Source organism: Ornithorhynchus anatinus, unplaced genomic scaffold, assembly GCF_004115215.2.
Source record: "Ornithorhynchus anatinus isolate Pmale09 unplaced genomic scaffold, mOrnAna1.pri.v4 scaffold_77_arrow_ctg1, whole genome shotgun sequence".
Classification (NCBI taxonomy): Eukaryota; Metazoa; Chordata; class Mammalia; order Monotremata; family Ornithorhynchidae; genus Ornithorhynchus; species Ornithorhynchus anatinus.
This window is the reverse complement of record NW_024396934.1, coordinates 38,916-108,829: the sequence shown is the minus strand read 5'-3', so window position 1 is coordinate 108,829 and position 69,914 is coordinate 38,916.

Below are 69,914 nucleotides of genomic sequence, written 5' to 3'. Positions count from 1 at the left end.
CGGCAAACCTGGAACGAGAAGGGTTTTGGGACAGACCTGGAAGACAAATGCAGCGGAGGCCAAACTTTGAAGGCGTAGGTGGGGAGAGGCCAACCTGGAACAAGAAAGGCTAGGGAAAAGGCTTCTGTGTCTGGAAGGCTAAGCGGCAAGGCGTGGGGGGCCGGGGTGAGCGGTCCAACCTGAAAGGAAAAGGTGATGTGGGGGGCAAACCAGGAATGAGAAGGGTTCAGGATCAGGATTGGAAGGCAAAGGAAGGGGAGTCCAACCTGGAAGGCAAAGACGAGGGTCAAACCTGGAATGAGAAGGGTTCGTGGCCAGACCTGGAAGGCAAAGACCGGGAGCCCCAACCCAGAAGACAAAAGCAGGGGGGAGGAGGGCAAGCCTGGAACAAGAAGGGTTCAAGGCTAAATCTGGAAGGCAAAAGCGGGGGAGCCAATCCTAAAAGAGAAGTATTCAGATCAGGTCTGGAAGGCAAAGATGGGGGTGCCCAAGGCGCGGGGGGGGGGGGAACCTAGAATGAGAAGGGTTTGGGGCCAGGCCCGGAACGAAAAAGGGGGGAAATCCAACCTTGAAGGCATGGCTGGGGGGTGCCAAACCTGGAACGAGAAGGGTTCGAGGCCTGACCGGGAAGGCAAATGCGGAGGTGGCCCAACCTGGCAGGCAAATGCAGGGCGGCCAAACCTGGAAGGCAAAGGCGGTGGGGCGGGGGCGGGGGTCTAACCTGGAAAGAGAAGGTTTCAGAACCAGGCCTGGAAGGCAAAGTCGGGGGGAGGGGTCCAACCTGAAATAAAAAGGTGGGGGGCCAAACTTGGAACAAGAAGGATTCAGGGCCTGGCATGGAAGGCAAAGGCTGTCTGGGGCAAACCTGGAATGAGAATGCTTCAGGGCTAGGCCGGGAAGGCAAAGGCTGGGGGGCCAAACCTGGAATGTGAATGCTTCAGGGCCAGACTTGCAAGGCAAAAGTGTGGGGTCCAACTTGAAAGGCAAATGCGGGAGGGCCCCCAACCTGGAACAAGAAGGGTTCAGGGCCAAATCTGGAAGGCAAAGTTCGGGGGAGCCCAAATGGGGAGGCAAAGGTGGCACGGGCGGGGTCCAAACTCGAAGGAGAAGGATTCAGGCCAGGCCTGTAAAGAAAACGCGGCACGGGGTGGGCGATCCAAAAGGGAAAGGAAAGGCGGGGGTGGCCAAACCTGGAACAAGGAGGATTCGTGGCCAGGCCTGGAAGGCAAAGGCTGGGAACCCCAACCTGGAACGAGAAAAGTTCGGGGCCAGGCCTGGGAGACAAATGCGGGGGCGGTCCGGGACTGGAAGGCAAAGCCAGGGGGAACAAACCTGGAAAGAGAAAGGTTTGTGGCCAGGCCTGGAAGGCAAAAGTGAAGAGGGCCCAACCTGGAATGAGAACACTTCATGGCCAGGCCGGGAAGGCAAAGGCCAGGGGACCAAACCTGGAACATGAATCCTTCGGGGCCAGACCAGGAAGGCAAAGGGTGGGGAGTTGGCAAACCTGTAACGCTAAGGCTTAGGGACCATACTGGGAAGCCAAAGGCGTGGGGGCCAAACCTGTAAAGGGAAAAGTTCGGGGCCAGGCCTGAAAGGCAAAGGCAGTGGGGCCAAATCTGGAACGAGAAGGGATAGGTGGGGATCCAAAGCTGGAAAGCAAAGGCGGGGAGTCCTAACCTGGAAGGCAAAGGTGGGGGTGCCCAACTTGGAACGAGAAGGGTTCCGGGCCAGGCCGGGGACCAAACCTGGAAGGCAAATGCAGGGAGATCCAACCAGGAATGAGAAGGGTTTGGGAACAGGCCTAGAAGGCAAAGGAGAGGGGGGTCCAACATGAAAGGAAAAGGCTGGGCGGCCAAACCTGGAATGAGAAAGGTTCGGGGCTACATCCGGAGACAAAGGTGGGGGCTCCAAACCTGGAACAAGAAGAGATCGAGGCCAGGCCTGAAAGGCAAAGCTGGGGGTCCAAACTTGATACGAGAAGTGTTCGGGACTAAGCCTGTAAGGCAAAGGCCAGGTGGCAGGGCAAATCTGGAATGAGAAGGGTTTGGGGAAAGGCCTGGAAGGCAAAGGCAAGGCAGGGGGTGCAATCCTGAAGGCAAAGGTGGGGGGCCAAACCTGGAAGGCAAAGGTAGGGAGCCAAACCTGGAACAAGTAGGGTTGGGGCCAGGCCTGGAAGTCAAAGGCCGGGGTGCCCAACCTGGAACAAGAAATGCTCCGGACAGGCCTGGAAGACAAAGGCTGGGGGTGGGGAGGCCCAACCTGAAAGGGAAAGGCTGGGGGCCAAACCTGGAACAAGCAGGGTTCAGGGCCAAACCTGGAATGAGAAGGGTTCAGGGCCAGGCCAGGAAGGCAAACGCTGGGGGGCCCAACCCAGAAGGCAAAGGCAGGGGGCCAAACCTGGAACGAGAAGGATTCAGGGCCAAACCTGGAAGGCAAAGGCTGGGGTGAAAAACCTGGAACAAGAAAGGCTCGGGTCAGGCCTGGAAGGCAAAGGCAGGGGGGGCAAACCTGGAACAGAGGGGTTCAGGGCCAAAACTGGAACAAGAAGCTTTCGGGGCTAGGCAGGGAAGGCAAAGTCATTGGGGGCAAACTTGGAATGAAAAGGATTAGGGACCAGGCCAAGAAGGCAAAGGTGGGAGGGGCCCAACATGGAATGAGAAGGGATCAGGACCATGACTGGAAGGAAAAGGTGGGGGATTCCAGCCTGGAAGGCAAAGGAGGGGGAGCCAAATCTGGAACGAGAAGGATTTGGGGCTAGGCCTGCCAGGTAAAGGCTGGGGAGCCAAACCTGGACTGACAAGCCTTCAGGGCCAGGCCGGGAAGACAAATGCCGGGGGGCCCAACCTGAAATGAGAAGGTTTCGTGGCCAGGTCTGGAAGGAAAAGGCCGGGGGGTGGGGGTCCAACCTGGAAGGCAAAGGCCAGGGAGGGCCCAAAACTGGAAGGCAAAGGCTGGGGGTGCCCAAGATGGAACTAGATGGGTTAGGGGCCAGACCGGGAAGGCAAAGGTGGGGTTACCCAACCGCGATCAAGAAGTGTTTGTGGCCAGGCCTGGAAGGCATAGGCTGGGAACCAGGTCAGGAAGGCAAATCTGCAACTAGAAGGGTTTGGGACTAGGCCTGGAAGGCAAAGGTAGAGAGGCCCAACCCAGAAGGCAAAGGCAGGGGTGCTAAACCTGGAAAAAGAATGGATCTGGGCTAGGCCTGGAAGGCAAAGTTTGGGGGAGGGCCCTACCTGGAACAAGAAGGCTTTGGGGCCAAGCCTGGAGGGAAAAGGCCGGGGGAGGGGGTGTGTGTGTGCTCCAACCTGGAAGGCAAAATCTAGGGGGTCAAACCTGGAATGAGAAGGGTTCAGGGCCAAACAAGGAAGGCAAAGGTGGGGGGAGTCAAACATGGAATGAGAAGGTTCAGGGCCAAACAAGGAGGGGCCTGGAAGGCAAAGGCCGGGGAGTTAGTTGGGGGGAGGGGGCAACCTGGAAGGCAAAGGTGGGTAGGCCCTACCTGGAACCAGAAGTGTTTGGGCCCAGGCCGGGAAAGCAAAGGCGGCAGGGCCGAACCTGGAACAAGAAGACTTTAGGGCCAGGCCAGGAAGGCAAAGGCCGAGGGGTCCAACCTGGAAGGCAAAAGAGGGGGAGTCAATCCTGGAACGCGAAGGCCTCGGGGCCAGGCCAGGAAGGCATAGGTTAGGCAAGAGGTAAAATTTAGGATAGGGGTAAGGTTAGGCTAGGGAAAAGGATGGGCCAGAGGACAAGGTTAGGCCATGGAAAAGTTTAAGTCAGGGAAAAGGTTATGCTAGGGGCAAAAGTTAGGCTGGGGGAAAGGTTAGGAAAGTTAAGCCTTCAGGAAAAGGTTAGGCTAGGTGTAAAGATTAGGTTAGGGTAAAAGCAGGTTAGGCTAAGTGTAGAGATTAGTTTAGGGGAAAAGCTGAGGCTAGGGGAAAGGGTTAGGCTAGGGAAAAAAATAGGCTAGGGGAAAAGATTAAGCTAGGGGAGAGGTTTAGGCTAGGGGAAAAGTTTAGGCAAGGGGAAAGGTCAGGCTATGGGAAAAGGTTAGGCAAGGTGTAAAATTTGGGTTAGGAGAAAGGTTAGGCTAGGGAAAAGGATAGGCCAGGGGAAAAGGTTAGGCCATAGGAAAAGTTGAAGCCAGGGAATAGGTTATGCTAGGGGAAAAGGTTAGGCCAGGGGGATAGGTTAGGCTAGGGGAAAAGATTAGGTCAGGGGCAAGTTAAGCCTTCGGGAAAAAGTTGGATTAGGTGTAAAGGTTAGGTTAAGGGAAAAGCAGGTTAGCCTAGTTGTAAAGGTTTGGTTAGGGGAAAAGCTTAGGCTAGGGGAAAGGGTTAGGCTAGGGGTAAAGACTAGGCATGGGGAAAGGATTAGTCTAGGGGAAAAGATTAAGCTAGGGGAGAGGTTTAGGCTAGGGGAAAAAGTTAGTCCAGGGAAAAGCTTAAGTCATCGAAATCTTAGGCAAGGAGAAAAGGTTAGGGCAGGGAAAAGGAAAGGCCAGGGGGAAAGTTTAGGCTAGGAGAAAAGAATAGGCTGGGGAAAGGATAGGCTAGAGGAAATGGTTAGGCAAGAGGAAAGGTTAGGCTATGGGAAAAGGTTAGGCTACCAGAAAAAGTTAGGCTAGGGCAAAAGCTTAGACAAGGGGAAAGCTTAGGCTATGGGAAAAGGTTAGACAAGGTGTCAAGTTTAGGTTAGGAGGAAGGTTAGGCTAGGGAAAATGTTAGGCCATGGGAAAAGTTGAAGTTGGGGAATAGGTTATGCTAGGGGAAAAGGTTAGGCCAGGGGGATAGGTTACGCCAGGGGAAAGTTAAACCTTTGGGAAAAAGTTAGACTGGTTGTAAAGGTTAGGTTAGGGGAAAAGCTTAGGCTAAGGGAAAAGGTTATGCTAGGGTAAAAGGTTAGGCTAGGAGGAAAGATTAGGCTAAGGGAGAGGTTTAGGCTAAGGGAAAAGGTAAGGCTTGGGAAGAGATTAGGCCACGGGAAAAGGTTAGGCTATGGGGAAAAGGATAGGCCAGGGGAAAATGTTAGGCCAAGGGAAAAGGTAAAGCTGGGTTAAAGAGTTAGGTCAGGGAAAAGGACAGGCCAAGGTAAAAGGCTAAGCTAGGCAAAAACATTAGGCTAGGGGAAAGGTTAGACTAGGGGAAAAGGTTAAGCCAGAGGAACAGTTAAGGATAGGGGAAAAGGTTAGGCTGGGAGAAGGTTAGGACAGGCGAAAAGGTTGGGTTAGGGGAAAACATTACACTAGGAGAAAAGGTTAGGCCAGGGGAAAAAGTTAGGCTAGGGGAAAGGTTTAGTCTGGGGGAAACGTTTAGGTCAGGGTGAAGCTTAGGCTAGCAGAAAATGTTAGGCTGGGTGAAGACCCCGGTTAGGGGAAAGAGTAGACTAGGGGATAGGTTAGGCTAGGGGAAAAGGTTAGGCCTTGGGAAAAGGTTAGCCTAGGGGAAAATGTTAGAATAGGGGAAATGTTAAGGCTAGGCGAAAGGGTTAGGCTAGGGAAAAAGATTAAAGCCGCGAAAAGATCAGGTAAGGGGAAAATGTTACACTAAGGGAAAAGGTTAGAGCAGAGAAAACATTAGGCTATGGGAAATGGTTAAGTTAGGGGAAAAGATTAGGCTAGGGGAAAAAGTTAGGCAAGGGGAATAGGTTAGGCCAAGGGAAAGGTTTAGGCTAGAGGAAAAGATTAGGCCAGGGGAAAGATTAGGCTAGAGGAAAAGTTAGGCCAAGGAAAACACTAGCCAAGGAGAAAAAGTTAGGCTAGGGGAAAAGGCTAGGTTATGGGAAATGCTTTGGTTTGGGGAAAAGGTTAGGTTAAGGGAAAATTTTAGCATTGGAGAAAATGGCTAGGGGAAAATGTTAGGCTAAGGGAAAAGTTTAGGACAGAAGAAAAGGTTAGGCCAGGGAGAAAGTTAGGCAAGGGAAAAGTTTAGGTCAACAGAAAAAGTTAGTCTAGGTGAAGAGGTAAGACTAGGGGAAATTGTTAGACTAGGGGAAAAGGTTTAGTTAAGGGAAAAAGTTAGGCCTGGGGAAAAGAGTAGGCCAGGGAAAAAGGTTACACTAGGAAAAAAGTTTAGGCTAGAGGAAAAGGTTAGGCTAGGGGTAAAGGCTGGTTGAGGGGAAAAGGTTAGGCAAGGGAAAAAGTTGGGCGAGGGGAAAGGTTAGGCAAGGGGAAAAGGTTAAGCAAGGGGAAAAGGTTAGGCAAGGGAAAATGTTGGGTGAAGGGAAAGGTTAGGCTATGGGAAAAGGTTAGGCTAGGTGTAAAGGCTAGTTTAAGGGAAATGGTTTAGGCTATGGAAAGTGGTTAGACTAGGGGAAAGGGTTAGGCCAGGGGAAAAAGTTAGCCAAGAGAAAATTTAGTTTAGGCTGCAACACTTTTGGTTCCAATTTGGGCCCCAGAACCTTTGCCTTGCTTGTTTATCCCCCTAATCTTTGCCTTGAAAGTTTGGCCCCGAACCCTTTTTTTTCAGGTTTGGGCTACTCAGCCCTTGCCTTGCAGGTTTGGACCCCAATGCTTTAGTTTCCAGTTTAGTCCCCACAGCCTTTGCCTTGCAGGTTGGGCTCTGAACCCTTTTCTTTCCAGTTTGGGCACCCAATCTTTGCCTTGCAGGTTTGGCCCTGAACCCTTTTCCTTCATTCAGGATTGGGCCCCAAAGCCTTTACCTTGCTAGTTTGGTTCCCAACCCTTTTTGTTCCAGTTTGGTCCCCCCAGAGATTGCCTTGCAGGTTTGTTCCCAAACACTTTTAGTTCAGGTGTGGGCCCCACAGCCTTCGCTTTGCAGCTATGGCCCCAATCCCTTGTCATTTCAGTTTGGGCCCTGTAGCTTTTGCCTTGTAGGTTTGGCTCCGACCCCTTTTGGTTCCAGTTTCAGCCCCGCAAACTTTGCCACGCAGCTTTATCCCCCCAACCTTTTCCTTGCAGGTTTGGCCTCGAACCCTTTTCGTTCAGGTTTGGGCCCTGCAGCCTTTGCCTTGCAGGTTTGGCTCCCACCTCTTTTTGTTCTAGTTTGGCCCCTCCAGAGTTTGCCTTGAAGCTTTGTCCCTGAACCCTTTTCGTTTAGGTTTGGGCCTCGCAGCCTTTTCATTGCAGATTTGGACCTGAACCCTTTTGTTTAAGTTCAGGCCCGGCAGCCTTTGCCTTGCAGGTTTGTCCAAGAACCCTTTTACTTCCAGTTTGGGCACCCTAGAGTTTGCCTTGTAGGTTTGGCCCCGAACCCATTTTGTTCAGGTTTGGACCCCACAGCCTCTGCCTTGCAGGTTTCCACCCCCAGTCTTTGTCTTGCAGCTTTGGTCCCAAACCCTTTTGGTTCCACTTTGGGCCCCACAGCCTTTGCCTTGCAGGTTTGGCCCCGAATGCTTTTCATTCCAGTTTGGGCCCCGCAGCCTTTTCCTTGCAGGTTTGTCCCCCACAAATCTTTGGCTTGCATGTGTGGCCCTGAAACCTTTTCTTTCCAGTTTGGGGCCCCCAGCTTTTGCCTTGCATGTTTGGGGGTTGATGTCACCCTCTTTTTCTCCATCTCTCTCCCCCTACCCAGACTCAGGGTCTCTAGAGGAATGTGGCTCTCATAAGCTGGAGGGTCTCAGATTTCTCCCTGCCCCTATGTACTTTCGTGGGCAGGGCTAGGGCAGAAGGCAGGACCCTCTAGGCCCAAGAGAGAGGGATGGGGTAGAATGGGTTGGAGGTGGGCAGGGGCTCAGATTGGAGGTTGTCCCAGGTTCCACTACCCAGTTAGTCTAGTGGATCAATCCGTCATATCGAAGTGACCTAAGTGACTTGCTGTGTGACTTAGTGGTATGCCTCAATCTTTATGGCTTCCCCTCCCCCTTTTCTAATAATAATAAGCACAATAATTGGAGTATTAAGTGCCTAAGTGCTAGGATGTCCATCCTTTATTTATATTCATGTCCGTCTCCCCTTGGTGCCAACTCCTTGTGGGCAAGGAATATGTCTACTAACTCGGTTTTTAATAGTAATAGTAATAATAATAATAATTGTGGTATGTGTTAAGCGTTTAGCATGTCAGGCACTGCAGCAAGAGGTTGGATAAAGACACAGCCATTGGGATTGGACACAGTCCCTGCCCCATAGCGGGCACCCAGTCTCCATCTCCATTTTACAGATAAGACAACTGAAGCCCAAAGAAGTTGTCATGTGCCCAAGATCACACAGTAGACAAATGGTAGAGTTGGGATTAATTGTGGTATTTAAGTACCCACGATGTGCCAGGCACTATACCAAATGGTGGGGTGGGGGGGGGGTGGAACACAAGCAATTCAGGTTGGACACAGTCCCTGTCCCAGATGGGGCTCTCTGTCTTAATTGCCATTTTACAGATAAGAAAAGACACAGTAAAGTGACTTGCCCAAGGCCATACAGCAACCAAGGATTAGAGTTGTGATTAGAACCCCAGACCTGATTCCCAGGCCCATGACAGGGAATATTCACCAGGCACACACACACAGGGAACGGAGACACCATATGCGGGCATATGCATAGGCAAGCACCCCAAAACAGACAACTCAAAATACACAAGTACACACTCATGCAGAGATAGCGCTCAAGAGCACATGTGTGCGGCTGCTTGCTCACACAGAAATGCACTTGTGCCCCTGAAATCCTGCTTACCTTTAATTTTCTTTTACTGTCTGCCTTCCCCACTAACATGTAAGACACTCCAAGGCAGGGATCTTGTCTACCAGATCCATTAAACTCTCCCAAGCGCTTGGTAAATTGGTCTGCATAAATTTCATTCGTTAATTTTTATTGAGCGCTAACTGTAAACAGAGCACTTTACTAAGTGCTTGGGAGGTACTATATAGCAATAGAGACAATTCCTGCCCACCACAGGCTCACAGTGAGTGTGTGTGTGTGTGTGTGTGTGTGTGTGTGTGTGTGTTAGGGGGGCGAGGGGAAAACATCAATACCAGCAATTAGACATCAGTATATATAAATACAAATATAGATTTATTCATAAGGGCTGAGGGGCAGGGACGGGGGGGAAGAACAAAGTTGCTCCAGTCATGGTGACACAGAAGGGAATGGGAGCTGAGGAAAAGTGGGGCTTAGTCTGGGAAGGCCTTTTGGAGGAGGTGCCCCTTCAGTAGGGCTTTGAAGGGAGAAAGAGAGATTGGCGGATTTGAGGAGGGAGGCCCAAATCAATCAAATGAATCAATCGGTCATATTGAAGCGTTCCGGGCAGGAGGTAGGACGTGGGCCAGGGGATCGGCGGCGAGACAGGGTAGATGGAGGCACAGAGAGAAAGTTAGCACCAGAGAAGCAGAGTGTGTGGGCTGGGATGTAGAAGGAAAGAAGAGAAGTGGCCTCTTTGACCAGATCCAGTCTGTGGAGCCAAACCACACTCCTCTAGTTAACAAGGCAGGGGAAGGAGAGAGAGGACAAAAATTTGTTGAGAAACCAGCTAGCCGGCTCCCAACCCCACCTGCATAATAATAGTTTTGGTGGCATTTGTTAAATGCCCACTATGTGCCCAGCACTGTACCAAGCCCTGGGTAGAATCAAGATAATCAGGTCAGGCTCAGTCCCTGTCCCACATGGAACTTACAGTATAAAAAGAAGTGGGAAGAGGTATTGAATTACCATTTCATTATTATTATTTTCATTATTAATAATATGGGCATTAGTTAAGCACTTACTATGTGCCAGGCTCTGTACCAGGAGATGGGATGGAAGTAAGCAAATCGAGTTGAACACAGGCCCTGTCCCATGTGGAGCTAATACCATGACTTCCGATTACTTTTATTTGTTCCAATTTTGAATGGCAAAATATCCCTATTATAGTCACTTTTTTGGATGCTGGGATTTCTGGATGCTGCAGAGAGTCTATCCAAATCTTTGTGGAAGCATTATAATTGTTATAAAATCACGATAAGCTCACAATCAATCAAAGGTATCGAGCACTTACTGTGTGCAGGGCACTGTACAAAATACTTGGGGGAGTCCAGTACATCTTAGTTGGAAACAGGTTCCCCACTTACAACGAGCTTACAGTCTAGATGGGGAGACAGACATTAATATAAATTATAGAGAGGGGATAATATTAGAATGGAATCATCATTGATGATTTGAAAATACTGTTGGGAATGAACAAGCCTTTCCCACTCTCAAGCGGCAGATGTTTGGAGAGATGGATTTGGGAGTCATTCATACTGACATGGTAGCTGAAGCCATGTCATTATTGTTATTATAACGATATTTAAGTGCTAAGCAGTGTGGCCTAACACAGAGAGTCTGGGCCCGGGGGTCAGAAGGACCTGGCCTCTGATTCCAGTTCTGCCATTTGTCTGCTGTGTGACCTTGAGCAAGTCCCTTCACTTCCCTCTACCTCGGTCACCTCATTTGTAAAATGGGGATAAGGACTGTCAGCTCCACGTGGGACATGGACTGTATACAACCTGATTAGCTTGTATCTACTTCTGCGCTTCAAACAGTGCATGGTACATGGTAAGCACTTAACAAATACCACGGCCACTCCAGAATTAAATGCTGGGGTAGATACTGGTTAATCCAATCTTATATTCCCTGCCCTCACCAGCTTAAAAAAGGGATTAAGATTGTGAGCCCCATGTGGGACATGGACTTTGTCCAACCTGATCAGCTCATATCTGCCCCAGCACTTAAAGCAAAGCCAGGCACATAATAAAGGGCTTAACAAATCCCACTGGAACAAAAGGAGCATTCAGAAAGGTGGAATGAGAGTTTTACTTCTCACTGAAGAGAACTTGAAATCATGTCTCATCCGCTTTTCTGCTACAAACATCTGGGTAAGCTCATTGTGGACAGGGAACATGTCTCCCGACTTTATTGTATCGTTCTATCCCTTGCACTCAGTCCAGTGCTCAGCACACAGTAACCCCTCAATAAGTACTACTGATTGACTCTAGACCATCCCTCTAAGCTGTAAGCTCATTGTGGGCAGGGAACATATCTACCGACTCTGTTATATTGTCCTCTCCCAAGCTCTTAGTCCACTGCTGTACACCAAGTACGTGCCCAATAAATTCCATTGATTTGATTGATCCAGTTCCTAAAGCCTGGGGGAATTGTGTGTCTGTTGGACTCCCCGAGTGGAGCTCATCACTGATTAATTCACGGGAAGAGTCTTTGGCATCATCACCTGGTCGCCTGTTCCATGAACCTGATGCCAAAGGACTTTTCCTGATGTTCATGGCTTGTTCGCTACAGAGTCAGGGCCTGTTTGACTTTAGAAAACTGACAATTACCAACTCAGCTCGTGTCAGCAGAAGCATCCAAAGCAGCAGAATCGAAATACCTGATGACCTGCTAAGTGCAGTGCAGGGGGAAATTAACTGGCTTAATTAATTAGCTGGATGGAGGGTTCCAGTGTTGCCTCTCTCGCATGAGACTGAGGATCCTCTTCCCCATCTTCAGAGGAGGCATTTATGGTGAGTTACAAGATCCCTGATTCTGGGCCCAGTCGGCTCTAAGCCCAGGAGAAGGAAAGCCCCACAGATCTTCTCCTCCAGAACGCTGCAGGTTGGGGCTGGATGACCAAGGGGAGAATCCTACAGGCTACTGCTCCGTCTGCAGTTGCAGCTCATCACAACTCTCCACCCTTGAGGTTTATTCCCCTGCACTTAGGTAGTCACATCAATTCCCAAACGCACCCCACCATTGAAAGATGGAGCTCTGTAATTCACGCCCACACAGAGGAATGTGTGTGTGCATGTGTGCTTGCATGCATGAAAGATGGGGTTAGCTTGGGGGAGAGTAATGAGGAGGGGGCTGCCAGAGTCAGCAGGAAAGCTGGTTCTGGACTCATGAACTGGGGCTCGGTGCAGGGAGCTGGCTTTGGCTTGACCAAATGAGCAGACCTGGAGCCCTGCACACCCCGGTCGATAACTGGGGACCCCCGCTGCGTGTGATAGTGGTAGCTCCTGTCAAACTGGGGACCCCCTCCTTGTCCACCACAATGCATTTCCCAACTCTAATCCTCGTGGAGGGACAGAGCCAGGATCTGTGCCACCACCTCTAAGGAAAGGTCATGTTTGTGGTTGATGAATTTGTTTGTGTTTGAATTTCCATGCTTCCAAGTTCATCTCCGGAGGAGGAGAAGAGAGAGAGGAGGGGGCTCCCACCCCCAGCACAGAGGCTGGTACTGGAAATGGGAACTGGGACTCTTTGCAGGGAACTGGTTCTTTCTGACCCGATTGTGGAACGGAGAAGATCCGGGGCCCTTAATTCTCCTGATGGATCAAACCTCCCTTTGCCCTCAGACCTGTCTGCAGACTCATCTTGCATATCTTCAGGCCCAGAGCAGGGGTGTTTGTGGCATTGACAGTGGTGGCTTCTGGGGGGTGGGGGAGGGAGAAGTCTAGTGTCAGGAGTAGGACAGGGTGGCATTAGCATGTCACCCCATTCCTCTTTGAAGATTAGAGCCTTGTGGACTTCAGTTCTACAGCAGGAGCGCAGGGGTCGAACTCTGTCCAATCTTTCATTGTTCTGGGCATCCAGTTCCTGGAGAATGACTAACGGGAATATTGGGAATATGAAGATGGGGTTAGGTAAGGGTTTTGAGCTGCAGGATGTAGTAGTCTGCTTAATAATAATGATGGTAATAATAATAATGATAATAATTACAGTATTTGTTAAGTGCTTACTATGTGTCAAGCACTGAGATAGATACAAGCTTGGCACATAGTAAGTGCTTAACATATAGCATAATAACTCAGTATCGTACTCCTCCAGCACATCCAACTGTTCTCAGCACACAGTCCACGCTCAGTAATCACCAGTATATTTTCACCTCCTTCTCTCCTTAGTGACTAGAGCACAGGCCTTAGAGTTTAAAGGTAAAGGGTTCTAATCCTGGCTCGGCCACTTGTCTGCTGTGTGGCCCTGAGCAAGTCGCTTCACTCCTCTGTGCCTCAGTTACCTAATTTGTCTAATGGGTCTTGAGACCGTGAGCTTCATGTGGGGGCAAGGACTGTGTCCAACCCAATTTATTTTGTTTCTACCCCAATGCTTAGTACGGTGCCTGACATATTTTAAGTGCTAAAGAAATACCACAATTATTATTTATCATTATTATTATTATTACCATTAACTACCCCCTGTGTGCTCACACCCACTGCACTTCTGTACACTGAGTGCATAGTTTACAGATATGCACATAAATGCTGCAGGGCAAATAGCGGATGTCTAAAGGTTACAGATACAAGGGTGTTGACGCAGAAGAGCAAAGAAGCTGGGGGGGAAAGAGGGTTTAATCAGAGAAGGCCTGTTGGCGGAGTTGAGACCTTAATAATGCTCTGAAGATAGGGAGAAAGGTGGTCTGGCTTATGTGGAGAGGGAGGGAGTTCCAGGCTAGAGGGAGACCGTGGAAAAGGAGTCAGAGGCGACATAGACAAGATGGAGGCCCAAAGAGGGAACCGGCGCTGTTGAAGCAAAGTACCAGCAGGTGGCAATAGAGTGGCGAGGCCGCCCAGCATCCCCATCTAGGAGAGAAGCAGCGTCGCCCTGTGGCTACAGCTCGGGCTTGCGCGTCAGAAGGACCTGGCTCCTAAACCAGTCCCTGCCACTTGTCTTCTGGGTGACCTCAGGCAAGTCAACTCACTTCTTCGCCGCCTCAGTTACCTCATCTCTAAAATGGAGATTAAGACTTGAGTCCCATGTGGGAGGTGGACTACGTTCAAACTGATGGGCCTCTTCCTATCCCAGTGCTTAGTAAAGTGCCTGGCACATAGTGAGAGCTTCACAAACACCATAAAAAAGATCAGTGCCACCCGGGGGGTGAGAGAGAGGCGAAGCCTCACAGAACAATAGCAAGTTTCACCCTGGGGCTATTGAGAAGGGCAGCCTTTCAGGCCAATGCTTGTTGCCACCAGGTGGCAATAGACACAGCTGCCCAGAATTCTTATTAGTGCCTCCAGGCAGGCTGCTGCTCTCAGACCTGAGGGTGGTTCTGGTTCCAGGGACCAGGGACATCTCTCCAGAACAGTTGCTCAGTGTTTCTCCTCAGTCTCAAGGACCATCTCTCTTATGCTGTGGGCAGACTCAACTCCCAGATTTTCCCTCTTACTGAATGGACTGCATTGCATTCCCAAAGGGAAGTGTGAGGTGTGGTGTGTGTGTGTGTGTGTGTGTGTGTGTGTGTGTGTGAATAATGGGGGGAAGAAGAGTGATGAGGTGGATGCCACTCATGGGAGAATAGGGGCCTGGGCTCTGTGCAGGAAGCTAGTTCTGTCTGATTTGCCAGAGACTGAGAAGACCCAGGACTCTTAATTCTATAGATGGGGCAAGCCTCTCTGGGACTACAGTCCTGACTACAGGGTCACTGCACAACCTCACTCTACGGAGAGGGGACCCTTTGGGGCTCATTGTGGAAGTTCGTGGATTCTAATATCTGGAGGAGATCAGGGTGTCTCCCCTATTTCTCTCTGAGAAGCAGAGTTGTGCAGATTCCTGCCTGAAATCGAGTTCATGGCAGTGTGGGCTGGGAGGATAGAAGGTACGTATTGTACCAGAAACTGAATCAATTGGATTGATGGAGTGCTCCTGTATGCAGAGCACTGTACTAAGCCCTTGGGATAGTACCCGCAGAACAGACACATTCCTAGCCCATAAGAAGCTAACAGTCTAGAGGGGGAGGCAGACATTAATTTAAATAAGTGAATAAATAAATAAATAAATAAATAAGGGCAGATTGTTGCAGTCATTTTAGTGAGGTGGTCTGCCTTTAACCTTCACCTCTCCAGATGATAGGTTTAATGTTTGGTGGAGGAGAGGGAAAAAAGATGGTGTCTGTCAAAGAAACCTATGTTGTCTGCAATCTTCTACCTCTCCTTCTCCAGCTATGAGACAGAAGAAGCTGCAGAAGATTGAAGGGTTTGGCGACACAAGCAGAGGGCAGGGCAAAGGGCAGGGTGAGGGAACCTGGCCCCTCACTAATCCACGTGTGTCTCTTAAGGCCAGGTTCCACCACTCAACTCCGGATGTGTCTCAATCAGGACTGGTGCAGAAGTTGCAGTGACATTTTGCTTCCATTAGACCCTATCTATACTGCTTCCTACCCAGAGGAGAGCTCTGCAGTGAGTCCTGTGTTTTGGAGGGAGCAGGAGGTGGGTGTGGGGGAGAAGGGGAGCACGAGTCTGTCCTGTTGGCTCAGACATAGAAACAGTGTTGGCCCCCTAACCCCCTCAAAAAAACTAGATTTTCTGCAGTCTTCTATATCTCCTTCTCCAGCTCTGAGAAAGACTAGAGACATACACGTTAAGAGCAATGAAACATTAAAGCACAACACACATACACAAAATGAAACCCAAATCAGCTCTTTTCCTCTTCTCTCACTCCATTCTGTGTCAAATAGCAGAAATGAGGACTTAGTTGGGGAAGACTTCTTGGAGGAGATGTGATTTTAGGAGGGTTCTGAAGGTGGGGAGAGTAATGGTTTTTCTGCTTTACAGGGCCAGACTGCTCTGACTACTCCTGGGGTCCAGTGTCAGCAGGTTGGATGTAGGTGATGTGAGGAGGGAACTCAGACAGGAAAGAAAGGTGGAGTAGGGGTCAGGCCAGAGATGAGACCCTTGGAGAGCTGTTTGTAATTTGTGTTTCCCTGGACAAATCCTTTCATGCTAGAGATTCAATCCAGTCCTATCCCTTTTCCCCATCCCATCCTACCCTATCTTTCCCAAAACCTCCCCTTTTCCAATGAAGCTGCTAGGGCTTCCTCCCTGGACACCTGATCTCTAACCCAGCTGTTTCCAATGAGGTGAATTACTGACGTCAGGCTGGGCCCCACCCCCTCCCCTGCCCTGCCCTATATAAGCCTCCAGAGCAGGAGACTGTTTGGAGTTGACTGTGTTGGTTTTAATGTGAGGTTGTGTGGTGTTTAGGAGCATAAGAGGAACGTTTTAGGGTTGAAGGAGGTGTGGGGTTTGGGGTAACTTTGAATCTGCTTTCTGGCTTGCTTACTAGGGGCACTTTTGGGCCAGGTAATTTCCTTCAAGGTGTCCTTGGCAGGCTATGTGGGGGTATAATCTTCCCCCTTTCCCAACTTCATTCGGCCTAACATTCCATTTCAGAAGGCATCTTGGCCACTCAAACTGTATCTTTGTTCTCCAACCTTTCTCTGTGGCTGAGGAATATTCCAAGAGACACTTCCTTCCTGCAATTAATCAGTGGTGGTTACTGAGTGCTTACTATGTGTAGAGCACTGTACTACATGGTTAGAAGAGTACAGTACAACAGAATGAACAGACATGTTCACTGCAGCCCTGACTCACCACCTTAACAGATCTGTCCTCACTTTTCTGCTCTCCTTCCCTTACACCTTCAAGATATGCTTGTCTCCCACATCCTACCAGAGTTCCCTTTCAATCTTATAGGTCCAGCATCAGTTGAATGGGGAGGACCCAATTAATATAATGCAGGTAAGGTAAGGATCTAAATAGAAGGATATATACTTAATTGTATTGGGGTGTATACTTCGGTGCTCGGTGGGTGTGCCTAAATGCATGGGTGAGTCGAAAGGGTAAATAAAGTGTGTGTGTGTGTGTGTGTGTGTGTGTATGTGCTGGGGCCGGTCGTGGGGAGGATGTGTGTTTTAGTCAGGGAAGGTTTACTGAAGAAGAAACTATTTCAGTAGGGGTCTTAAAGTTCGGGAGACCACTGGTATGTCCACCACTGGTATATCCACTATGTAGGTGGGAGGCTATGTGGGGATGAGTTGGGATGGATGTGGTCTACATGAGACATGATGAGCAGACTGGATCTTGCAGGAGCTTCCTAAACTCAATTCAGAGCCATCTGGAGGTGGATGTCTAAGGGGCCCTGGTGATGGGAAGAGAGGGACCAGCCACTTTACCTACCAGAACTTCTTACACTACCTGGCTGTGAACACTGTTCTTCCTTTAGGGAGGGTGCAGAGGAGCTGAGTTTCCACCTCTAAGGGAAAGTGATGGGGGCATGTGTGGATGACTAAAGATGATTAGAGAAGCAACATGGCTCAGTAGAAAGAGCACGTGCTTGGGAGTCAGGGGTTGTGGGTTTGAATCCCAGCTCTGACACTTGTCAGCAGTGTGACTTTTCTGTGCCTCAGTTACCTCATCTGTAAAATGGGGATTAACTGTGAGCCTCACGTGGGACAATCTAATTACCCTGTATCTACCACAGCACTTAGAACAGTGCTCTGCACATAGTAAGCGCTTAACAAATACCAACATTATTAGAGAAGCAGCGTGGCTCAGTGGAAAGACCCCAGGCTTGGGAGTCAGAGGCCATGGGTTCTAATCCTGTCTCCGCTGCTTGTCAGCTGTGTGACTTTGGGCAAGTCACTTCACTTCTCTGGGCCTCAGTTACCTCATCTATAAAAGGGGATGAAGACTGGGAGCCCCACGTGGGACAACCTGATCACCTTGTAGTCTCCTAGTGCTTAGAATAGTGCTCTGCACATAGTAAGCACTTAAATTCCAACATCATTGTTATTATTATTATTGTTATTATTATTAAAGTTTATGGCAGGAGAGTGTCCCAAGGTGACCCTGGGGTACCGACCATCTCAAGGTCAAATGCCATCTCGTGACCTCCTGAGCCAGCAGGCAGGAACGCGGAAGTAAGGGGGGACAACATCCCCACAACCCAAACTGGGAATACAGAAGGTGCCCCTCGCCCCCGTGCCAATCAAATTAGGAAAGGAGGAGGGGGGAGGGCAGAGATTGGATAAATTGAGTCCGGAAGCAGGAATGGCCTAAGGGCACAGGTGATAAATACTTGCTGCCTCTAATCTTCTGTGCAGAGGAACTGGACTTGCAGCAGCCGGCTGCAGGTCCCCTCTGTCCAGAGCATGAGAAGGCTGTTCTGCCTGCACCAAGTGAGTAGCCGTGGGATGGGTGAGTGTTCCCTCCTGCTGAGCGCATGTGGGGTTGGAAGCCAGATGCTTCACCATGGGTATGTAACGTTTAAATGGATTTGATGTCTAAGTGGGTGCCTCCCCAGGGGGACGTGAATATGGTGGGAGCTAGCCGCCTCATCAAGTGCAAGTAACCATAGGTGGGTAATGTATAACTGGGTTTAACTCATAAGTGTATGTAACTCATAAGTGTATGTAACTAATTCGTGTTTAACACATAAGTGTATTTAACGCAAAGGTGGATTCCTCCTGGGTGGGTCGAGCACATGGTGGGACCCAGCCGCCTCACCATGTTGTGAGTAAATCATAAGTGGGCTCGGGCGTCCGGCCACACCCAAGTAACATACCAGTGTATTCCTCTTGTTAGGGAAACTCTAAAACCATGTTTCTCCCAAAAGGGAAGGCCGATTTGCCGCGTCTAAATAATTCATTAATTCAATTCGGCCCGCGGAATAAACTCTATACAAAACTCAGGTTTTCCATCCCCAGCCTCTCTCTCTCTCTCTCACACTGCGCCGATTCTGAAAGAACTTGTCCCCGGTGACAGGTGACAGAGAGGAAGGAGGTGGTGAGCAGAGGGGCCTGAAGGCTTACCATTCCCCCTGGCCTAAACTTTTCTTCTGGCCTAACCTTTTCCTTGAACCTAACCATTTCCCAAGGCGTAAAACCTTTCCCCTGGCCTAATCTTTTCCCCAACCTAACCCGCTCCCCTAGCCCAAGCTTTCCCCCTAACCTAACATTTATACCTAGCCTATCCTGCTTTTCCCCTAAACTAACCTTTACACCTAGCCTAACCTTTTCCCAAAGGCTTACCTTTTCCCTGGCCTAACCTTTCCCCGTGGCCTAACCTTTCCCCCTAGCCTAACCTTTTCCCCTAGCATAACCTATTTTGTTTAACCCTTTTCCTTGGCCTAACTTCTTCCCCTAGCCTAACCTTTTCCCCTAGCCTAACCTTTATCCTGACCTAACCTTTTCCCCTAGTCTAACCTTTTCCCCTAGCCTAATCTTTTCCCATAGCTAACCTTTATCCTAGCCTAACCTTTTCCCCTAGCCTAACCCTTCCCTTGCCTAATCTCTCCCCTGGTCTAATCTTTTCCCCTGGCTTAACCTTTTCCCCCAGCCTGACCTTTTGCCCTAGCATGACTTTTTACCCGGCTTAAACTTTTCCCCAGGCCTATCCTTTTCCCTGAGCCTTAACTTTTCCCCTATTCTAACATTTTCTCCTAGCCCAACCCCCTCCCCGAGCCTAACCTTTCCTCTAATGTAACCATTTCCCATAGCCTAACCTTCTACCCTAGCCTAAGTCGTTACCCTGGTCAATCCTGTTCCCCTAACCTAAACTTTAGACCTTGCCTAATCTTTTCCGGTAGCCTAACTTTTCCCCTTGCCTAACCCTTTCCCCTCACCTAACCTTTTCCCTCGCCTAACCTTTTCCCCTAGCCTAAACTTTTCACCTGGCCTAATCTTTTCCTCTGGCCTAAGCTTAACCTTGGCCTAACCTTTTTCCGTATCCTAACATTTTCCCCTAGCCTAACATTTTCCCTAAGGCTAACCGTTTCCCCAGCCTAACTTTATCCCGTTGCCTAACATTTTACTCTGGCCTAACCCTTTCCCTTATCCTAACCTTTCCCCCTGGTCTAAACCTTTCTCTTTGCCTAATGTCTTTCCCTGACCTAACCTTTTCCCCTAGTCTAACCTTTTCCCCTGGCCAAACCTATTCCCAAAGCCTAACCTTTCCCCTGGCCTAACCTTTTCCCTTGGCCTATCCTTTCCCCTTGCCTAACCTTTTTCCTTAGCCTAAGCTTTACCTCTATCCTAAAATTTTCACCTTGCCTAATCTTTTCCCCTAGCCTAACCTTTTCCAGTGGCCTGTCCTTTTCCTCTGGCCTAACAATTTCCCTTAGCCTAATCTTTTCCCCTAACTTAAACTTTATACCTTGCCTAAACTTATTCCGTAGCCTAACCTTTCCCCTAGCCTAACCTTCTCCCTGGCCTAACTTTCTTCCTAGCCTATCCTTTTCCCCTTACCTGACCTTTTCCTCTGGACTAACCTTTTCCCCTGGCCTAACCTTTTCCTCTGGACTAACCTTTTCCCCTGGCCTAAGCTTTTCCCTGGCCTAACCTTTTCACCTAGTCTAACCTATTCCCCTAGGCTTACCACTTCCCTTAGTCCAATGTTTTCCCCTAGCCTAACATTTTCCCCTAGCCTATCCCTTTCCCCTGCCCTAACCTTTTCCCCTAGCCTAACCTTTTCCCCAGTCTAACTTTTCCCCTGGACTAACCTTTACTCTGAGCCTAACCTTTTGCCCTAGTCTAACCTTTTCCCTTGGCCTAACCTTTTCCCTGAGCCTATCCTTTTCCCTGAACCTAACCTTTCCCCTGGCCTAACCTTTCCCCTAGCCTAACTTTTTCCCCTAACCTAACCTTTATGCCTAGCCTTACCTGCCTTTCCCCGAACCTAACCTTTACACCTAGCCTAACCTTTTCCCAAAGGCTTACCATGCCCCCTGGCCTAAATTTTCCCCCTGGCGTAACCTTTCCCCCAGCCTATTTTCCCTGTGGCCTAAGCTTTCCCCCTTAAACTAGGCTATTAACCTATTCCCCGACTAAAAACTTTCCCCTGGCCTAACCTTTTCCCCAGCCTAAGCTTTTCCCCTAACCTAGCCTTGTCCCTTAGTCTAATCTTTTCCCCTAGTCTAACCTTTTCGCCTACCCTAATCCTTTCCCCTAGCACAATCAATTTCCCTAACCTAACATATACACCTAGACTATCCTGCTTTTCCCCTAAACTAACCTTTACACCTAGCCTAACCTTTTCCCAAAGGCTTACCTAAACCCCTGGCCTAACTTTTTCCATCATAACTTATGCCCCGACTTAAACTTTTCTCATGGCCTAACCTTTCCCCCTCTCCTAAACTTTTGCCCTAGCCTAACCTTTTCCTGTAGCCTAATCTTTTCCCTCACCTAACCTTTCCCCCTGCTTAACCTTTTGCCCTAGCCTAACATTTTCCCTGATGTAACATTTTCTCCTCCCCTAAACTTTTCCCCTGCTCTAGACTTTTCCCCTGCCCTAACCTTTTCCACTGGCCTAAGCTATTCCCCGGCCTAAGCTTTTCCCCTAGCCTAAAGATTTCCCCTAGCCTAACCTTCTCCCTGGCCTAACCTTTTCCTCTAGCCTAAACATTTCCCCTTGTCTAACCATTTCCCATAGTATAACCTGAACCCAGCCTAACCTCTATCCTAGGCTAACCTTTTCCCCTAGTGTAACCTTTTCCCTTGGCCTATCCTTTCCACTAACCTAACCTTTTCCTCTGGCCTAACCTTCTCCCTGGCATAACCTTATCCTCTAGCCTAAACCTTTCCCCTAGCCTAAACATTTCCCCTAGCCTAAACTTTTCGCCTAGCCTAAACTTTTCCCTTAGCCTAATGCTTTCCCCAGCATAACCTTTCCCCAACCTTACCTATTCCCTTGGCCAAACCTTTACCCCTATCCTAACCTTCTCTTTTTTGCCTAAACCTTTCCCCTGGCCTAACCTTTTCCCCTAGACCAAATTTTCCCCAGCCAAACCTTTTCCCCTAGCTTAACCTTTACCCAGCCTAATGTTTTTGCTTAGCCAGCCTTTTCCCTTGACTTAACATTTTCCCCTAGACTAGCCTTTTCCCCTGTCCTAACCCTGTTCCCTAGCCTTACCTTTGCCCTAGCGTAACGTTTTTGCCTAGCCTAACCTTTTCCCTTGGCCTGACCTTTTCCCCTGGCCTAAACGTTTCCCCTGGTCTAACCTTTTCCCCTGTCCTCGCCTTTTCCCCTAGCTACCCTTTTCCCCTAGTGTAAACCTTTCCCCTACCCTGAACCTTTCCCCTAGCCTAAGCCTATCCCCTAAGCAAAACATTTTCCCTTCGCCTAATGTTTTCCCTAGCCTATTCTTTCCCCTAACCTAACCTGTTCCCTTAGCCTAAACTTTTCCCCTAGCCTAACCTTTTCCCTGAACCTAACCTTTACACCTAGCCTAATCTGCTTTTCCCCTAACCTAAACTTTAAACCTAGCCTACCCTTTTCCTGAAGTCTTACCTTTCCCCCTGGCCTAAACCTTTCACCTGGCCTAAACTTTTCACCTGGCCTAACCTTTTCCCTTGGCCTACCCTTTCCCAAAGCCTAAGCTGACCCCTTTCCTTTACCCCTAGGCTAACATTTTTGCCTAGTTTAAACTTTTCACTTGGCCTATCATTTTCCCTGAGTTAACCTTTTCCTCTGGCCTGTTTCCCCTGGCCTAACCTTTTCCCCCTGCCTAACCTTTTCCCCTAGCCTTAACTTTTCCACTAGCCTAACCTATTCCCCTGGCCTAACCTTTTCCATTAGCCTAGGGTTTTCCCCTAGCCTAAACTCTTCCTTGCCTAATCTTTTCCCATAGCCTAACCTGACCCCTATCCTAACCTTTATCCTAGCCTAACCCTTTTCCCTACCCTAGCCTTTCCCCCGGCCTATCCTTTCCCCAACCTAACCTTCTCCCTGGCCTAACCATCTTTGTGGACTAACCTTTTCCCCTAGCCTAACGGTTTCCCGTCGCCTTAACCTTTCACCTAGCCTAATGTTTTCCCCTAAGCTAACCTTTCCCCTAGCCTACTTTTTCCCCTAGACTAAGCTATTCACCTAAGCCTAACTTTTTCCTGTAATCTAAACTTCACTCTGGCCTAAACTTTCCCCCTAACCTTAACTTTTCCCCTAGCCTAACCTTTTACTTTGGCCTAACCTTTTCCCCTGGCCTAACGTTTTCCCCTAGCCTAACGTTCTCCCCTCGCCTAACCTTTCCCCTAGCCTATTCTTACCCCTAGTCTTACCTTTTAACCCTAGGCTTACTTTTTCCCTCTCCTAACCTTTTCCCCTACCCCGACATTCTCTCCTAACCTAAAATTTTCCTCTAACCTCACTTTTCCCCTAGCCTAATCTTTCCCCTAGCCTAATCTTTTTCCCTCGCCTGACCTTTTTCCCTAGCTTATCTATTTCCCTCAATCTATCCTTTTCCCACAGTCTAACCTATTCCCCTAGCCTAACCTTTCCTGTTGCCTAATCTTTTTCCTATCCTAACCTTACCCCTAGCCTAACCTTTGCCCTCGCCTAACCTTTCCATTCACCTAACCATTCCCTTCGCCTAACATTTTGCCCTAGCCTAACATTTTCCCTCATGTAACATTTTCCCCTACCCTAAACTTTTCCCCAGGCCTAAACCTTTCCCCAGCCCAAAACCTTTCCCCTGCCCTAATCTTTTGTGCTAGCCTAAGCTTTTCCCCAGCCTAAGCTTTTCCCCTAGTCTAAAGTTTTACCCTAGCCTAAAGTTTTACCCTAGTCTAATCTCTCCCTGGCCTAACCTGTTCACCTAGCCTAACCTTTACACCCAGCCTAACCATTTACCATAGCCTAACCTTTTCCCTAACTTAACCTTTTCCCCTAGCCTAAACATTTCCCCCAACCTAAAGTTTTCCCCTAACCTAACCTCTCCTTGGCCTAACCTTTTACCCTAGCCTAACATTTCCCACTAGTCTAACCATTTACCATAGCCTAACGTTCTCCCTGACTTAACCTTTTCCCCTAGCCTAAACATTTGACCTCGCATAACCTTTCCCTTGCAAAATCTTTCCCCTGGCCTAAGCTTTTCCCCTTGCTTATCCATTTCCCATAGTTTTATCTTTTCCCTGGCCTAACCTTTTCCCCTAGCCTAAACATTTCCCAGAGACTAACCTTTTCCCCAAGACCAATTTTCTCCCTGGCCTAACCTTTCCCCTCGTGTAACCTTTTCCCCTAGCCTAACAATTTACCATGGCCTAACCTTTTCCCTGACCTAACCTTTTTCCCCAGACCAGCCATTTTCCATAGTCTACCCTTTCACTGGCCTAACCTTTTACCCTAGTCTAACCCCTTCTCCTAGCCTAAGCTTTTCCCCTACCCTATCCTTTTCCCCTAGCCTAACCTTTTCCATGACCTAAGCTTTTCCCTGGCCTAGCCTTTTCTCCAGTCTAACCTTTTCCCCTAGCCTAACACTATCCCCTAGCCTAAGCTTTTCCCTGAAATTAACCTTTACATTTAGCCTAACCTTTTCCCCTAGCATAATTTATTCCCCTACTTAAACTTTAGCCATGGCCTAACCTTTCCCTCAGCCTATCCCTTTCTATAGTGTAACATATCCCCTAACCTAAACTTTACATCTTGCCTAATCTATGCCATCCTGGCCTGGCCCCGAGGCCTTTGCGTTTCAGGTTGGGCTCACCTGCCTTTGCCTTGCAGGTTGAACCCTCCCTGCCTTTGCCTTCCAGGCCCAGGCCCCGAGCCCTTCTCATTTTGGGTTTGCTCTCCCCGCCTTTGACTATCCGGCTTGGCCCCAAAGCTTTCAAGTTCCAGGTTTGCCCGCCCCCGCCCCCAACCTTTGCCTTCCCGGTCTGGCCCCTAAGCCTACGTGTTCCAACTTTGGCCCCCCAGCCTTTGCCTTACTGACCTATCCCTGAAGTCTTTTTATCCCAGGTTGCCTTCCCATTCCAGGGTTGGCCCCGAACCTTTCTCATTCCAGGTTGGGCCCCCCTGCCTTTGCCTTCCAGGCCTGGCCACGAATACTTCTCGTTCCAAGTTTGGCCCCCGCCTTTGCCTTCGAGGTTGGACACCCCTGCCGTTTCCTTCCAGGCCTGGCCCCAAACCCTTCTCATTCCAGGTTGGGCCCCCCTGCTTTTTCCTTCCAGGCCTGGCACTGAACACTTCTCGTTTGGTTGGGCCCCCTGCCTTTCCTTTCCCGATCTAGCCCTGAAGCCTTCTCATTCCAGATTTGGCACCCGCCTTTGCCTTTGAGGTTGGACACCCTTGTCATTTCCTTCCAGGCCTGGCCCTGAATGCTTCTCGTTCCAGGTTTAGCCCCCGCCTTTGCCTTCGAGGTTGGACACCCTTGTCATTTGCTTCCAGGCCTGGCCCTGAGCCCTTCTCGTTCCAGGTTGGCCCCCCCCCCGCCTTTACTTTCCCGACCTGGCCCCTAAACCTCCTTCCAGGTTGGGCCCTCCCACCTTTGCCTTCCTGACCTGGCCCCAAAGCCTTCTCCTTTTAGGTTGCTCCCACCCCTTTGATTCCAGGCCTGGCCCTGAACCTTTCTCGTTCCAGTTGGGGCACCCCTGCCATTGCTTTCCATGCCTGACCACAAACGCTTATCATTTCTGGTTTGGTCCCCCCGCCTTTGCCATCGAGGCCTGTCCCTGAAGCCTTCTCTTTTCAGGTTGGGCCCCCCCGCATTTGCCTTCCAGGTTGGACTCACCCTCCTTTGCCTTGCAGGCCTGGCCCTGAACCCTTCTTGTTTCAGGTTCGGCCCCCCGCCTTTGCCTTTGAGGTTGGATACCTCCACTGTTTCCTTCCAGGCCTGGCCCCCAACGCCTTTCATTCAAGATTGGGGTGCTCCGCCATTGCCTTCCAGGTCGGACCCCCTTGCCTTTGCCTTCCAGACCTTGCCCTGAACACTTCTCATTCCAGGTTTGGCACCCCCAGCCTTTGCCTTCCCAGCCTGGCTCCGAAGCATTGGCAATCCAGGTTGGGCCCCTGTGCCTTTGAGTTCCCAGCCTGCCCCCGCCCCCCTGCCGCCTTTAATAATAATGTTGGCATTTGTTAAGCGCTTACTATGTGCAGAGCACTGTTCTAAGCGCTGGGGTAGAAACAGGGTAATCAGGTTGTCCCATGTGAGGTTCACAGTATTCATCCCCATTTTACAGATGAGGAAACTGAGACACCGAGAAGTTAAGTGACTTGCCCACAGTCACATAACTGAGAAGTGGCAGAGCCGGCATTCGAACCCATGACCATGACCAGTCCTGGAAGGCAAAGGCGGGGGGACCAAACCTGGAACGAGAAGTGTTCATGGCCATGCATGGAAGGCAGTGGCTACGATGGAGGGGCCCACCTTGAACGAGAAGTGTTAGGGACCAGGTCTGGAATCAAAGGGGAGGTGGGGAGGCAAGCTGGAATGAGAAGGCTTTGGGGCCAAGCCTAGAAGGAAATGCCTTTGCCTTCCAGGCCTTGCCCCTAACCCTTCGAGTTCCATGTTGGGTCCCCATGCCTTTGCCTCTGAGACCTGGCCCCAAACCCTTCTTCTTATAGGTTTGGCCCCCCCGCCTTTGCCTTCCCGGCCTGGGTCCGAGCCCTTCTCATTCCAGGTTGGGGCCCCCAGCCTTTGCCTTGCAGGTTGGGCAACCCAGCCTTTCCTTTCCAGGTTGGACGCCCCACCCTCCACAGCCTTCCAGGCCTGGGCCCGAAGCCTTCGTGTTCCAGGTTTGGCTTCCCTGCCTTTGCCTTCTGTCCCTGGCCTCAAAGGCTTCTCGTTCCAGGTTTGTGCCCCCCGCCCCCGCCTTTGCCTTCCCGGCCTAGCTCCGAAGCCTTCTCATTCCAGGTTGGGCCGCCCCCACCCTTTGGCTTCCAGGCCTGACCCCGAACCCTTTTTGTTCCAGGTTTGCCCCCCCCACCTTTGCCTGCGAGGTTGGACACCCCTGCCATTTACTTCCAGGCCTGGCCCCAAGCCTTCCTCGTCCCAGGTGAGGCCCCCTGCCATATCCTTCTAGGGTTGGGCCCTCCTCCCTTTGCCTTCAGGTTTGGTCCCACCGCCTTTGCCTTCCAGGTTGGGCCCCCTGACCTTTGTCTTCCAGGCCTAGCCCCAGACCCTTCTCATTCCAGGTTTACCCCCCACCACCCACCAAACACTTTTGCCTTCCCTGCCTGCCTGCCTTTGCCTTCCAGGCCTGGCCCTGAAGCTTTCTCATTCCAGGTTTGGCCCCCCAGCCTCTGCCTTCCTAGCCTGGCCCTGAAGCCTTCTATTTTCAGGTTGGGTCCCCCGGCCATTGCCCTCCTGGCCTGGCCCCGAACCCTCTCGTTCCAAGTTGAACCCCCCGTCTTTGCCTTCTAGTTTTGGCCCCAAACCCTTCTTGATCCAGATTGGCCCCGCCCTCCTTCATCTTCCAGGTTGGACTCCCCCATCATTTACTTCCAGGCTTGGCCCCAAAGCCTTCTCGTACCAGGTTGGGCCCCCGTGTCTTGCCCTTCAGGTTTGGGTCCCCCCACTTTTGCCTTCCAAGCCTAGCTCTGTAGCCTTCTCATTCCAGGTTTGGTCCCCCGAATTTGCCTTGCAGGCCTGGCCCCGAACCATTTTGTTCCAGTTTAGGTCCCCCAGTATTTGCCTTCTAGTTTTACCCTTCAGCCTTTCCCTTGCACGTTTGGCTCCAATCCCTTTTTGTTCCAGTTTAGCACTCCCAGCCCTCGCCTTGCAGGTTTGACCCCGAACCCTTTTCGTTGCAGTTTGGGCCTCCTCGAGTTTGCCTTGCACATTTGGCTCCGAACCATTTTCTTTCAGGTTTGGGTCCTGCAGCCTTTGCCTTTTACGTTGGGCCCCAAACTCTTCGTTTAATAATAATAATAATAATGTTGGTATTTGTTAAGCGCTTACTATGTGCCGAGCACTGTTCTAAGTGCTGGGGTAGAAACAGGGTCATCAGGTTGTCCCACGTGAGGCTCACAGTTAATCCCCATTTTACAGATGAGGTAACTGAGGCACAGAGAAGTTAAGTGACTTGCCCACAGTCACACAGCTGACAAGTGGCAGAGCCGGGATTCGAACTCATGACCTATGACTCCCAAGCCCGTGCTCTTTCCACTGAGCAACGCTGCCCTGTAGCCTTTGCCCTGCAGGTTTGCCACATCAGACTTTGGCAAAACCCTTGCAGTTTTGGCCCTGAACCCTTTTGGTTCCAGTTTGGGCACCCTAGAGTTTGTCTTGCAGCTTTGGCCCCGACCCATTTTGGTTCCAGTTTGCACCCCGCACCCTCTGCTTTTCAGGTTTGCCCCTGAACCCATTTATTTCCAGATTGGGCTCCCAGTCTTTGCCTTGCAGTTTTGGCCTTGAATCCATTTTGTTCAGATTTGGGCCTCCCAGGCTTTGCCTTGCAGGTTTGGCCCTGAACCCTGTTTTTTTCAGGTTTGCCCCCACCCCCACCCCAAGACTTTGCCTTGCAGGTAATGCCCCGAACCCTTTTGGTTCCAGTTGGGCACCCTAGAGTTTGTCTTGCAGGTTTGGCCCTGAACCCTTTTCATTCAAGTTTGAGCCCCGCAACCTTTGCATTACATGTTTAGTCCCGAACCCTTTTCCTTTTAGTTTGGGCCCTGCAGCCTTTGCCTTGCAGGTTTGGCCCTGAACCCTTTTGGTTCCAATTTGGGCTTTGCAGCCTTTGCCTTGCAGATTTGTCCCTCCAGTCTTTGCCTTGCAGGTTTGGCCCCGAACCTGTTTCATTTCAGTTTGGGTCCCGCAGCCTTTACCTTACAGGTTTGGCTCCGAACCCTTTTAGTTCCAGTTTAGGCACCACAGCCTTTGCCTTGAAGGTTTGGCCCAGAAAGCTTTTCGTTCAGGTTTGGGCCCCGCAGCCTTTGCCTTGCTGGTTTGGCCCTGAACCCTTTTACTTCCAGTTTAGAACCCACAGACTTTGCATTGCAGTTTAGACCCGGAAAGCTCTTGGTTCTAGTTTGGATCCCGTAGCCTTTGCCTTGCAAGTGGAGAAGCAGCATGGCTCAGTGGAAAGAGCACGGGTTTTGGAGTCAGAGTTCATGGGTTCGAATCCCGGCTCGGCCACTTGTCAGCTGTGTGACTTTGGGCAAGTCACTTAACCTCTCTGTGCCTCAGTTACCTCATCTGTAAAATGGGGATTAAGACTGTGAGCCCCACGTGGGACAACCTGATTCCCCTGTGTCTACCCCAGCGCTTAGAACAGTGCTCGGCACATAGTAAGCGCTTAACAAATACCAACATTATTAAGTTTGGCCCCGAACTCTTTTGGTTACAGTTTGAGCCCCACAGCCTTTACCATGCAGCTTTGGCCCTGAACCCGTTTCATTTCAGTTTGGGGCCTGCAGCCTTTGCCTTGAAGTTCAGGAGTCTTTGCCTTGAAGGTCAGAACCCGAACGCTTTTGGTACCAACTTGGCCCCCCCAGAGTTTGCCTTGCAAGTAATGCCCCAAACCCTTTTGGTTCTAGTTTGGGTCCCCTAGAGTTTGCCTTGCAGGTTTGGACCCGAACCCTTTTGGTTCTAGTTTGTCCCCGCAGCCTTTGCCTTGTGGATTTGCCCCCTGACAGTTTGTTTACCTTGCATATTTGGCCCCGAACACTTTTTGTTCCCCTTTGGGTCCCCCAAGCTTTGCTTTGCAGATTGGGTCCCGAATACTTCTTGTTCCAGTTTGGGTCCCCCTAGAAGTTGCCTCGCAGGTTTGGCCCCTAACCCTTTTGGTTCAGTTTTGGAGCCCACAGCCTTTGCCTTGCAGTGTGCCCCCCCACAATCTTTGGCTTGCAGGTTTGGCCCCGAACACTTCTGGTTCCAGTTTGGGCTCCCTCGAGTTTGCGTAGCAGGTTTGGCACCGAACCCTTTTTGTTCACGTTTGGGCCCTGCAGCCTTGGCCTTTCAGGTTTGGCCCTGAACTCTTTTCGTTCCAGTTTGGGCCCCGCAGACTTTGCCTTGCAGGTTGGGTCCTTAACCCCCTTTGTTCAAGTCTGGGCCAGGCAGCCTTTGCCTTGCAGTTTGGGTCCTGAACTCTTTTCGTTCCAGTTTGGGTCCCGCAGACTCTGCCTTGCAGGTTGGGCTCAGAATGCTCTTGGTTCCCGTTTGGGTCCTGCAAGCCTTTGCCTTGCAGGTTTGGTCCCGAAATGCTTTTTGTTCCATTCTGGGCCCTGCGGCCTTTGCCTTGCAGGTTTGCCCACCCCCCCACTCTTTGTCTTGCATGTTTGACCCCAAACCTTTCTCGTTCCAGTTTGGGTCCCCCAGATTTTGTCTTGCAGATTGGGCCCCGAACCCTTATCATTCCACTTTGGGCCCCACAAGCTTTGCCCTGCAGGTTTGTCCCCCCAGCCTTTGCCTTGCAGGTTTGGCCCCAAGACTTTTTCGGTGAGGTTTGGTCACCACAGACTTTGCCTTGCAGCTTTCGCCCCGAACCCTTTTGGTTCCAGTTTAGGCCCCACAGCCTTTGCTTGCAGGTTTGGCCCTGAACCCTTTTGTTTCCAGTTTGGGCCCCCAGTCTTTGACTTGCAGGTTTGGCCTTGAACCCGTTTCATTCAAGTTTTGGCCCTGCAGCCTTTGCCTTGCAGGTTTGGCCCCCAACCCTTTTTGTTCCAATTTGGACCCTCTAGAGTTTGCCTTGCAGCTTTGTCCCCAAACCCTTTTCGTTCAGGTTTGGGCCCCATAGCCTTTGCATTGCAGGTTTGGCTGCGATCCCTTTTTGTTTCCGTTTGGGCCCCGCTACCTTGGCCTTGCAGCCTTGTTCCGAACCCTGTTGAGAAACCAGCTGGCTCCCAACCCCACCTGTCTAATAATAATTTTGGTGGCATTTGTTAAATGCCCACTATGTGCCCAGCACTGTACCAAGCCCTGAGTAGATTCAAGATTATCAGGTCAGGCTCAGTCCCTGTCCCACATGGAACTCACACTATAAAAAGAAGCGGGAAGAGATATTGAATTACCATTGAATTACTAAGGACATTAGTTAAGCACTTACTATGTGCCAGGCGCTGTACCAGGAGGTAGGTGGAAGTGAGCAAATCAACTTGGATACAGGCCCTGTCCCGTGTGGAGCTAATACCATGACTTCTGATTACTTTTTTTTTCCAATTTTGAATGGCAAAATATCCCTATTATAGTCACTTTTTTGGATGCCGGTATTTCTGGATGCTGCAGAGAGTCTATCCAAATCTTTGTGGAAGTGTTATAATTGTTATACAATCATGATAAACTCACAATCAATCAATGGTATCCAGTGCTTACTGTGTGCAGAGCACTGTACAGAGAACTTGGGGGAGTCCAATGCATCTTAATTGAAAGACAGGTTCCCCGCTCACAAGGAGCATACAGTCTCGATGGGGAGACAGATATTAATATAAATTCTAGAGAGGGGAAATAATAGAATGGAAACATAATTGATGACTTTATGATACTGTTCGGAATGAACAAGCTTTTCCCACTCTCACGCGGCAGATGGTTGGAGAGATGGATTTGGGAGTCATTCATACTGACGTAGAAGCTGAAGCCATGTCATTACTGTTATTATAATGGCATTTAAGTGCTAAGCAGCGTGGCCTAATGAAGAGAGTCTGGGCCCGGGGGCCAGAAGGACCTGGCTTCCGATTCCAGCTCTACCGCTTGTCTGCTCTGTGACCTTGAGCAAGTCACTTCACTTCCCTCTACCTCAGTCACCTCATTTGTAAAATGGGGATAAGGACTGTCAGCCCCACATGGGACATGCACTGTTTACAACCTGATTAGCTTGTATCAACCTCCGCGCTTAAAACAGTGTATAGTACATGGTAAGTACTTAACAAATACCACTGCAACTACAGAACTAAATGCAGGGATAGATACTGGTTAATCCAATTCTGTATTCCCTGCCCTCAACGAGTTTAAAATAGGGATTAAGACTGTGAGCCCCATGTGGGACACGGACTTGCTCCAACCTGATCAGCTCATATCTGCCCCAGCACCTAAAACGGTGCCTAGCACATAATAAGGGGCTTAACAAATACCACTGGAACAAAAGGAGCATTCAGAAAGGTGGAATGAGAGTGTTACTCCTCACTGAAGATAACTTCCAAGTCATGTCTCATCCTCTTTTCTGCTACAAACATCTGGGTAAGCTCATTGTGGGCAGGGAACATGTCTACCGACTCTGTTGTATTGTTCTCTCCCATGCACTCAGTCCAGTGCTCAGCACACAGTAAGCACTCAATAAGTACTGTTGATTGACTCTAGACCATCTCTCTAAGCTGTAAGTGCCCAATAAATTCCATCGATTTGATTGATCAAGTGGTTAAAGCCTGGGGGAATTGTGTGTCTGTTGGACTTCCCGAGTGGAGCTCATCACTGATTGATTCAGGGGAAGAGTCTATGCATCATCACCTGATCGCCTGCTCCGTGAACCTGATGCCAAAGGACTTTTCCTGATGTTCATGGCTTGTTTGCTGCAGAGTCAGGGCCTGTTTGACTTCAGAAAACTGACATTTTCCAACCCAGCTCCTGTCAGCAGAAGCCTCTCGTTCCAGCTTGGGCACCTCTGCCTTTGCCTTCCCGACCTGGCCCCGAACCCTTCTCATTCCATTTTGGGCTCCCCCAGCTTTGCCTTGCAAGTTGGACCACCGCCCTCCCTCCTTCCCCCCCTTGGCACTGTTGCCTTCCAGGCCGGGCCCTGAACCCTTCTGGTTCCAGGTTTGGCCGCCCCCTGCCCCCGGCCTTTACCATCCCGGTTTGGCCCTGAAGTCTTCGCGTTCCAGGTTTGGCTCCCCAGCCTTTGCCTTCCCGACCTGGCCCCGAACGCTTCTCGCTCCAGGTTGGGCACCCTGCCTTTGCCTTTCAGGCCTGGCCCCAAAGCCTTCTCCTTCCAGTTTTGCCCCACCCCCAGCCTTTGCCTTCCAGGTTTGGCCTCCCCGCCTTTGCCTTCCTGGTTGGGGCCCCCGAACTTTACCCTCCAGGCCTGGCCCTGAACCCTTCTCGATCCAGGTTTGTCCCCACCATCTTTTGCCTTTCCGGCCTGCCTCCCCAGCCTTTGCCTTCCAGGCCTGGCCCCAAACGCTTCTCGTTCCAGGTTGGGACCACTGACCTTTGCTTTGAGGTTGGACCCCGCCGCCTTTGCCTTCCAGGTCAGGTCCCAAACCCTTCTTGTTCCAGATTTGGCCTCCACGCCTTTCCTTTCCCTTTTGGACCCCCCAACCTTTTCCTTACAGGCCTGGCTCCGAACCCTTCTCTTCGAGGTTGGGCCCCCCTGCCTTTGCCTTCTAGGTTTGGACCCCCCACCTATGCCTTCCAGGTTGGGGCCCCCAACCTTTGCCTTTCAAGCCTGGCCCCAAACCATTCTCGATCTAGTTTCCCTCCACCCCCGCCCCCCGCCTTTGTCTCCCACTCCTGGCCCTGAACCCTTCTCGTTCGAGGTTGGGACTCCCACCTTTGCCTTCCAGGCCTGGTCCTGAACCCTTCTTGTTCCAGGTTGGGCCCCCCAGACTTTGCCTTCCAGGTTTGGCCTTTCTCCTCCAGGTTGGGCCCCCGCACCTTTGCCTTCCAGGCCTTTCCCCTAACCTTTCTCATTCCAGGTTTTCCCTGCCTAACCTTTCCCCCTACCCTATCATTTTTGCCAGGCCTTATATTTGCCCCTAGCCTAACCTTTCCCCAGCCCAACGTTTTTTCTTACCTAACCTGTTCCCTGGGTTTAAACTTTGCCCCTAGCCTAACCTTGTCCCTAGGCCTATCCTTTTCCCTGACCTAACCTTTTACCTGACCTAACCTTTTCCCTTAGCCTAAACATTTCCTCCAGCATACCCTTTTCCCCTAGCCTATCCGCTTCCCCTGGCCTAAGTTTTTCCCATAGCCTAACCTGACCCCTAGCCTAACCTTTACCCTAGCCTAACGTTTTTGCCTAGACTAAACTTTGCCTTGGCCTATCCTTTTCCACGACCTAAGTTATTCCAGTTGCCTAACCTTTTCCCCTGGCCTATCCTTTTCCCATTGCTGAACATTTTCCCTTAGTCTAATCTTTTCCCCTAATTTAAACTTTACACCTTGCCTAACCTTATCCTGTAGCCTAACCTTTCCCCTTGCCTAACCTTTGCCCTCGCCTAACCTTTACCCCTAGGCTAACCTTTTCCCATAGCCTAACCTTCCCCATGGCCTAAACCTTTCTCCTAGCATAAGCTTTTCCCATGCCCTTAGCTTTTCCCTGGCCCAACCTTTAACCCTGACCTAACCTTTTTCCCTGTCCTAATCTTTTCCCTAGCCTTAACTTTTCCCCTAGCCTAACATTTTCTCCTAGTCTAACCCACCCACCTTTGCCTTGCAGGTTGGACTCCTCTCTGCCTTTGCCTTCCAGGCCTGGCCCCAAACCCTTCTCGCTCCAGGTTGGGGCCCCACACCTTTGCCTTCCAGACCTGGCCCTGAACCCTACTCGTTCCAGGTTTGGCTCCCCTTCCTTTGCCTTCCCAGCCTGGCCCCAAAGCTTTCTCATTCTATGTTTGGCTCCCCAATCTTTGCCTTCCAGGCCGAGCCCTGAACGCTTCTCGTTCCAGTTTGGGAACCCCCACCTTTGCCTTCCAGATTGCCTCCCCACCCTCCAACCTTTGCCTTGCAAGCCTGACCCCAAACCATTTTGTTCCAGTTTGGGTCCCCCAGTTTTTGCCTTCCAATTTAGCCCCCCAAGCCGGTGATTGCAGTCTTGGCCCCGAACCCTTCTCGTTCCAGTTTGGGCCTCCTAATAATAATAATAATAATAATAATAATGTTGGTATTTGTTAAGCGCTTACTATGTGCAGAGCACTGTTCTAAGCGCTGGGGTAGACACAGGGTAATCAGGTTGTCCCACGTGGGGCTCACAGTTTTAATTCCCATTTTACAGATAAGGTAACTGAGGCACAGAGAAGTTAAGTGACTTGCCCACAGTCACACAGCTAAGTGGCAGAGCCGGGATTTGAACCCATGACCTCTGGCTCCAAAGCCTGTGCTCTTTACACTGAACCACGCTGCTTCTCATAGAGTTTGCCTTGAAGGTTTGGCCCTGAACCCTTTTCTTTCAGGTATGGGCCCTGCAGGCTTTGTTTTGCTGGTTCGGCCTCCAAGCCTATTTGTTACAATTTGCCCCTCCCCCCCCGAGTTTGCCTTGCCGATTTGCCCCAAACCCTTTTGGTGCCAGTTTGACTCTCCCAGAGTGGCCTTGCAGGTGTAGCCTGAACCCACTAGTTCCGGTATGGTCCCCTAGAGTTTGCCTTTCAAGTTTGGCCCCAAACCCTTTTCGTTCAGGCTTGGGCCCCACAACATTGGCCTTGCAGATTTGGCACCGAACATTTTTCGTTCCAGTTTGGGCCCTTCAGCCTTTGACTTGCAGGTTTTGCCCCCTCAGTCTTTGCCTTGCAGGTTTGGCCCCGAACCCTTTTCGTTCCAGTTAGGGCCCCGCAAGCTTTCATTCATTCATTCATTCATTCATTCATTCATTCATTCAATAGTATTTATTGAGCGTTTACTATGTGCAGAGCACTGTACTAAGCGCTTGGAATGTACAAATCGGCAACAGATAGAGACAGTCCCTGCCCATTGACGGGCTTACAGTCTAATCTGCCTTGCAGGTTGGGGCCGGAACGCTCTTGGTTCCAGTTTGGGTCCCACATCCTTTGCGTTGCAGGTTTGGCCTCGAACCCGTTTTGTTTCAGTTTGGGTCTTGCAGCCTTTGCCTTGAAGGTCTGGACCCAAACCCTTTTGGTACCAGCTTGGCCACCACAGAGTTTGCCTTGCAGATAATGCCCCGAACCCTTTTCTTTTCTCTTTTGGTCTAACAGCCTTTGCCTTCCAGGTTGTGCCCCAAACCCTTTTCCTTCCACTTTGAGCCCCACAGCCTTTGCCTTGCAGGTTTGCCCCCGACTCTTTGTCTTGAATGTTTGGTCCCGAACCTTTTTCATGTTGGTTTGGATCCCCCAGACTTTGCCTGGCATACTGGGTTCTGAACCTTTCTTGTTCCAGTTTGGTCCCCCTAGAGTTTGTCTTGCAGGGTTGGCCCCGGACATTTTGGTTCCAGTTTGAACCCTGCAACTTTTGCCTTGCAGGTTTGCCCCCCCTGAATCTTTGGCTTGCAGGTTTGGCCCCCAACAGTTTTGGTACCAGTTTGGGTTCCCGAAGACTTTGCCTTGCAGCTTGGACCTTGAACCCCTCTCGTTCCAGTTTGGGCCAGTAAGCCTTTGCCTTGAAGGTCTGTATTGAACACTTTTGGTACCAGCTTGGCCCCCCCAGAGTTTGCCTTGCAGGTAATGCCCTGAACTCTTTTAATTCCACTTTGGGTCCCCTAGATTTTGCCTTGCACGTTTGGACCCAAACATTTTTCATTCAGGTTTGGGCCCCGCAGACTTTGCTTTGCAGGTTTGGCCTTCAAGCCTTCTGGTTGCATTTTGGGCCAGGCAGCCTTTGCCTTGCCGGTTTGGCCCCGAACTCTTTTCATTCCAGTTTGGACTCCATAACCTTTGCCTTGCAGGTTTGGCCTCAAAGACTTTTGGTTCCAGTTTGGGCACCTCAGAGTTTGCCTTGCATGTTTGGACCCTTTTGGGTCCAGTTTGGGCCCTGCACTCTTTGGCTTGCAGGTTTCCTCCCCAGCCTTTGCTTTACAGCTTTGGCCCCGAACCCTTTTGGTTCCACATTGGGCCCTGCAGCCTTTGCCTTGCAGGTTTGCCTAGCATGTCTCGCTCTGAACCTTTGTCGTTCCAATTTGGGTCCCCCAGACTTTGCCTTGCATATTGCGCGCTGAACCCTTCTTATTCCTGTTTGGGCTCCCTAGAGTTTGCCTTGCAGGTTTGGCCCCAAACCATTTTCTAGTTTGGGCCCCACAGCCTTTGCCTTGCAGGATTTGGCCACTAACCATTTTGGTTCCAGTTTGGGCCCCTGCAACCTTTGTCATGCAGGTTTGTCCTCCAATCTTTGCCTTGCACGTTTGGCCCTGAACCCTTTTGGTTCCAGTTTTGGTCCCCCAGACTGCCTGGCAGATTGGGCCCCGAACCCTTCTCATTCCAGTTTGGGCCCCCTAGAGTTTGCCTTGCAGGTTTGACCCCGAACCCTTTTCGTTCAGGTTTGGGCTCTACAGCCTTTGCCTTGTAGGTTTGGCTCCCAGTCCTCTTTGTTTCAGTTTGGCCCCCTCAGAGTTTGCCTTGCAGGCTTCTCCCCAACTCTTTTCGATTCAGTTTGGGTCCCAAAGCCTTTGCCTTGCAGGTTTGGCCCCAAACACTTTTGGTTCCAGTTTGGGTCCTGCAGTCTTTGCCTTGCAGGTTTGACCCCGAACCGTTTTCGTTTCAGTTTGGGTCCCTTAGTCTGTGACTTGAAGTTCTGGACCCAAACCCTTTTGGTACCAGCTTAGCCTCCCCTGAGTTCACATTGCAGGTAATGCCCTTTTGGTGCCAGTTTGGGACGCCTAGAGTTTGCCTTGCAGGTTTGGCCCCCAAAACCTTTCGTTCAGGTTTGGGACCCACAGCCTTTGCCTTGCAGGTTTTGCCCCAAACCCTTTTCCTTCCACTTTGGGCCCACAGACTTTGAATTACAGGTTTGGCCCCGAATGCTTTTGCTTCCAGTTTGAGTCCCACACCTTTGCCTTGCAGGTTTGGCCCCATACCCTTTTGGTTCCAATTTGGGCCCTGCAGAGTTTGCCTTGCAGATTTGGCCCGAACCTTTTTGGTTTCTGTTTAGCCCCCTAGATTTTGCCTTGTAGGGTTGGCCCCCAACCTTTTTCATTCAGGTTTGAGCACCACCACCTTTGCCTTCCAGGCCTGGCCCCGGAGCATTTAAGTTCCAGGTTGGGCACCCAGCCTTTGCCTTCCCGGCCTGGCCCCAAACCCATCTGGTTCCATTTTGGGACCACCAGCCTTTGCCTTCCAGATTTCCCCTCCCAATCTTTGCCTTGCAAGTTTGGCCCCAAACCCTATTCGTTCCAAATTGGGCCCCCCCAACCTTCCCTTTCAGGTTTGGCCCGAACCCTTTTCGTTTCAATTGGAGGCCCCCTACTTTTGCCTTCCAGCCCTGGCCCCGAACCCTTCTCATTCCATTTTGGGACCTCCAGCCTTTGCCTTCCAAATTTGCCCCCCCTCCGTTTACCTTGAAGACCTGACCCTGAACGCTTTACTTTCCAGTTTTTCCCGCTCTCCCCCCTGCCCCCAGCCGTTGCTTTGCAGGTTTGGCCCCAAAACTCTTTTGTTCTAGTTTTGCCCACGCATCCTTTGCCTTGCAGGTTTCATCCCAAATCCTTTTTGTTCCAGTTTTGCCCTCCCAGGCTTTGCCTTGCAGGTTTGGCCCCAAAACCTTTTCGGTCCATTATGGGACCCCTAGCCTTTTCCTTGCACGTCTGTCCCCAAAACCCTCTTTGTTGCAGTTTGGGTCCCCTAGCCTTTGTATTGCACATTTGGCCCCAAGCCCTTTTCGTTTCAGTTTTGGCCCCCAAGCGTTTGCCTCGCAGGTTTGGCCCTGAGCCCTTCTCATTCCATTTTAGGAACCCCTGCTTTTGCCTTCCAGCCCTGGCCCGACCCTTATCTTTCCATTTGGAACACTAACCTTTGCATTGCAGTCCGGGCCCCGAACGCTTCTCATTCCATTTTGAGCACCCCCGCCTTTGCCTTCCAGATTGTCCCCCCACTCCCCAGCCTTTGCCTTGTGAGCCTGACCCCGAACCATTTTGTTCCAGTTTGGGTCCCCCAGTTTTTGCCTTCCAATTTAGACCCCCAAATCTGTGATTGCAGGCTTAGCCCCCAACCCTTTTCATTCCAATTTGGGCCCGCCAGCCTATGCCTTGCAGGATTGGTCCCGAACCCTTTTCCTTCCAGTTTTGACCCACCAACCTTTGTCTTGCAGGTTTGGCCCTGAACATTTTTCATTACTGTTTTGCACCCTCAGCCTTTGCCTTGCAGGTTTGGCCCCCAAACCTTTTTGTTCCAGTTTTGCCATCCTAGCCTTTGCCTTGCAGGTTTGGACCCCGAACGCTTTTCGTTCCATTTTGGGCCCTGCAGCCTTTGCCTTGCTGGTGTGCCCCCCTCAGTCTTTGCTTTCCAAGTTTATCCCCGAACCCTTTTGGTTCAGGTTTCTCCTCCCAGCTGTTGCCTTGCAGGTTTTGCCCCGAACCCTTTTAGTATCAGTTTAGGCCATGCAGCCTTTACCTTGAAAGTTTGGCCCTGAACACTTTTTGTTTCAGTTTGAGTCCCACAGCCTTTGCCTTGCAGGTTTGGCCCCGATCCATTTTGTTTCCAGTTTGGACCCCGCACCTTTTGCCTTGCAGGTTTGCCCCCCTGAATCTTTGGCTTGCAGTTTTGTCCCCCAACACTTTTGCTACCAGTTTGGGTCCCCCAGCATTTGCCTTGCAGGTTTGGCCCCAACCCATTTTGGTTCCAGTTTGGGCCCCCTCGAGTTTGTGTTGCGGGTTTGGCCCCGAAACCTTTCGTTCAGGTTTGGTCCTGCAGACTTTGCCTTGCAGGTTTGGCCCCAAACTCTTTGGATTACAGTATGGGTTCCACAGCCTTTGCCTTGCAGATTTGGCCCCGAACCCTTTTGATTACAGTTCGGGTCCTACAGCCTTTGCCTTGAAGGGCTGGACCCGAACCCTTTCGGTACCAGCTTGCATCCCAGAATTTACCTTGCAGGTAATGCCCCAAACCCTTGGGGTTCCATTTTGAGACCCCAAGAGTTTGCCTTGCAGATTTGGCCCCGAACCCTTTGGGTTCCAGTTTGGGCCCCACAGTCTTTGCCTTGCAGCTTTGGCCCCGAACCCTTTTGGTTCCAATTTGGGCACCATAGTTTGCCTTGCAGGTTTGGCCCCAAACCGATCTCGTTCCAGCTTGGGTTCTGCAGAATTTGCCTTGCAGGTTTGGCCCCGAACACTTTTTGTTCATTTATTCATTCATTAGTTCTTTCATTCAGTATTTATTGAGCACTTACTATGTTCAGAGCACTGTACTAAGCGCTTGGAATGTACAAATCAGCAACAGATAGAGACAGTCTCTGGCCATTGATGGGCTTACATTCTAATCGGGGGAAACAGACCAAAACAGTAGCAATAAATAGAATCAAGGGGATGTACATCTCATTAAAACAATAGCAATAAATAGAATCAAGGTGATGTACATCTCATTAACAGAATAAATAGGGTAATAACAAATGTATAAAATTGAGCGGACGAGAAGAGAGCTGAGGGGAGGGGAAGGGAGAAGGGGAGGAGCAGAGGGAAGACGGGGGGAAAAGGAGGCTTAGCTGAAGGGAGGTGAGTGGGGGTAGAGGGGCAGCAGAGGGAGCAGAGGGAAAAGGCGAAGCTCCATCTGGGAAGACCTCTTGGAGAAGGTGAGCTCTAAGTAGGGGTTTGAAGAGGGGAAGAGAATTAGTTTGGTGGAGGTGAGGAGGGAGGTCATTGCAAGACAGCGGGAGGACGTGGCCCAGGGGTCGATGGTGGGATAGGCGAGAAAGGGGGACGGTGAGGAGGTGGGCGGCAGAGGAACGGAGCGTGCGGGATGGGGAGTAGAAAGAGAGAAGGGAGGAGAGGTAGGAGGGGGCACGGTGATGGAGAGCCTTGAAGCCAAGAGTGAAAAGTTTTTGTTTCGTGCAGAGGTTGATAGGCAACCACTGGAGGTTTTTAAGAAGGGGAGTAACATGCCCAGAGCGTTTCTGCAGGAAGATGAGGCAGGCAGAGGAATGAAGAATAGACTGGAGTGGGGCGAGAGAGGAGGAAGGGAGATCAGAGAGAAGGCTGACACAATAATCCAGCCGGGATAGCATGAGAGCCTGTACCAGTACAATAACCGTTTGGGTGGAGAGGAAAGGGCAGATCTTGGCTATATTATAAAGGTGAGACTGGAAGTTCTTGGTGATGAATTGGATGTGTGGGGTTGAATGAGAGAGCCGAGTCAAAGATGACACTGAGGTTGCGGGCTTGAGAGACAAGAAGTATGGTCGTACCGTCCACGGTGATAGGGAAGTCAGGGAGAGGACCAGGTTTGGGAGGGAAGATGAGGAGCTCAGTTTTGGTCATGTTGTTTTAGGTAGCGGGCAGACATCCAGGTAGAGACGTCTTGGAGGCAGGAGGAGATACGAGCCTGAAGGGAGGGGGAGAGGACAGGGACAGAGATGTAGATCTGTGTGTCATCTGCATAGTGATGATAGTTGAAGCCGTGAGAGCGAATGAGTTCACCGAGGGAGTGAGTGTAGATGGAAAACAGAAGAGGGCCAAGAACTGACCCTTGAGGAACCCCAACAGTTAGAGGATGGGAAGGGGAGGAGAAGCTTGCAAAGGAGAACGAGAATGAACGGCCAGAGAGATAAGAGGAGAACCAGGAGAGGACAGAGTCCGTGAAGCGAAGGTGAGATAAGGTGTGGAGTAGAAGGGGATGGTCAACAGTGTCAAAGGCAGCTGAGAGGTCAAGGAGGATTTGGATAGAGTAGGAGCCATTGGATTTGGCAAGAAGGAGGTCATGGGTGACCTTTGAGAGAGCAGTCTCGGTAGAGTGGAGGGGACGGAGGCCAGATTGGAAAGGGTCCAGGAGAGAATAGGAGTTAAGGAATTCTAGGCAGCGAGTGTAGACAACTCGTTCTAGGAGCTTGAAAAGGAAGGGTAGTAGGGAGATAGGGCGATAACTGGAAGGGGAAGTGGGGTCGAGAGAGGGTTTTTTTAGGATGGGGGAGACATGGGCATGTTTGAAGGCAGAGAGGAAAAAGCCATTGGAGAGTGAGCGGTTAAAAATAGACGTTAAAGAAGGGAGGAGGGAAGGGCCGATGGTTTTTATAAGGTGAGCGGGAATCGGGTCCGAGAGGGGGTGGCACTTGCGAGGAGGGAGGAGATCTCCTCTGAGGATACTACAGGGAAAGATAGGAAAGTAGGAGAGAGGGTTGGGGGGGGGGTAGAAGGGGGAGGGGTGACTTTGGGGAGCTCAGACCTGATTGTGTAAATTTTCGTGATGAAGCAGGTGGTCAGATCGTTGGGGGTGAGGGATGGGGGAAGGGGAGGAACAGGGGGCCTGAGGAGGGAATTAAAAGTCCAGAACAATTGGCGGGGGTGACGGGCATGGGTGTCAATGAGGGAAGAAAAGAAGTTTTGCCTGGCGGAGGAGAGAGCAGAGTTAAGGCAGGAAAAGATAAATTTGAAATGGATAAGGTTGGCTTGGTGCTTGGACCTTCGCCAGCAGCGCTCAGCAGCCCGAGCATAGGAGCCTAAGAGGCGGACAGAGGCAGTGACCCAGGGCTGTGGGTTAGTGGAGCGAGAGCGGCGGAGGGAGAGGGGGGCGAGAGAGTTGAGATGAGTGGAGAGGGTGGAGTTGAGAGCGGTGACCTGATCAGCGAGTGTGGGAAGAGAGGACGGGGGGCAAGGTGGGGAGAGATGCTTTTGGAGAGATGGATGGGATCAAGAGAGTGGAGGTCTCTGTGGGGGAGTAGTACAGATTTGCAGGAGGAGAAAGTGTGAGAGAGGAGGCAGGTGAGAAGGTTATGGTCTGAGAGAGGGATTTCAGAGTTGGTGAGGGAGGAGATAGTGCAGCGGTAGGAGATGTTGAGATCGAGGGTGTGACCGAGTCGGTGAGTGGGCGAGGTATGATGGAGCAGGAGGTTGGCAGAGTCGAGGAGCGATAGCAGGCGGGCGGCAGAGGAGTCACCGGGAGAAGCAGCGTGGCTCAGTGGAAAGAGCACGGGCTTTGGAGTCAGAGGTCATGGGTTCGAATCCCGGCTCTGCCACTTGGCAGCTGTGTGACTGTGGGCAAGTCACTTAACTTCTCTGTGCCTCAGTTCCCTCATCTGTAAAATGGGGATTGACTGTGAGCCCCACGTGGGACAACCTGATTCCCCTGTGTCTACCCCAGCGCTTAGAAGAGTGCTCTGCACATAGTAAGCGCTTAACAAATACCAACATTATTATTTACATCCATGTGGATGTTGAAGTCTCCAAGGATCAGAGAGAAGGAGAGAAGGAAGGGGAGAAAGGGGTCAAGGTGGTTGAAAAAGTCAGTGGTGGGACCAGGAGAGCAGTAGATGACGGCTACAAGTATCTGTAGGGGATGGTAGGGGCGAATGATATGGGCTTCAAAGGAGGGGATGGAGAGGGAAGGGGGACTAGGGATAGTGCGGAAGCAGCATCGGGATGAGAGGAGGAAGCCGACGCCTCCTACCTTTCCGGTGAGTCTGGGGGAGTGGGAAAAGGAGAGGCCTCCGCTGGAGAAAGCAGCGGCGGAGACCGTGTCTTCAGGAGTGAGCCAGGTCTCCGTAAGGGCGAGGAGGAGGAGAGAGCGGGAAAGGGAAAGGTCAAGGATGAAAGGTAGTTTAATGGAGCGGGGATTCCAGAGGCCACACTTGAAAGTAGCTGTAGGAGCAGGGGGAGAGGGGGAAAGAACGAGGGGACGGGAGGATTTGGACGGGAACGAGGTGTCGGGGCCCTGGACGGGGAGAGGGAGAGGAGGGGTGGTGGTGGGACAGGAGGACTGGGATGGGGCGTGGGTGGGGTGGGAGGAGGGGGTTTGGTGGGGAGGAGCGTAAGGGGAGGGGGAAGAGGGATGGCGCTGGTAAAGTGAAGTTCTAGGGCAGGGGAGAGGAGGAGGGGAGGAGACAGAGGAGAGAGCGGGAAAGAGCTGGGCGAGAGAGAGGAAGGGGAAGGAGAGGATTGGGAGGGGCAGATGGGAGGAGGGGGGTGAAAGGATATGGTGAGGCCGAAGAGGTAGGTGGCAGCACTGAGAACAATTAACAATAACATGCAAAAGCGGTAATATAGTAACATGATACAATGAAATATTATTAATAAGCGGGTGATGACCAGGGTCGGGTGTTGACCAGGGGTCGACCTGATCAAAATCAAAGTCAAAAGGCTAGCGGCAAGGAGAGTCCTGGGGCTCATGTCTAAATGTCTCTGGGGCGGCGGCGGGAGCCCTAAGGATGCCCGGGTTGGGTTGCGGGCGTAGGTGGCGGCTACGGAAAGGTAACACAGTGAGAACAAGGACATTGTTGCCCGGGGCTGGGGAGATCAATCACCTCCCGGGGGAAGAGGGAGTGAGGGCTTCCCAAAATGGCCGCTTCCGAGCGGAGTGGAGGAAGGGCGGTTGGGGAGCACAATGTCCCAAGGTCCGGGGTGGGAGAAGCAGGGGAGCACAATGTCTCCAGGCCCGAGCAAGGGAGCACAATGGGAGCTGGTGGCTAGGGGGTCTGTGGGGGCGAGGGGGGCGGGGGGGATCCTCAGTGGCGGAGTCCTTGAGCGGTGGTGCAGAGGTCCGGGTTGCAGAGCTGACTATATGCCCAGGGGCAGGTCATCGAGGACTGATAGCGTGGCTCCAAGGAAGCAGAGGTCTCGAGTCGACGTGGCGACGATGACTGGAGGAGAAAGGTTCAGCCGGGAGTGGGGACGGGCGGTCCAAGGCTCAGCTCCCCGGGAGAGGCGGTCGCGGCGCAGATGAGTCGGCGATCGGCAGCCAAAGAGTTAGCCGGGAATAGGGGACCGGCGGTCCAAGGCTCCGCTGCAAGGGAGAGGAGCTCCCGAGTCCACGTGGCGGCGGATTCAGCCGAGAATAAGGGGACCGGCGGTCCAGGGCTCAGCTCCAATTGAGCGGAGATCCTGAGCCCATGTGACGGCAGATCCAGCTGGGAAGAAGGGGACGGGCGGTCCCCAAGGCTCAGCCACCCCACTTTGGCCACCCCAGAGCTTGCCTTTCAGGTTTGTCCTCAAACCTGTGTCATTGCATTTTGGGTCCCCCAGCCTTTGCCTTGCAGGTTTGGCCCCGAACACTTTTGGTACCAGTTTGGCTCCCCCAGAGTTTACCTTGCAAGTTTGGCCCTGAAGATTTTTCGTTCAGGTTTGGGCCTCTTAGTCTTTGCCTTACAGGTTGGGCCCCGCATCCTTTTGGTTCCAGTTTGGGCCTCACAGTCTTTGCCTTGCAAGTTGGGTCCCGAATGCTTTTCGTTCCTGTTTGGGTCGGTCAAGCCTTTGCCTTGCAGGTTGGGCCCCTAACCCTTTTCATTTCAGTTTGGGCCCCGCAGGCTTTGCCTTGCAGCTTTGGCCGCGAACCCTTTTGGTTCCAGTTCGGGCCCCACAACCTTTGCCTTGCAGCTTTGGCCCTGAATCCTTTTGGTTCCATTTTGGGCACCATAGAGTTTGCCTTGCAGATTTTGACCCAAACCCATTTTGTTCTGGTTTCAGACCTGCAGCCTTTGCCTTGCAGGTATGGCCCCCATCACTTTTAGTTCCAGTGTGCCCAGCCCCTCAGAGCTTGCCTTGCAGAATTGACCCCAAACCCTTTAGGTTCCAGTTTGGGCCCCGGCAGCCTTTGCCTTGCAGGTTTGTGCCCAAACCCTATTGGTTGTAGTTTGAGTCCCGCAACTTTTGCCTGGCAGGTTTAGCCCCGAACACCTTAGGTACCAGTTTGCCCGCCCCCAGAGGTTGCCTTGCAAGTTTGGCCCGAAGCCATTTGTTTCCAGTTTTGATCCCCTAGAGTTTGCCTTGCAGGTTTGGCCCCGAACCTTTTTCTTTCTGGTTTGGGCCCTGCAGCCTTCAGCATGCATGTTTGGCCCCGAACCCTTTTCATTCAGGTTTGGGGCCCGCAACCTTTGCCTTACAGGTTTGGCCCTGAACCCTTTTGGTTCCAGTTTGGCCCCCCTAGATTTTGCCTTTCAAGTTTGGCCCTGAACCCTTTTGGTTCCACTTTGGGCCCTGCGGCCTTTGCCTTGCAGGTTTGCTCCCCCACGATTTGCCTTGCATGTTTGGCCCCGAACCTTTTTCATTCCAGTTTGGGTCCCCCAGACTGTGCCTTGTAGATTGGGCCCCGGACCCTTCTCCTTCCAGTTTGGGTCCCACAGGCTTTGCCTTTTAGATTTGTCCCCCCAGCCTTAGCCTTGCAGGTTTGGCCCCTAACCATTTCGGTGAGGATTAGACCCAGCAGCCTTTGCCTTGCAGGTTTGGCCCCGATCCCTTTTGGTTCCAGTTTAGGCCCCACAGCCTTTGCCTTGCGGGATTGGCCCCGAACCCTTTTGTTTCCAGTTTGGGGCCCCGTGGCCTTTGCCTTCCAGGTTTGTCCCCTGCCTTTGCCTTGCAGCTTTGGCACCGAACGTTTTTCATTCAGGTTTGGGCCCCGCAGCCTTTCCCTTGCAGTTTTGGCCCCGAACCCTTTTGATTCCATTTTGGGCCCCTGATCTTTGCCTTGCACTTTTGGACCTGAACCGTTTTCATTCAGGTTTAGGCTCTGCAGCCTTTGCCTTGCAATTTTGTCTCCCAACTCTTTTTTTCCCGTTTGGACCCCCCAGAATTTGCCTTGCTGGTTTGTCCCCGAACCATATTCATTTCAGTTTGAGTCCCGCAACATTTGTCTGGCAGGTTTAGCCCCCAACACCTTTTGTACTAGTTTGCCCACCACCCCAGAATTTGCCTTACAGGTTTGGGCCTAACCCTTTTGCTTCCATTTTGGGCCCCGCAGCCGTTGCCTTGCAGGTTTTGCCCAGAAGCCTTTTTGTTCCAGTTTGGACCCCCTAGAGTTTGCCTTGCAGGTTTGGCCCCGAACGCTTTGCTTTCCAGTTTGTGCCCCGCAGGCTCTGCCTTGCAGGTTAGCCCGGAACTCTTTTAGTACAGGTTTGGCCGTACAGCTTTGGACCTGAACCCTTTTCATTCAGGTTTGGGCCTCACAGCCTTTGCCTTGCAAGTTTGGCCCCAAACACTTTTGGTTTCAGTTTGGGCCCTGCGGTCTTTGCCTTGCAGGTTTGCCCCCCCAATCTTTGCCTTGCATGTTTGGCCCCAAACCTTTTTCATTCCAGTTTGGGTCCCCCAGATTTTGCGTTGCAGACTGGGAACCAAACACTTCTCGTTCCAATTTTGGCCCCCTAGACGTTGCCTTGCAAGTTTGGCCCTGAACCCTTTTTGTTCCAGTTTAGGCCCCCTAGAGTTTGCCTTACAGGTTTGGCCCTGAAATGTTTTGGTTCAGGTTTAGGCCCAACAGACTTTACCTTGTTTGTTGGGCTCCTAACACATTTGGTTCCAGTTTGGGCCCCACAGCCTTTGACTTGCAGGTTATGCCCCAAACCTTTTTCATTCCTGTTTGGGTCCCGCAGCATTTACCTTGCAGGTTTGGTCCCAAACACTTTTGGTTACAGTTGGGGCCCTCTAGAGTTTGCCTTGCAGGTTTGGCCCCGAACCCTTTCGTTCAGTTTTGGGCCCTGCAGCCTTTGTCTTGCAGGTATGGCCCCCAACCCTGTTCGTTCTAGTTGCCCTCCCCCCCGAGAGTTTGCCTTCCAGGATTGGCCCTGAATCCGTTTCATTTCACGTTTGGCCCTGAACACTTCTCATTCCAGTTTGGGCCCCCAAGGGTTTGCATTGGATCTTTGGCACCGAATCCTTTTGGTTCCAATTTGGCACACTCATAATTTGCCCTGCAGGTTTGTCCCCAAACCCTACTGGTTTCAGTTTGAGTCCTGCAACTTTTGTCTGGCAGGTTTAGCCCCGAACACCTTTGGTACCAGTTTGCCCGCCCCCCAGAGCCCCAAACACCTTTGGTACCAGTTTGCCCGCCCCCCAGAGGTTGCCTTGCAGGTTTGTCCTGAACCCATTTGTTTCCAGTTTTGGTCCCCTAGAGTTTGCCTTGCAGGTTTGGCCCCTAGTCTTTTTCGTTCAGGTTTGGGCCCTGCAGCTTTTGCCATGCATTTTTGGCCCCATACCCTTTTCATTTAGGCTCGGGCCCACAACATTTGCCTTGCAGGTTTGGCCCTGAACACGTTTGGTTCCAGTTTAGGCCCGAGAGCCTTCGTCTTGCAGATTTAGCCTTAACCATTTAGTTTCCAGTTTGGGACCCCTAGAGTTTGCCTTGCATGTTTGGCCTCGAACCCTTTTCATTCTGGTTTGGGCCCTGCGGCCTTTGCCTTGCAGGTTTGGCCCCAAACCCTTTTAGTACTAGTTTGGCCACCCCAGAATTTGCCTTGCAGATTTGGCCCTGAACACTTTTGGTTGCACTTTGGGTCCCCTTGAGCTTGCCTTGCAAGTTTGGCCCCGAATCTTTTTTGTTCAGTTTTGAGCCCCACAGCCTTTGCCTGGCAGGTTTGGCCCTGAACCCTTTTTGTTCCTGTTTGGGCCAGGCAGCCTATGCCTGGCAGGTTTGGACCCAAACCCTTTTCCTTCCAGTTTGGACCCCGCAAGCTTTGCCTTGCAGGTTAGACCCGGAACACTTTTGGTTCCACTTTGGGCCCCGCAGCCTTTGCCTTGCAGGTTTGGCCCTGAATCATTTTTGTTTCCAGTTTGGGACCCCTAGAATTTGCCTTGCAGGTTTGGCCCCAAACCCTTTTCCTTCAGGTTTGGGCCTCATAGCCTTTGTCTCTCTGGTTTAACTCCCTACACTTTTTGTTCCAGTTTAGCCCCCACAGAGTTTGCCTTGCAGGTTTGTCACTGAACACTTTTCATTTCAGTATGGGTCCTGCAGCCTTTGCCTTGCAGGTTTAGGCCCAAACACTTTTGGAACCAGTTTGGCCACCCAAGAGTTTGCCTTGCAGGTTTGGCCCTGTATATTTTTCGTTCAGGCTTGGACCCCATAGCCTTTGCCTTGCAGGTTTGGCCCCGAACCCTTTTCGTTCTCGTTTGGGCCAGGCAGGCTTTGACTTGAACATTGGGCCCTGAACCCTTTTGGATCCAGTTTAGGCCCCACAGCCTTTGCCTTGCAGGCTCGGCCCCGAACCCTTTTCAAATGAAGAGTGATGTTTTTTTCTACTTTACAGGGCCAGACTGCTCTGACTACTCCTGGGGTCCAGTGTCAGCAGGTCGCATGTGGGGGCTCTGAGGAGCGAAAGGAAAGAAAAGGTGGGGTGGGGGTAAGGTCAGAGATGAGACCCTCTGGAGAGCTGGAAAAACTACTATCGAATGAATGAATTTGTGCTTCCCTGGACAAATCCTTTCATGCTAGAGATTCAATCCAATCCTATCCCTTATCCCCTATCCCATCCTACCCTATCTTTCCCAAAGCCATTCCCTCTTCCAATGAAGCTGATAGGGCTTCCCTCCAGGATACCTGATCTCTAACCCCGCTGCTACTAACCAAGTGGATTACTGATGTCAGGCTGGGCCCCGCCCCTACCCTCCTCTCCCTGCCCTATATAAGCCTCCAGAGCCTGAGGCTATTTGGAGTTGAATATGTTCGATTTAATGTGAGGGGTTGTGGAGTTTAGGAGGATAAGAGGAAGGTTTTGGGGGTGAAGGAGGTGTGGAGTTGGGGGTAACTTTGAATCTGCTTTCTGGCTTGCTTACTAGGGGGTCTCTGGGCCAGGTAATTTCCTTCAAGGTGTCATTGGCAGCCTATGTGGAAGTATAATCTTTCCCCTTTCCCAGCCTGTGAGGGAAGTGGGTAGTGGGGTGAAGAGCCTAACACTCCCTTTCAGAAGGCTTCTTGGCCACTCAAACTGCCTCTTTGCTCTCCAGCCTTTCTCTGAGGCTGTGGAAATTCCAAGAGACACTTCCTTCCTGCAATTTATCCATGATGTTTGCTTAGTGCTTACTGTGTGTAGGGCACTGTACTACTTGGTTAGGAGAATACAGTAAAACAGAATTAACAGACATGTTCACTGCAGCCCTGACTCACCACCTTAACAGACCTGTCCCCACTTTTCCGCTCTCCTTCCCTTGCACCTTCAAGGTATGCTTGTCTCCCACATACTACCAGAGTTCCCTTAGAATCTTATAGGTCCAGCATCAGTTGAATGGGGAGGACCCAATTAATACAATATAGGTAAGGTAAGAATCTAAGTGGAAGGATATATACCTAATTGTTGTGGGGTGTATAGTTCAGTGCTTGTTGGGTGTGCCTAAGTGCATGGGTGAGTTGAAAGGGTAAATGAAGTGTGTGTGTGTGTTGTGTGTGTGTGTGTGTGTTTGTGTGTGTGTGTAACTTCCCTTCTTAAAAACCTCCAGTGGTTGCCTATCGATCTCCGCATGAAACCAAAACTTCTCACTCTAGCCTTCAAGGCTCTCCATCACCTTGCCCCCTCCTACCTCCCCTCCCTTCTCTCTTTCTACTGGCCACCCCGCACGCTCTGCTCCTCTGCCGCCCACCTCCTCACCGTCCCCCATTCTCGCTTATCCCGCCGTCGACCCCTGGGCCACATCCTCCCGCTGTCCTGGAATGCCCTCCCTCCTCACCTCCGCCAAACTAATTCTCTTCTCCTCTTCAAAACCCTACTTAGAGCTCATCTCCTCTAAGGGGCCTTCCCAGACTGAGCTCCCCCTTTTCCCTCTGCTCCCTCTGCCCCCCCTTTACCCCCCACTTCACCTCCCCTCAGCTAAACCCTCTTTTCCCCCCTTTCCCTCTGCTCCTCCCCTCTCCCTTCCCCTCCCCTCAACACTAATGTTAATGTTGGTATTTGTTAAGCGCTTACTATGTGCAGAGCACTGTTCTAAGCGCTGGGGTAAACACAGGGGAATCAGGCTGTCCCACATGGGGCTCACAGTCTTAATCCCCATTTTACAGATGAGGGAACTGAGGCACAGAGAAGTTAAGTGACTTGCCCACAGTCACACAGCTGACAAGTGGCAGAGCTGGGATTCGAACTCATGAGCCCTGACTCCAAAGCCCGTGCTCTTTCCACTGCATCACGCTGCTTCTACTCGTCCACTCAACTGTATATATTTTCATTACCCTATTTTGTTAATGAGATTTACGTCACCTTGATTCTATTATTTTGTTAATGAGATGTAGATCACCTTGATTCTATTTATTTGCTATTGTTTTTGTCTGTCTGTCTCCCCCGATTAGACTGTAAGCCCATCAAAGGGCAGGGACTGTCTCTATCTGTTACCGATTTGTACATTCTAAGCGCTTAGTACAGTGCTCTGCACATAGTAAGCGCTCAACAAATACTGAATGAATGAATGAATGTGTATGTGGTGGGGCTGGGTGTGGGAAGGATGTGAGTTTTAGTCAGGGAAGGCTTACTGAAGAAGAATCAATTTCAGTAGGACACTTAAATTTTGGGAGATCACTGGTATGTCCACTATGTAGGTGGGAGGCTGTGTGGGGATGGGTTGGGATGGATGTGGTCCACATGAGACACAATGAGCAGGCTGGATTTTGCAGGCGCTTGCTAAACTCAATTTAGAGCTATCTGGAGGTGGATGTCTAAGGGGTCCTGGTGATGGAAAGAGAGGGACCAGCCACTTTGCCTACCAGAAGCTTCTTATACTACCTGGCTGTGAAGACTGTTCTTCCTTTAGGGAGGGTGCAGAGGAGCTGAGTTTCCATCTCTAAGGGAAGATGATGGGGGCATGTGTGGACAATTAAAGGTTATGGCAGGAGAGGAAGGAGGTGGTGAGCAGAGGGACCTATAACTCTCAGCACTGAAGCTGGTTCTATAATCTGGGGCTAAGGCTCTGTGGAGGGAACTGATTCTGTGAGGCTTGACTGTGGGGCTGGGGCTTAATCCTCCCTGAACCCACAGCTCTGTCCACAGAGTCACCATACACATCCTTAGTCCCTCCAGAGCTGGAGCTCCTCAGTGGCTTTCTCTTAGAGAGTTGGGCAGGTGCAGGGGGGTGGAGGGCAGTCTAAGGTTAAAAGTGAAGCTGGCTAGGGACTTCCTAGCTGGATAGCTGGTAGAGCTTCTAGGTCAGGTAATTTCCCTAATGACATCGCTGCAGGACTGTTCTTTTTGATGGGGGGGTGGGGGTATCATCCGTCACCTATCCTGACCTCATGCCCTTATTGTGGGTGGGAAGATGCGTAGGGTAACTTAATGGAAAGAACACGGGCTTGGGAGTCAGAGAACATGGGTTCTAATCTCGGTCCTGCCACTCATCTGCTGTGTGACCTTGGGCAAGTCATGTAACTTCCCTGGGCCTCAGTTACCACATCTGTAAAATGGGGTTAAGATTACGAGCCCTACATTGGACAGCCTGAGTACATTGTGTCTATCCCAGTGCCTAGAACAGTGTTTCACACATAGAAAATGCTTAAAAAATAACATCATAATTATCATTATTGGGGTGAAGGGTCAATCTCAGATGGCTCCCTTGCCACCCAAGCTGCCTCTTTCTACAGCTGTGGAAGTTCTCAGAGACACTATGCTCTTGCAGTCAATCAGTGGTATTTATTGAGTGCTTAGTATGTGCAGAGTACTGTACTAAGTGCTTGGGAGAGTACAATGCAATAGAATTAGCAGACACATTCCCTGCAGCTCTGACTCACCAATTCAGTATACCTGTCCCCACTTTTCTGCTCTCGTAATGGTGTCTCCCTTCCTAATACCTTCAAATGTGCTTGTCTTCTTCATGCTCCAAGAATCCCCTTTCAATCTTAGAAGTCCACCATCAGTTTTATGGGGTGGACCCAGATGATAGAATACAGGTAAGGGAAAGATCTAAGTATAAGGGTATGTACCTAATTGCTGTGATGTGAATATTCCAGTGATTCGTGGGTTGGACTATGTGCATGGGTGAGCTGGAAGGGGAAATCAAGTGAGTGTGTATGTGTAGGTCACTCTTTCCATTCTCTTTTCCCAGGGAAGAAACCCTGTTGTGAGTGCTGGTGGCTTCTGGCAATAGAGTGCTAGGCGGAGGACACTGCCAATCAGTGTGTCCACCCCATTCTTCTCTGAGAAGAGTTGAGTGGGCTCCACGTGAGTCATGAAGGGTGAGGGTGGGGAGGACAAAGTATCCATTGTATTAGAAAGTGAATTATCCCTTACATAGCTGCTGGACATCCAGTCCCTTGAGGAAAAGCCATCATCATCACTTAACAAATGCCATTATCATTATTATTATTATTGTTATCATTAAATAGAGGAAATAGGGGTCTTAGCTGGGGAAGATCTCTTGGAGAAGATATGATTTTAGGAGGTCTCTGAAAGTGGGGAGAGTTTTGGTCTGTCTGCTTTGAAGGGCCAGGTTGCCCTGACTGTTCCTTGGGTCCAGTGTCAGCATGCTGGCAGTAGGGGCTGGGAGGAGGGAACTGAAACAAGATGGGAAGGTATGGTGGGGGTCAAGACAGAGATGAGACCCACTGGAAAGCTGTTTGGAATTTGTGTTTCTATGGACAAACCCTTTCATAATAATAATGATGGTATTTTTTAAGTGCTTACTATGTGTCAGGCAGTGCTATATTAAGCAGTGAGTGGACATAAGCCAATTGGGTTGGACACAGTCCCTGATCGAAGTGGGCTCACAGTCTCAATCCCCATTTTAAAGATGGGGTAACTGAGTCACAGAGAAGTGAAGTGCCCAGGGTTACATAGCAGATAAAAGGGCAGAGCTGGACCCACAACAGACCTTCGTGCTAGAGATGCTTTCCCCCTAAACTTTCCCCCTAACCTAACATTTGCCAATCTCCTAACCTTTTCCCCTCGCCTAGCCTTTTCACATAGCATATCCTTTTCCCGTGGCTTAACCTTTTTCCCTGGCCTAACTTTTTTCCTTAGCCTAACAGTCTCCCCTAGCCAAACCATTTCCCATAGTCTAAACTTTTCGCCTAGCCTATCCTTTTTCGCTACGCTAAACCTCTCCCTGGCATAACCTATCCTTTCCCCTGGCCTATCCTTTTCCTAGGCCTAACCTTTTCCCTTAGCCTAACCTTTTCCCCTAGCCTAACCTTTTCCCTGAACCTAACCTTTTCCTTAGCCTAACCTTTTCCCCTAGCCTAACCTTTTCCCCGAACCTAACCTTTTCCCTAGACTAACCTATTCCTTAGACTAACCTATTCCCCTGGCCTAAACATTTCCCTTAGACTAACCTCTTCCCCTAGCCTAACTTTTTCCCCTTGCCTAACTTTTTCCCTTAGCCTAACCTTTTCCCTTAGCTTTACCTATTCCCCTAGCCTAACCTATTGCCCTGGTCTAATCTTTTCCCCTAGCCTAAACTATTCCCCTCACCTAAACTTTTCCCCTGGCCTAACATTTTTCTTTTGCCTAAGTTCTTCCCCTAGCCTAACTTTTTCCACTAACCTGACCCTGGCCTAACCTTTTCCCATGGCCTAACTTCTTCCCGTGGCCTCCCCTTTTCCCCGGTCCTAACCTTTTCCCTTAACCTAACCGTTTCCCCTAGCGTAACCTTTTCAGCTAGCCTAACCTTCTCCCTGGCCTAACTTTTTCCCCTGGCCTAACCTTTTCCCCTGGCTCAAACTTTTCCCTTAGCCTAACGTTTTCCCCTAGCCTAACATTTTCCCATACCCTAACCTCCCTTTTCCCCTAGCATTAAGTTTTCCCCTAGCCTACCCTTTTCCCCTGGCCCAAACCCTTAGCCTAACGTTTTCCCCTAGGCTAACATTTTCCCATAGCCTAACCTCTTCTCCTGGCCTAACCTTTTCCCATAGTCTAACCTGACCCCTAGCCTAATCTTTTCCCCTAGGCTAACCTTTTCCCTGACCTAACCTTTTCCCCCAGCCTTACCTCTTCCCCTGTCCTAACCTAATCCCCTGGCCTAACCTGACCCCTTACTTAACCTTTATCCTAGCCTAACCTTTTCCCTTGGTCTAACCTTTTCCCATGGCTTAACCTTCTTCCTGGTATAATCTTTTCCCCTAGCCTAACGCTTTCCCCTCGCCTAAGATTTTCAAATAGCCTAACGTTTTCCCCTAGCCTATCCTTTCCCCTAGACTACTCTTTTCCCTAGCCTAACCTCTTTACCTAGCCTAACATTTTCTATTACCCTAAACTTCACCATGGCCTAAACCTTTCCCCTAGCTTAAACTTTTCCCCTCACCTTACTTTCCCCCCGGCCTAACCTATTCCCCTAGCCTAAATTTTTCCCCTAGCCAAACCTTTTCCCCTAGTCTAACCTTTTCCCCTATCATTAAATTTTCCTCTGCCTTCTCCTTTCCCCCTAGCCTAACCTTTCCCTTAGCCTAATGTTTTTGCCTAGTCTAAATTTTTACCTTGCTTTGTCCTTTTCCTTGACCTAACCCTTTAAGCCAGCCTAAACTTTTCCCCTGGTCTCACCTTTTCCCCTGGCCTCACCTTTTCACCTTTTCTGTCAGCCTAAACGTTTCCTTAGGCCTAAACTTTTCCTTAGGCCTAACCTTTTCCCCTGGCCTAACCATTTCCCCTAACCTTACCTTTGCCATACCCTGATGTTTTTCCCTAGCCTATCCTTTTCCCTAACCTAACCCTTTCCCTTGGCCTAACCTTTTCCCCTAGCCTAACATTTTTCCCTCTTCTAACCTTTTCCCTTAGCCCAAACCTTTACTCTAGCCTACCTTTTTCCCCTAGCCTAACCTCTTCCCTTGGCCTAAACTTTTCCTGACCCCTAGCCTAACCTTTCCCAGAGTCTAACATTTTTTCCTAGACTAACCTTTTCCCTTGGCCTATCCTTTTCCCTGGCCTAACCTTTTCCCCTGGCCTGACCTGTTCCCCAGCCTAACCTTTTTCCCCAGCCTAACCTTTCCCCCTAACCTTAACCTTTCACCTCAACTAAACATTTCCCCTCACCTAACATTTTCCCCTAGCCTAACTAGACCCCTAGCCCAACCTTTAACCTGGCCTTACCTTTTCCCCTAACCTAATCTTTTCCCTTGGCCTATTGATTCCCCAGACCTAATCTTTTCCCCTGACATAACCTTCTCCCTGGCCTAACCTTTTCCCCTAGCCTAACCTTTTCCCCTCACATAAACCTTTCACCTAGCCTAAAATTTTCCCCTAGCATAACCTTTCCTCTCTCCAGACCTTTTCCTCTACCCTAAAATATTCCACTTGCATAACCTTTTCCCATAGAATAACCTGACCCCTACCCTAACCTTTATCTTAGCTTAACCTCTTCACCTAGCCTAACCTTCTCCCTTGGCCTATCCTTTCCACTGACCTAACAGCTGGCCTAACCTTCTCCCTGGCCTAACGTTTTCCCCTAGCCCAAACCTTTCCCCTAGCCTAACTTTCCCCCTTTCCTTACTTACTCCCCTAGCTTAACCTTTACCCCCTGCCTAACCTTTTCCCCCTGCCTAACCTTTTCCCCGTGCCTAAACCTTGCCCCTGACCTTACCTTTCCACCTGGCACAAATTTTCCCCAGCCTAACCTTTCCACTTAGCCTAATGTTTTTGCCAGACCTAACCTTTACCCCTATACTAATCTATCACCAGCCTAACATTTTTGCTTAGCCTATCCTTTTCCCTTGGTCTAACCTTTTCCCCTAGCCTTACCTTCGCACTAGCCTAACCTTTTTACCTAGCCTAACCTTTTCCCCTGGCCTAACATTTTGCCCTGGCCTACCCTTTTCCCTAAGCCTAACCTCTTCCCATGGACTAATCTTTTCCCATAGCTTAACCTGACCCCTAGCCTAACAGGCTCAGTGGAAAGAGCCTGGGCTTCGGAGTCAGAGGTCATGAGTTCGACTCCCGGCTCTGCCACTTGTCAGCTGTGTGACTGTGGGCAAGTCACTTAACTTCTCTGTGCCTCAGTTACCTCATCTGTAAAATGGGGATTAACTGTGAGCCTCACGTGGGACGACGTGATTACCCTGTATCTCCCCCAGCGCTTAGAACAGTGCTCTGCACATAGTAAGTGATTAACCAATACCAACATTATTATTTCCCCTAGCCTAACATTTTTTCGTAGACGAACCTTTTCCCTTGGCCTATCCTTTTCCCTGAAATAACCTTTTCCCCTAGCCTAACCTTTTCCCCAGCCATAAAGATTTCTCCTGGCCTAACCCTTTCTCCTGGCCTAAGCTTCTTCCCGGCCTAACCTTTCTCCAAGCCAAACCTTTTCCCCTGGCCTAAATTTTTCCCCTAGCCTGACCTTTTCCCCTAGCCTCACCTCTTTCCCTCGTCAAACCTTTACCCCTAGTCTTAACTTTTCCCCTAGCCTAACCATTTCCCCCAGCCTAATCTTTTCCCATAGCCCAACTTTTCCCTCGCCTAATGTTTCCCCTGGCCTAACCTTTTCCCCCAAGCTTAACCATTTCCCTTAGTCTAACCTTTTCCCTGGCCTAACCTTTCCCCTAGCCTAACCTTTTCCCCTGACCTAACCGTTTCCCAAGGCCTAACCTTATCTCCTGGCCTAAACTTTTCCCTGAGCCTACACTTTTCCCTTGGCCTATCCCCTTCCCTGGCCTAAGCTTTTCTCAAGGCCTAATCTTTCCTTGACCCTAACCTTTTCTCATGATCTAACCTTTTACCCTCGGCTTATCTATACTCCTAGACTAACATTTTCCCCTATTCTAAACCCTTCACCTAGCCTATGCCTTTTCCTTTTCCTAACCTTTTCCCCTGGCCTAACCCTTTCCCCTGGCTTAACCTTTTCCCCTGGCCCAACCTTTCATTCATTCAATAGTATTTATTGAGCGCTTACTATGTGCAGAGCACTGTACTAAGCGCTTGGAATGAACAAATCGGCCACAGATAGAGACAGTCCCTCCCGTTTGACGGGCTTACAATTTCCCATAGACTAACATCCTCACCTAGCCTAACGTTTTCCCCCGGCCTAGCCTTTTCCCCTGACCTAACATTTTCCCCTGGACTAACCTTTTCCCTGACCTAACCTTTTCTCCTGGACTAAACATTTCCCCCACCTAACCTTATCTCCTAGCCTAACCTTTTCCCCTAACCTAAACTTTTCACCTGGCCTAACCCTTTCCCCTAGCTTATCCATTTTCCATAGCCTAACCTCTTCCCTGGCCTAACCTTTTCCCCTAGCCTAAACATTTCCCCTAGACTAACATTTTTCCGTAGCCTAACCTTTTTCCCTAGCCTAACCTTTTCCCCTAACCTAAAATTTTTACCTGGCATAACCTTTTCCCTTAGCCTAACCTTTTCCTTTAGCCTAATGTTTACCCCTAGCCTAACCTTTCCCTAGCCAAATCTTTCCCCTTGCCTAACCTTTTCCCCTAGTCTAACCTTTTCCAATGGCCTATCCGTTTCCCCTGGCCTAAAAATTTTCCTTAGCCTAATGTTTTCAGCAAATCTTTTCCCCTAACTTAAAGTTTATACCTTGCCAGAACTTATCCCGTAGCCTAACCTTTCCCATGACCTAAGCTTTTCCCTGGCCTGAACTTTCCTCTGACCTGAACTTTCCTCTGGCCTAACCTTTTCTCCGGCCTAACCTTTTCCCTGAGCCTAATCTTTTCCCATAGCCTAACCTTTTACCCTAGCCTAACCCTATCCACTAGACTAAGCTTTTCCCTGAACCTAAACTTTACACCTAACCAATCCTGCTTTTCCCCTATCCTAACCTTTACACCTAGCCTACCCTTTTCCCGAAGGCTTACCTGTCCCCTGGCCTAACCTTTCCCCTGGCCTAACTTTTCCCCTAGCATAACCTATTCCCTGACTTAAACTTTTCCCATGGCCTAAACTTTTCCCCTGGTCTATCCCTTTCCCTAACCTAACATATCCCTTATCCTAAACTTTACATCTTGCCCAAGCTATGCCTTCCTGGCCTGGCCCCGAGATCTTTGCTTTCCAGGTTTGGCCCACCCGCCTTTGCCTTGCAGGTTGGACCCCTCCCCGCCTGGGCCTTCCAGGCCCAGTCCCCGAGCCCTTCTCATATCAGGTTTGGCCCTCCCCACATTTGACTTCTCAGCCTGGCCCCGAAGCCTTCACGTTCCAGGTTTGCTCCCCCATAGCCGTTACCTTTCCAACCTGGCCCCGAAGCCTTTGCATTCCAAGTTTGGCCCCCCAGCATTTGCCTTCCAGGTTGGACTCCCTGCTCCTTTTCCTTCCTGGCCTGGCCCCGAACCCTTATCATTCCAGTTTGGGCCCCCCTCCTTTGCCTTCCCGACCTGGCCCCGAACACTTGCCGTTCCAGGTTGCCCCCCCCCCGACTTTGCCTTCCCGGCCTGGCCCAGAACCCTACTCGTTCCAGGTTTGGTCCCCCAGCCTATGCCGTCCAGGCCTGGTCCTGAACCCTTCTCTTACCAAGTTGGGCCTTGCTGCCTTTGCCTTCCAGGTTCCCCCCCGCATCTTTGCCATACAGTTTGGACCCCCCCAACCTTTGCCTTCCAGGCCTAGCCCCGAACCCGTCTCGTTCCAGGTTTGGCCCCCCTGCTTTTGCCTTTCCGGCCTGGCCCCCCAGTTTGGATTTCCAGGCCTGGCCCCAAACCCTTCTCGTTCGAGGTTGGGCCTCCCGGCCTTGGCCTTGCAGGTTGGGCTACCCTCCCTTGGCTTTCCAGGTTGGGCCCCCATGCCTTCACCTTCCAGGACTGGCCCCGAATCCTTCTCATTCCAGCTTGGGCCCCCACCTTTGCCTTCCCGGCCTGGCCCAGAACCCTTCTCATTCCAGGTTGGACGCCCAGGCCTTTGCCTTTCAGGCCTGGCCATGAAGACTTCGCGTTCCAGTTTGGGTCCCCCGCCTTTGCCTTCCCAGCCTGGCCTGAAACCTTCTCGTTCCAGGTTGGGTCCCTCTGCCTTTGCTTTCCAGGTTTGGTCCCAAACCTTTACACCTAGTTTAACCTGCTTTTCCCCTAACCTACCCTTTACACCTAGCCTAACCTTTTCCCAAAGTCTTACCTTTCCCCTGGCCTAACCTTTCCTCCTGGCTAACCTTTACCCCTGGCCTACTAACCTATTCCCCGACTTAAACTTTTCCCTTGGCCTAACCTTTTCCTCTAGCCTATCCCTTTCCTTAGCCTAACATATCCCCTAAACTAAACTTTACATCTTGCCTAACGTATGCCTTCCTGGCCTGGAACTGATGTCTTTGCAATCCATGTTTGGCCCACCCGCCTTTACCTTGCAGGTTGGACCCCCTCTCCCTCTTTGCCTTCCAGGCCTAGGCCCCGAGCCCTTCTCGTTCCAGGTTTGGACCCCCTGTGTTTGACTTCCTGGCATAGCCCCGAAGCCTTCGCGTTCCAGGTTTGCCCCCCCGCCAGCGCCCACCTCCCAACACACACACACCAGCCTTTGCCTTCCCAGCCTGGCCCTGAAGCCTTTGCGTTCCAGGTTTGGCCCCCCAGCCTTTGCCTCCCAATTTGGACGCCCCCCTCCTTTTCATTCCAGGCCTAGCCCCGAACCCTTCTCATTCCAGTTTACCCTCCAACCCCACCCCCTGCTGTTGCCTTGCTGGCCTGGCCTTTGCCTTCCAGGCCTGGCCCCAAACCGTTCTTGTTCGATGTTAGGGCTCCATCGCCTTTGCCTTTCAGGCCTGGCCCCGAACACTTCTCGTTCTAGGTTGGGCTCCTGTGCCTTTGAGTTCACGGCCTGGCCCCTCCGCCTTTGCCTTCCAAGCCTGGCCCCAAACCTTTCTCGTTTCAGGTTGGGTCCCCACGCCTTTGCCTTCCAGGCCTGGCCACAAGCACTTCTCTTTCCAGGTTTGCCGTCCCTCAACCCTCGGCCTATGCCTTCCAGGTTTGGCTCCAGACCCTTCGTGTTTCATTTTTGGCTCCCCAGCCTTTGCCATCCCTGCCTGGCCTCAAAGCCGTCGCATTGCAGGTGTGTCTCCCGCTACTGCCTCTGCCTTCCCAGCCCGGCCCGAAGCCTTCTTGTTCCATGTTTGGCACCGCCACCTACGCTTTCCATGCTTGGCCCCGAAGGATTTGCTTTCCAGATTGGGCCCCCAGCCTTTGCCTTCCAGGCCTGGCTCTGAACCCTTCTCGTTCCAGTTTGCCCCCCCTCCCATCTTTCCCTTCCTGGCCTGGCCCCAAACCCTAATTGTTCCAGGTTGGGGCCCCCAGCCTTTGCTTTCCAGGTGTGTCCCCAAACCCTTCTTGTTCCAGGTTTGGCACTGCTGCCTTTGCCATCCAGGCCTGGCCCCGAAGCCTTCGCATTGCAGGTGTGTCCCCCTCCCCCCGCGGCAACCTCCTTTGCCTTCCCTGTCTGGCCCCGAAGCCTTCTCTTTCCAGGTTTGGTCCTCCCAGCCTTCACCTTCGAGGCCTGTCCCCGAGGATTTCTCGTTTCAGGTTGCCCCCCTCCTCCGCATTTACCTTCCAGGCCTGGCCCTGAACCCTTCTCATTCCAGGTTGGGCCCCTTTTGCCTTTGCCTTCCAGCACTGGTCCCGAACAATTCTTGTACCAGGTTGGGCCCTCCTGCCTTTGCCTTCCAAGTATTGCCCCCCGCCTTTGCCTTCCAGTTTGGGCACTCCCACCTTTGCCTTCCAGGCCTAGCCCTGAACCCTTTTCATTCCAGGGCCCCCCACTTCCTGCTTTTGCCTTCCTGGCCTGGCCCCTGCCTTTGCCTTCCCGGTCTGGCCCCAAATCCTTCTCGTTTGAGGTTGGAGACCCCGCCTTTGCCTTCCAGATTTGACCCCGCACCCCAGCCTTAGCCTTGCAGGCCTGTTCCAGAACACTTTTTGTTACAGTTTGGGTCCCCTGGCTTTTGCCTTCCAATTTTGTACCCCCAGTCTGTGTTTTGCAGGTTTGGCCCCCAACCCTTTTCATTCCTGTTTGGGCCCCATGATCTTTGCCTTGCAAGCTTGGCCCCGAGCCCTTGTCGTTCCAGTTTGGACCCTGCAGCTTTTGCCTTGCAGGTTTGGCCCCGAATCCTTTTGGTTCCAATTTTAGGCTCCACAGCTTTTGCCTTGCAGGTTTGCCCCCTCCAGCCTTTGTCTTGCAGGTTGGGCCCAGAACCCTTTTCATTCCAGTTTGGGCCCCCCCAGACTTTGCAAAGCAGGTTTGGTGCCGAACACTTTTCTTTCTAGTTTGGGCTCCAGAGCCTTTGCCCCCCAGATTTGCCCCGAACACTTTTTGTTCCAGTTTGCGTCCCCCAGTTTTTGCCTTCCAGTTTGTCCCCTCCACACATACACACACACACACACACTTTCCCCTTGAAGGTTTGGCCCACAACCCTTTTCGTTCCAGTTTGGGCCTGCAGTCTTTGCCTTGCAGGTTGGGCCCAGAACCATTTTCATTCCAGTTTGGGCACCCCCAGCTTTTACCTTGCAGGTTTGTGCCCAATCCCTTTTCGTTCCAGATTGGGCTCCCCTGCTCTTACCTTGCAGGTTTGGCCCTGAACCCCTTTTGTTCCAATTTGGGCCTCCCCGCTTTTGCCTTGCAGGTTTGGTCCTGAATGCTTTTCCTTCCAGTTTGGACCCCCTGCTCTTGCCTTGCAGCTTGGGCCTCGAATGCTTTTTGTTCCAGTTTGACCGCCCTGCTTTTCTCATGCAGGTTTGCCTCCCCAACCACCACCACCATACTTTGCCTTGCAACTTTGGTCCCTAACTCTTCTCGTTCCAGTTTAGCCACCCTGCTTTTCTCGTGCAGGTTTGCCCCCCCACCATCCTTTGCCTTGCAGCTTTGGCCCCCTAACTCTTCTCATTCCAGTTTGTGTCCTGCAGACTTTGCCATGCAGGTTGGGCCTGGAACGCTGTTGGTTCCAGTTTTGGTCCCTCAGCCTTTGCCTTGCAGATTGGGCCCCAAACGCTTTTGGTTCCAGTTTGGGCCCTGCAGCCTTTGCCTTCCAGGTTTGGCCTCGAACATTTCTCATTCGAGTTTGCATCCCACAAACATGGCCTTGCAGGTTTTGCCCTGAACCCTTTTGGTTCCAGTGTGGGCCCCCTAGAGTTTGCCTTGCTGGTTTGGCCTCGAACCCTTTTGGTTCAGGTTTGGGCTCCGCAGGCTTTGCCTTGCAGATTGGGCCCAAATGCTTTTTGTTCCAGTTTGGGTCCCACAGCCTTTGCCTTGCAAGATTGGCCCCGAAGTCATTTAGTTTCAGTTTGGGTACCACAGACTTTGCCTTGCTGGTTTGGTCCTGAACCCTTTTCGTTCCAGTTTGGGTCCCCCAGCCTTTGCCTTGCAGGTTGGGCCCCAAACCCTTCTCGTTCAGTTTGGGCCAGGCAGGCTTTGGCAGGCAAACAGGCAAACCTGCAAGGCAAAGGCTGGGGGGGGGCAAACCTGCCAGACAAAGGCTGTGGGGTCCAAATTGGAACTAAAAAGGTTCAGAGCCAAACCTGAACGAAAAAGGTTCGGGGCTAAATATGCAAGAAAACCTCTAGGGGGCCCAAACTGGAACCAAAAGGGTTCGTGCCAAACCTGCAGGTAAAATCTATGGGGTGCCAAACTGGTACCAAAGATGTTTGGGGCCAAACCAGCAGGGCAAAGTCTAGGGTGCCCAAACTGGAACCATAAGTGTTCGGGGACCCAACCTGCAAGACAAAGGCTTCGGGCCCCATACAGGAACCAAAAACGTTCGGGGCCAAACCTGCAAGCAAAAGCTGTGGGCCCCATACTGGAACGAAAAGGGTTCAGGGCCAAACCTGCAAAGCAAGTGTTGCATGGCCCAAACTGGAACAAAAATGGTTTGGGACCAAACCGGCAAGGGAAAGGCTATAGGGCCCAAACTTGAACCAACAGTGTTGCGGGCCCAACCTACAAGGCAAAGGCCTGGGGGCAAACCGGCAAGGCAAACTCTAGGGGGCCCAAACTGGAATCAAAACAGTTAGGGGCATTACCTGCAAGGCAAACTCTGCGAGTGCCAAGCTGGTACCAAAAGGGTTCGGGTGCAGACCTTCAACGTAAAGGCTGCGGGACCCAAACTGAAATGAAAAGGGTCCAGGGCCAAACCTGCAATGCAAAGGCTGGCGACGGGGGTGGCGGGGGGCGGGGGCGGAACTGCAAGGCAAAAGCTGCGGGGGCCAAACTGGAACAGGAAAAGTTCGGGGCCAAACCTGCAAGGCAAAGTCTGCCTGACCCAAACTGGAACGAGAAGGGTTTGGGGCCCAACTGGCAAGGCAAAAGCTGCGGTGCCCAAACCTGAAAAAAATGTTTTAGGGGCCAAACTTGCTAAGCAAACTCTAGGGGGCACAAACTGAAACCTAAACTACAAGGGTTCAGGGCCAAGCTTGCAAGGCAAACTCTAGGGGGTCCCAAATTTGAACCAGAAGGGTTCGGGCCCAGAATGGAACAAAAAGGGTTTTGGGCCAAACCGGCAAAGCAAAGACTGTGGAACCCAAACCTAAACAACGAGGGTCGGGGGCTAAGCCTGCAAGGCAAACTCTAGGGGCCCCAAATTAGAACCAAAAGGGTTCAGTGCCAAACCTGCAAGGCAAAGGCTGTGGGGCCCAACCTGGAACCAAAAGGGTTAGGGGCCAAACCTGCAAGACAAAGGCTGGGAGGACAAACCTGCTATGCAAAGGTTGTGGGTCCCAAACTGGAACCAAAATTGTTTGGGGAAAAACCTGCAAACCAAAGGCTGGGGGTACAAAAATGCAAGTCAAAGGCTGCAGGGCCCAAACCTGAACGAAAAGTGTTCGTGGCCAAACCTGCAAGGCAATGGCTGCGGGCCACAAAGTGGAATCAAAAGGGTTCGGGGCCAAACTGCAAAACAAAGGCAAGGGGGGCAAACCTGCAAGGCAAAGACTGAGGGGCCCAAACTGGAACGAAGAGGGTTCGGGCCCAAAACTGCGAGGCAAAGTCTACCTGGCCCAAACAGTAACCAAAAGGGTTCAGGGCCAAACCTACAACCCAAACTCTGGGGGGACCAAACTGGTACCAAAAGGGCTTAGGACCAAACCTGTGAGGCCAACTCTGGGGTGGCTAAACTGGTACCAGAAGGGTTCCGGACCAACCTGCAAGGCAAAGGCTGTGAGACCCAAAGTGAAACGAAACAGGATGCAGCAAAACTTGCACGGCAAACCCTGTGGGGGTGAACCTGGAACAAAAGCGCTGGGGGTCAAACCTGCAAGGCAAAGGTTGAAGGGCCCAAACCTGAAAGAAAAGTGTTCAGGGCCAAACCTGCAAGGCAAGCTATAGTCGACCCACACTGGAACCAAAAGCGTTTGGGGCCAAATTTGCAAGGCAAAGGCTTGCAGGGCCCAAACTGGAACCAAAAGGGTTCGGGCCAAAGCTGCAAGGCAAAGGCTGTGGAGCCAAACCTGCAAAGCAAAGGCTGCGAGGCCCAGTATGGAAACAAAAGGGATCCAGGCTCAATCTTTCATTCATTCACTCATTCAGTAGTACTTAGTTTGCACTTACTATGTGCAGAGCACTGTACTAAGCACTTGGAATGTATAATTCAGCAACAGAGACAATCCCTGCCCATTGACGGGTTTACAATCCAATCGGGGGAGACAGACAGATAAAAACAATAGCAATAAATAGAATCAAGGGGATGTACATCTCAATAACAAAATGAATAGGGTAATGAAAATATATACAAATGAGCAGACAAGCACAGTGCTGAGCGGAGGGGAAGGGAGAGTGGGAGGAGCAGAGGGAAAGAGGGGGAAAGGGGGCTTAGCTGGGGAGAGGTGAAAGGGGGGGCAGAGAGGCAGCAGAGGGAGTAGAGGGAAAAGGGGAAGCTCAGTCTGGGAAGGCCTCTTCGAGGAGGTGATCCCTCAGGAAGACTTTGAAGAGGGGAAGAGAGTTAGTTTGGCGGAGGTGAGGAGGGAGGGCATTCCAGGACAGCGGAAGGATGTGGGCCAGGAGTCGACGGTGGGATAGGTGAGAACTGGGGACGGTGAGGAGGTGGGCAGCAGAGGAGCGGAGCCTATGGGGTGGGCAGTAGAAAGAGAGAAGGGAGGAGAGGTAGGAGGGGGCAAGGTGATGGAGAGCCTTGTAACCTAGAGTGAGAAGTTTGTGTTTCGTACAGAGGTTGATAGGCAACCACTGAAGGTTTTTAAGAAGGGGAGTGACATGCCCAGAGCGTTTCTGCAGGAAGATGAGCCGGGCAGCAGAATAAAGAATAGACTGGAGAGACAGGAGGAAGGGAGATCAGAGAGAAGGCTGACACAATAATCCAGCCGGTATATTATGAGAGCTTGTACCAGTAAGATAGCCATTTGGGTGGAGAGGAAAGGGAGGATCTTAGTGATGTTATAAAGGTGAGACCGGCAGGTCTAACCTGCAAGTCAAAGTCTGCGGGACCCAAACTTGAAGGAAAAGGATTCGGGCCAAACCTGCAAGATAAAGGCTGTGGGACCCAATATGAAATGAAATCGTTTAGGAGCCAATCCTGCAAGGCAAAATCTAGGGGGCCCAAAGTGTAACCTAAAGGGTTCCAGACCAAACCTGCAAGGTAAAGGCTGCGGGGCCAAAACCTGAACGAAAAGGTTTCGGGGCCAAACTTGGAACCCAAACTCTGTGGGGTCCAAACAGGTACCAAAAACGTCCAGGACCAAACCTGCAAGGCAAAACTCTGGGGTGGCCAAACTGGTACCAGAAGGGTTCCAGGCCAACTTGCAAAGTAAAGGCGAAAACCCAAGTGAAACAAAATGGGTTCGGGTCCAAACCTGCAAGGCAAAGGTTGCGGGATTCAAACTGGAACCAAAGTGTTCGGGGTCAAAGCTGCAAGACAAAGGATGGGGGGCAGGGCAAACCTGCAGGGCATAGGCTGCAGGGCCCAAAGTGGAATCAAAAGAGTTCCGGGCCCAACCTGCAAAAGGCAAAGTCTATGGGACCCAAAGTGGAACGAAAAGGATTCCGGGTCAAACCTGCAAGGCAAAGCCTGAGGGGTCCAAACCTGAACGAAAAGGGATCGGGGCCAAACCTGCATGGCAAACTCTAGGGGGCCCAAACTGGAACCAAAAGTGTTTGGGGCATTACCTGCAAGGCCAACTCTGGGGAGACCAAGCTGGTACCAAAAGCGTTCAGGTCCAGACCTTCAAGGCAAAGGCTGCAAGATCTAAACGGAAACGAAACAGGTTCAGGGGCAAACGTGCAAGGCAAAAGCTGCAGGACCCAAGCCTGCAAGGCAAAGCCTGTGGGTCCCAAACAGGAACGAAAATGATTCAGGGCCAAACCTGCAAGACAAAGGCTGGTGGGTCGAAACTGGAAAGAAAAGTGTTCGGGGCCAATCCTGCAAGGCATAGGGTGGGGGGCCCAAAGTGAAACTAAAAGGGTTTGGGGCCAAACCTGCAAGGCAAAGGCTGGGGGGTAAAACTGGCACAAAAAGGATTCAGGGCCAAACCTGCAAGACGGGAGGGGGCAAAATTGGAAGACAAAAACTTGGGGAGCCAAACTGGAACGAAAAGTGTTTGGGAACAGGCCTGCAAGGCAAAGGCTGTGGTGTAAATCTGGGAGGCAAAGGAGGGGGGCCCAAACTGGAATGAGAAGGGTTCAGATCCAGGCCTGCAAAGGCTAGTGGGCCCATAATGGAATGAGAAGGGTTCAGGGACAATCCTGGAAAGCAAAAGCAGGGTTTCCTAAAATAGAGCGAGACAGATTCAGGGCCAAACCTGCAAGGCAAATGTTCGGGGGCCCAAACTGGAATGAAAAGCATTTGGGACCAAATGTGAAAAGCAAAGGATGGGAGGGAAAAGTGTTTGGGGCAAAACCTGCAAGGTGAAGTCTGCGGGGGCAAAACTGGAATGAATATATTTCGGGGCCAAACCTGCAAGGCAAAGGCTGGGGTAGGGGTGTGTGTGTGTGGGGGGCAAGTCAGGAAAGAAAAGGGTTCAGGTTCAGGCCTTCAAGGCAAATGATAGGGGGGCAAATTTGGAAGGCAAAGGCTGTGGGTCCCAAAAAGGAAAGTGAAGAGTTTGGGGCCAGAATGGGAAGGCAAAGGCGGGGAGGCCCAACCTCAAATGAGAAGGGTTTGGACCAAAGTCCTGGAAGGCAAAGGCGGGGGGCCAGGCCGAGAATGTAAAAGTGGTGCGGGGGGTGGGGAGGCAACCTGGAACAAGAAGGGCTTGGGGCCAAACCTGGAAGGCAAAGGTGGGGGGCCAAACCTGGAAAGGGAAGTGTTCAGGGCCAGGTCTGGAAGGCAAAGGAGTGGGGGCCCAACCTGGAATGAGAAAGGTTAATAGCCAGGCCTGGAAAGCAAAGGTGGAGAGCCCAGGCTGGGAACTCAAAGATGGAGGGGCCCAACCTGGAACGAGTAGGCTTCGGGGTAAGGCCTGGAAGGCCAAGGTGGGGAGGCCCAACCTGGAAAGCAAAGGCAGGGTGTCCCAACCTGCAAGGCAAAGGTGGGTAGGCTCAACGTGGAACGAGAAGGGCTCGGGCCCAGGCCGGGAAGGCAAAGGTAGGAGGGCCCAACCATGAACAAGAAGGGTTCAGGGCAGGCTTGGAAGGCAAAGGCGGGGGGCTATGCCGGGAAGGCAAAGGTTGGGGGTGGGGGGCAAACATGGAACGAGAAATGTTTGGGACTAGGCCTGGAAGGCAAAGGTCAGGGCCGGGGCGAGCAGAGCAACTTGGAAGGCAAAGGCGGTGGGGCCAAACCTGAAAGGCAAAGGAAGGAGGGCCCAACTTGGTATGAGAAGGGTTTGGGGCCACGCCTGGAAGGCCAAAGGGGGAGGGACCAAACCTGGAATGAGAAGCCTTCGGGTCCAGGCCTGGAAGGCAAAGGCGGTGGGCAGGGGGCAAACCTGGAGCGCGAAGGCTTAGGGGCCAGGTCTGCAAGGCAGTGGGTTGGGGGGGTGGGGCGTCCAACCTGGAACAAGAAGGGTTTGGTGCCAAACCTGGAAAACAAACCCCGGGGGCGGGGGGCCATGGCAAACCTGGAAAGAGAAGTGCTTGGGGCCAGACCTGGAAGGCAAAGGTGCAGGGGCCCAACCTGGAACGAGAAGGGTTCAGGGCCAGGCCTGGAAGACCAAGGTCGGGGAACCCAACCTGGTACGAGAAGAGTTCAGGACCAGCCTTGGAAGGCATAGGCAGGGGGACCAAACCTGTTATGAGAAGGGTTTGGGGCCAGGCTGGGAAGGCAAAGACTGGGCGGGAGGGGGCGGTGCAAACCTGGATTGCAAAGTCTTCGAGGCCAGGCCGAGAAGTTGAATGTAGGGAGGGCTAAGCCTGGCACGAGACGGGCTTGGGACCTGGGCCTAGAAGGCAAAAGCGGGGAGGGGTCCAACCTGCAAGCCAAAACCTTCGGGGCCAGGCCAGGAAGGCATAGGTTAGGCAAGATGTAAAGTTTAGGTTAAGGGATATGTTAGGCTAGGAAAAGTGATAGATCAGGGGAAATGTTTAGGCCATGGGAAAAGTTTAAGTCGAGGAATAGGTTATGCTGGGGAAAAGTTAGGTCAGGGGAAAAGTTAGGTCAGAGGGAAAGGTTAGGCCAGGGGAAAGGTAGGCCTTTGGGAAAAGGTTAGGCTAGGTGTACAGGTTAGGTTAGGGGACAAGCAGTTTAGGCTAGGTATAAAGTTTAGGTTTAGGGAAAAACTTAGGCTAGGGAGTAAGGTTAGGCTAGGGTAAAAAGTTAGGCTAGGGGTAAAAGAATAGGCTTAGGCAAAAGGTTAGGCTAGGGGAAAAGGATAGACTGGAGAAAAGGTTAGGCCAGAGAAAAGGTTATGCTAGAAGAAAAGTTTAGGCCAAGGGAAAAGGTTAGCCTAGGGGGAAAGGTTAGGCGAGGAAAAAGGTTAGGCTATGGGATAAGTTTCGGCAAGGTGTAAAGTTTAAGTTAGGGGAAAAGATTAAGCTAAGGGAAAATGTTAGGCTGGGGAAAAGCATAGGCCATTGGAAAAGGTTAGACTAGGGGAAAAGGTTGGGCAAGGGGAGAGATTTGTCTAGGTAAAGGTTAGGCTAGGGGTAAACATTAGACTAGGGGAAAAGGTTAGGCTAAGGCAAAAGATTAGGTTAGGGGAAAAGGTTACGCTAGGGGAAAAGGTTAGTCTCGGGGAAATGTTTAGGCTAAGGGAAACGGTTAGGCCAGGGAAGAGGTTAGGCTATGGAAAATGGATAAGCTAGGGGAAAGGTAGGCCAGATGAAATGTTTAGGTTAGGGGAAAAGTTTAGGCCGGGAGAAAAGCTTAGGCTAGGGTAGAGGGTTAGGCAGTAGGACAAGGTTAGGTTAGGGGAAAAGGTTAGGCAAGGTGAAAAGTTTAGGTTGGGGAAAAGATTAGGCTAGGGGATAAGGTTAGGCTAGGGGAAAGATTTAGTCAAGGGGAAAAGGTTAGGCCAGGGGAAAGGATAGGCCAAAGGAAAAGGTTAGGCAAGGAAAAATGGTTAGGTAATGGGATAAGGTAGGTCCTGGGGAAACGGTTAGGCTAGGGAAAATGTTAGGCAAGGAAAAATGGTTAGGTAATGGGATAAGGTTAGGCTGGGGAAACGGTTAGGCTAGGGAAAATGTTAGGCTAGGAGAAAAGGTTAGGATATGGAAAAAGGTTAGGCCGGGGCAAAGCTAAGGCCAGGGGAAAAGATGAGGCCAGATGAAAGGGTTACGCTAGGGGAAAAGGTTAGGCAAGGGGAAAAAGTTAGTCGAGGTGAAAAGTTAGGCTACGGAAAAGGTTAGGCAAGGTCTATAGTATAGGTTAGGGGAAAAGGTTTGGCTAGGTAAAGGGATAGGCTATGGTAAAAAGTTAGGCTATGGGAAATGGTTACATTAAGGGAAAGGTTAGGCTCGGCTAGGGAAAGGTTAGAGGGGAAAAGGTAGAATAGGCCAAAAGTTAAGGCTTGGGAAAGTATAGGCGAGGGGAAAAGTTTAAGTGGTTAAAATGTTATGCTAGGGGAAAATATTAGGCTATGGGAAAAAGGTTAGGCTACCAGAAAAGGTTAGGTTAGGGCAAAAGGTTAGGCAAGGGGAAAGGTTAGGCTATGGGAAAAGGTTAGGCTATGGGAAAAGGTTAGGCAAGCTGTAAAATTTAAGTTAGGAGAAAGGTTAGGCTAGGGAAAAGGATAGGCCAAGGGAAAAGTTTAGGCCATAGGAAAAGATGAAGTCAGGGAATAGGTTATTCTAGGGGAAAAGGTTAGGTCAGGGGGAAAGGTTAGGCAAGAGGAAGGTTAAGCCTTCGGGAAAAGGTTAGACTAGGTGTAAA